Source organism: Quercus robur, chromosome 9 (genome assembly GCF_932294415.1).
Source record: "Quercus robur chromosome 9, dhQueRobu3.1, whole genome shotgun sequence".
NCBI lineage: Eukaryota > Viridiplantae > Streptophyta > Magnoliopsida > Fagales > Fagaceae > Quercus > Quercus robur.
Window position 1 is genome coordinate 45,763,922 of NC_065542.1, and position 72,089 is coordinate 45,836,010.

The 72,089-nt window shown below is 34.7% G+C and overlaps 5 protein-coding genes, 1 long non-coding RNA gene and 3 pseudogenes across 6 annotated transcripts; 2 read left to right on the top strand and 7 right to left on the bottom strand.

Annotated features, from left to right (window-relative positions):
* Positions 1 to 8,721: 8,721 nt before the first annotated feature.
* Positions 8,722 to 9,631, bottom strand: LOC126701097 (receptor-like serine/threonine-protein kinase ALE2). Its single transcript, XM_050399235.1, has 3 exons — positions 9,466 to 9,631; positions 9,048 to 9,288; positions 8,722 to 8,800 (listed from the first exon to the last, which is right to left on the bottom strand). The coding sequence occupies exons 1-3, from the start codon at positions 9,629 to 9,631 to the stop codon at positions 8,722 to 8,724; spliced, it is 486 nt and encodes a 161-aa protein (XP_050255192.1).
* Positions 9,632 to 12,792: 3,161 nt separating this feature from the next.
* LOC126701098 (uncharacterized) lies at positions 12,793 to 15,904 on the top strand. The gene is made up of 3 exons (XM_050399236.1): positions 12,793 to 14,390; positions 14,479 to 15,106; positions 15,851 to 15,904. The coding sequence occupies exons 1-3, from the start codon at positions 12,793 to 12,795 to the stop codon at positions 15,902 to 15,904; spliced, it is 2,280 nt and encodes a 759-aa protein (XP_050255193.1).
* Positions 15,905 to 17,326: 1,422 nt separating this feature from the next.
* LOC126701099 (pentatricopeptide repeat-containing protein At4g16470-like) lies at positions 17,327 to 18,621 on the bottom strand (annotated as a pseudogene).
* A 1,905-nt stretch (positions 18,622 to 20,526) lies between these two features.
* LOC126698669 (dehydration-responsive element-binding protein 2A-like) lies at positions 20,527 to 21,925 on the bottom strand. The gene has a single exon (XM_050396050.1). It carries the CDS (start codon positions 21,684 to 21,686, stop codon positions 20,865 to 20,867), a length of 822 nt encoding a protein of 273 aa, XP_050252007.1. The 5' UTR covers positions 21,687 to 21,925; the 3' UTR covers positions 20,527 to 20,864.
* Positions 21,926 to 24,569: 2,644 nt separating this feature from the next.
* On the bottom strand, positions 24,570 to 29,146 carry LOC126701100 (receptor-like serine/threonine-protein kinase ALE2; annotated as a pseudogene).
* On the bottom strand, positions 24,570 to 32,695 carry LOC126698667 (pentatricopeptide repeat-containing protein At4g16470-like; annotated as a pseudogene).
* A 14,620-nt stretch (positions 32,696 to 47,315) lies between these two features.
* LOC126698679 (uncharacterized) lies at positions 47,316 to 50,972 on the top strand. Its single transcript, XR_007646549.1, has 2 exons — positions 47,316 to 47,686; positions 50,777 to 50,972. It is a non-coding gene; the product is annotated as an uncharacterized LOC126698679 (long non-coding RNA).
* LOC126698677 (probable glutathione S-transferase) lies at positions 47,765 to 49,252 on the bottom strand. The gene is made up of 2 exons (XM_050396056.1): positions 48,891 to 49,252; positions 47,765 to 48,458 (listed from the first exon to the last, which is right to left on the bottom strand). Exons 1-2 carry the CDS (start codon positions 49,197 to 49,199, stop codon positions 48,099 to 48,101), a joined length of 669 nt encoding a protein of 222 aa, XP_050252013.1. The 5' UTR covers positions 49,200 to 49,252; the 3' UTR covers positions 47,765 to 48,098.
* A 9,015-nt stretch (positions 50,973 to 59,987) lies between the features above and the next one.
* LOC126701101 (probable glutathione S-transferase) lies at positions 59,988 to 60,314 on the bottom strand. The gene has a single exon (XM_050399237.1). It carries the CDS (start codon positions 60,312 to 60,314, stop codon positions 59,988 to 59,990), a length of 327 nt encoding a protein of 108 aa, XP_050255194.1.
* Positions 60,315 to 72,089: the final 11,775 nt, after the last annotated feature.

Consider the following 72,089-nt stretch of genomic DNA (forward strand, 5'->3'; position numbering starts at 1 on the left):
GGAAGGAGACCCCATGCTCACTCCTACTTCCAGTAAATCTATACAAGGCCGACTTTCTTTGGACTGTTCTCAGGGGACCTGATCTGTTCCCATGCCTAATCGGTAAAGACATCTCATCCCCAAACAAACTTGAAGTTGAAAACAGTCTATTTTCCATCTCTTCAATTCGACCAGAATTGTACTCCATTGTGATGAACTGTGATGAACGAAGAGGCATGCCCATAAGTTAACCAAGGGGTGAACCCACCTGCATTCCACCGACTGCTATCAAAAGGGGTAAAGTCACCTTTAAAGTCAGATTCTAGAACAGAAGACTTATTTCAACTATAGCAATCTCCACAAGTCTCATCTGTGTCATTGTATATTAGTTTCAGAACTTGCACAACTTCACCCATAAAAGGTCTATGAGTCACCTCTGGGTGAACACACATGGAAGCAATGGCTACCACCTTAGTCATGTCATCGAAGTCATAACTTCCAGCAAAAGAAGGATCAACCAACTGCTCCAAACCTTCTCTACTGGTCAGTAGTGGCCATGCCTAAGTTACTAGATTCTCCTGTCCAGTAGGTTGGGACATATCCACAGGTTTTCTTCTAGCGAGAAGCTCAGGGAGTAACCCCATAACTACAGACATCATTCTTGACAAGTAGATGCCCTATCATTGCATATTTTGGGGCGATATACCTGCAAACCCATTATATTCAAAGTTCATCAATATTTGGAATTGCTGACTAGAAATATGGTAGTATATATACAAATGAATACTTCTTAATCCAAAGTATGTCACAGAATATGTGGAGAGAGAGAGAGAGAGAGAGAGAGAGAGAGCATGTCCAATCAAGAACCTATGTGAACTGATAGAATTGTAAGACCATGACTTTAAAATAGTATGATTACCCAAAAGTTCCCATGACCCGAGTAGAAATCTGACGACTTCCTTCAGTTGCTTCCTTAGCCAACCCAAAATCTGAAACCTTGGGGGTGAAGTCATCTTCTAGTAAAACATTACTAGCCTTGAAATCACGGTGTATTACACAAGGATTAGAATCTTCATGAAGATAGGCCAATCCTCTTGTTGCTCCAAGGGCAATCTTCATCCGTGCATCCCAGACTAGAGGGCCCTTGTTCTTGTCAACACCTTAAACACCCATACAGGGGCAATGTGGAAGTTTTCCAACTTAGATTCCACTAAATAATTACAAACAAAATAAAATAAAAGGTAATCAAAGCATAGTATGTGTGCTTTTCATGGGATCCATCAGTGGTGAAAGTCTCATGTAGGAATTTAAGCCCAAAGAAAAAAAAAAGGCCCATTAGTCTTTATTTTAATAGATCATGTGACTTTCAATGAAGTTGGATCAATAGGGTTTATTAATTATATGTAAGATTTCTAGAGTCACCAAATGCTTTTTTTTTTTTTCCTGATAAATCGATAACTGGAGGGATGGAGGGATTTGAACGCTAAACATCTCCATTGGAAACACCAAATGGTGCTAGTTGAGCTACAAGGTTCTTGGTGAGTCACTAATTATAAATAGCATTTTTTTTGAATTGTTGCGGGTAATCCTTTCTTATCCATTTTATGAAATTTCATATTTGAATATTTCTTGAGCTTCGAACCTAGAAATTGATATCTAATTGTTCCAACTTCAATCTTATTCTCTCTATTTTTCTTCTCTTTTTTTAATCTTATTGCTGGAATTTCTTTTTCTACGCTAGACATATGTCCTCACCACATCAAGTTGTATTAGAGCAAAAGATCCTAGATCTAAGCCAAAAAATTCATATCTGAGTCAAAGGTAGTAACTTTAAGCTATGGCTGGCCATGGTAGAGGAAATCAAGGCTAGTAGAAAAAAAATAATGAGATGAGGCGTATTATTGAAGATTTATTGCTAGTTGTTCTTTTCAGCAATGGGAACCAGTGGGAGACTTACATGAAGATTTTGGAAGGAAACTACAACCCCTTGGACATATTGGAAAGTGGTCATGAGGATGAGAATGATGATATAGAAGATGAAAACTCCTTTCATGGTACCAGGTAGAGCATGCAGCATGAGGTAGGTTGGAAGATCAGTTGGTGTGTGTAGTTGAATTGAAGGATGAAAATTTTGAAAGAGTTTGTGCCACAAACTGAGATTCTCTTTATGATGGTTTAGGGGTGAGTACTTAGTACAAATTAAAGAAATTACTTTATTAAAGTAATGCACATCAAGAGTTTGATGCAAGTCCTAAGAGTGTTCTTTTGGACACGGAAGATTTGCATACACACGATTTGAAAAACCTAGTACTGTTCGATGGAATTCAAAATTGAAAAATTTTAGTGAAGATTGATACTTTTACTTGGAATGATGTGATGTTTAAATAATTTTTTTATTGGCATAATGCTGAATCATGATAATCTTCCTTTTTATGAAGATAAAGATACAAGATTTGATTGTGTTTAAAAGGAATTTATGGAGCAAGAGCTGCGAGACACAATTCAACAAGCTCCAAGAGATACATGGACGGGGTTAAGCCAATTTTAGAACAAAGTTGTATGGTGTCAAGTGATGGTACTTTGTTCTATGTGACATGTTCATGTTACAAATTGAAGAAAATAGTTCTGTATTGTTATACAAGAAAATAGTTCTGTATTTTTATACAATAAAGGATAACTGTTCGTAATACATGTATCACAAATTGTGTCATTGAAATACCTGATCATATGCATCAAGACCAAACTTTTGTCTGAATGATGACAAATCAGGTAAGGCCAAGCATGGCAATTTCGCCCCATCATGTATCACGATCGAATCCAATCCATATCTTGTATCCGTATTTGATTTTATTATTGCCAAACTTCTGCATAACAGAGATGTAAAAAAGATACAAAGCATCATAAGAATAATTCCAAAAACATTTAAACATTGTTCAATAAATCAAGTATTTGAATATTTGCGGCCCTGTATTTGCATAAAGCATGGAAATTTTTTTCCAACAGAAGTTTTGGTGTTTTTGTAGTTAACCTAGCCCCTGAATCTAGATTTTGGTTTGTAGAAAGTGCGTTATCCTTTCATTTTTTAGATTGTAATCTAGGAAATAAAGCCTTGTAATTTTCCTTTTTTAGATTGTAATCTAGGAAACAAAGCTTTGTAATTTTTTACTCAATTGTAATCTAGGAAACAAAGCCATGTATATTTCATTTATTAAATTGTGTTTGATTCAAGTTAATGAGAGATTATGTTATTCGAATATGTACAATGTGTATTTCTTTTTCTTTTTTCTTATTTTTTGTAACAAAAAATAAGTGGCGACTCCATACATAATCCCGAAAAGGGAAGGTGATGATGCCTCACCCCTTTTCTGAGAGCACCATTAGGAGATTGTTTTCCCGGTCTCTCAAACATGGCATTGGACACGTTATAAATATAAAATACAAGAAAATGTATGGTTTTGATTTTTGAATTACAATGGATATAATTTTGGAGTCTGTTATGTTATCCAGAGTCTTACAAAAAGATATCAACTTTTTAATTTATACCTTCCAATCATGGTGGGAAAAAATATTGAAAGCATTTTAATAAAGAAACCGTAGTGAGTTTAGAAATTTAAAAAAAAAATTATGATAACATCAAATTCCAAATCATAACTTTCTATTATTCTGAATTTTGGCATAAAAAATTGAAACAAGCATTTTCTTTTAAACAAAATTGAAAATCGAAATCAATATCACACAACATAATGGAAAACATGGCTCTCTATATACTTGATTGCTTAACTTGAATCACTTCTCTTCTTAACCAAATTCCCCCATTATTTTCTTCTTCTTTCCTCTGTTCACTGGAATGTTCAACATCATGATCTTTTTTTTTGAGGGGATTCAACATCTTGATCTTGGGCTAACCATTAGGAAAAACTTTTGTACACCATTTAACCATACTTTCCTCATTGATTGGCAATTTATTTTTGCTTTTTTGTCAAAATCATAAATTTCTAATTTAAAGACGAGTTACTTCCATTTAACTTCTTGTAAACATTATATCTAATTTCAATAGTTTATAAATAACTAACCTTTAAACATGCAAGTACATACAATTATGCGCATACTCAAAGACTCTTCTTTTTTCTTTCTTTTTTTCTAAAGATTAATAATTTTCAACCTGTAAAGTTATCACATATATACAAAATGAATACACAAATAAGTAAATTGCAACAATGTGCTAAAAAAGACTAAAATTCACACAGTAAAATAATCATAAAATTTGAGGCAACCACCCAAAAAAATTATTTGATCCCATTGCTTTTATTTTTTTTCTTTGTTTGACATATCTACCACTTTCTTCTCATAGAGTACCTTCCTTCTCTTCGTCAAAAGTTTGTGGTGGTTAACATTAAAAATTCTCACAATTTTTGTTGTTGTAATTTTTGTAACAAATGATTGGGGGAAGTTTTGAGAATAACACATAAATAATAATTGATAAGCTACAATTTTCCTCAAATTACAAATAGTTATTTTTATGGCTCATATATATATATATATATAGACACACAATAGCCTCCTCACATGCACTTTGCACATGCGATGAGGTTTTTATATTTTTATTTTTATTTTTGGTCTTGTGCCATACTTTTCCATTTATTTCAATTTTTACACTATGACACAACCAAAACAAAACAAAACAAAAAAAAAAAAAAAAAAAAAAAAAAAAAACCTAGCTGTCATTTAGAGAGATTAAATTGTTTAGATAAAATAAAATTTAAAAAAAAAAACTATTTTTCAAGTTTTTTTTTTTTCAAATTATGAGAATTTCTTTTTCAATTTTTTTTTTTCAAATCATGAGAATATATATATATATATATATATATATATATATATTTTAAATATTTTGGATGAATTTGTTTTAAAGACATAGATTAGTAGGAGAGTATTCTATTTTGTAAGTATTCTAAGTAGAGTTGGACATATATTTTTACCGGATTGTCCATAAGTTTTGTCCCTGTTAAACAGTCTAGGAGTATTTTTGAATAATCACATAAAAGTCCAGTCTAAGAAAGGGAATTCATTTATATATATTTATATATATATAGGATTAGGTTCAAGTTATACTTTGTGTAATTCTTGTAAAGTTACACTTTTTTTACACTGTAGATTTCAAAAAGATCTATCGGTTAAAAAAAAAAAATCATTAAATGTTATTGCTTTCAATTTTTGTCTCTCTCCTTATTTATTGTTTTTCACTTGATTAAAGGGCACTTGCCATTTTCAACAACCTACTTTTCAAATGATTCTTCCTAAAAAAGAAATTAAATAATTTGAAAAGATTTTTTATTATATGGTGGACAAACCAACAACCCTTTATAAGATCTCTCTCTCTCTCAAAAAAAAAAAAAAAAAAAAAACCCTTTATAAGAAAAGATTTGTGTGGTTGTAATTCTTAGATTTGGGCTATTTATGCAACCTTTTTAACAATATAAAAAAGAAAAAAGAAAAATCCCCATGCAACTTGGGGTTCTTAGATTTGGGCTAATCTGTTTGTAACTTGAAACTTGAAGGTCTAAACAATCTGGGCTAATCTGTTTAGAATTTCATAGTTTAATACAGTATCCAGATTTTATAGCATATAGCATATATTACTAGAACCACAAACATAGAGTTTCGATCTTTGATTGTGTCTAATCTTCAATCAAATATGAGTTTTTATCTTTAATGCTTTGTTTTTTACATATTTATTCAAGAATCACAACCACGAACACAGACCTATTGTTGGACCTTTCGAATTTTCCACAAATCAATTCTTCTTTCTTGTTGAAATGAAAAGCAGTAGATTACTTTTAAATTCAATTGTACATATTGTATAAATTTTAGGCTAAAATGCAAAACTCACCTTCTAAGTTTCACAACTTTTCATTTCAGTCCTCTAAGTTTGTATTTTGTCATTTTAGTCCTCTAAGTTTCAATCCTTCTCAATTCAGCCCTCCATTAACATTCCATCCATTCTTGCCGTTAGTTTTGACCCTAATTTAAAATTTATTTTATTATTTATTTCTTAATTTTAAAAAATTTAAGTAAAAAATCCAGGAATAAAAAATAGCAAACCATGAAAAAACCAGGAGACTAAAATTAACATAGCAAACTAAGAGGAAGAAAGAGAGACTGAAAGGGAGAAAGAGAGATCGGGAGATCGAGAGGGAGAGGAAGATGAGGTATTTCGGCGGCTCAACTCCGGCCAATACTCGGCAACTCCAGGCCGGTATGACAGTGTAGGTAGTGGGTCACTATAATCAAGGCTTACTTAGGTTGTTGGCGGCGGTATGATGTTGGCAGTGGTGAGGTTGGGTCAAGTTTGAGATGCTTCTGTCTTTCTTGTAAACTTATGTTTGGTTTGGTTGTATTTGGTATGGTTGGATTTGTGGTTTTGGTTTGGGTGTGATATGAGTTAGTTTGCTGGGTAGTTTGTTGTGATTTTGGTGTGGTTTTTGGTTGATTATATAATGTCCTATTTTACAGTAAATGAACTGAAGAAGAAGAAGAAGCGGTGGCATCGACATATTGGTGTACAAAAGGAAATGAGTTGCCCCGTCATACCGGCCTAGAGCTGCTGACTATTGGTCGAAGCCGTCCCTCGATCTGTCTCTCATATCCCTCTCAATCTCTCGCTCTTCCTCTCGGTCTCTTGATCTCTCTTTCTCCCTCTTAGTCAGTTATCGATGGGTTAGGCTGGGTTTGTATTCATGTTCCTTTTTTTTTTTTTTTTTTTTTTGAAGCCGTTTTGGTTTGCTATTTTAATTTATGGATTTTTTAACATTTTTTTAAATTAAGAAATAAATATTAAATTAGGGTCAAAACTAACGGCAAGAATGGATGAAATGTTAATGGAGGATTGAATTGAGGAGAATTGAAACTTAGAGGACTGAAATGACAAAATACAAACTTAGAGGACTGAAATGAAAAGTTGTGAAACTTATAGGGTGAGTTTTGCATTTTAGTCTAAATTTTATTTCTTATAATATAATTTTATCATCAAATATCTATTTAATTTCTCTTTTAGGATGAATCATCCGAGAAGTAGGTTGTTGAAAATGACAAGTGCCCTTTAATTAAGGGAAAAACAATAAATAAGGAGAGAAAAAAAAAAGTGGAAAGCTATAACATTTAATGATGTCTTTTTTAACTGTTAGATCTCTTAAAAATATGTGGTGTAAAAAATGTGTAACTTTACAAGAGTTACACCAAATGTAACTTAAAACCATCTCATATATATATATATATATATATATATATAAAGGAGGATTCCCCTTCTTGAATTAGACTTTTTTTTATAGTAAAAAAAGGCCTCATCTAATTTCTAACAACTTCTCTTAAAAATGTTTTAAAATAGAGTCAATAACGTCACACTATTACCAAAAAAATCTCTTTATTGAACTAGACTTTTATGTGATTCAAAAAATACCCTTATTAATAAATAGTGACTACTCCTTAGAGATAAGATCAACAATGTCAAATAACAAATCGTTTTGAATTCAAAAAAATGAACTCCTAAAATTTAGGTTTCTTTTCCCTCAAGTTCATCTTAGATTTTTCTTTCTCAAAAAAAAAAAAAAAAAAAAAAAAAAAATAGTTCATCTTAGTTTTCCTAAAATTTAGTTTTCTTTATTCCTTTTTTTATCCAAATAAAACACCTCCAAGTTGATTCTTGGCGAAAATAAACTTGTTCCCTATATTTTGGAGTTATTTCTATTTTGATTCCTGCATTTATATTTTACCGCTTTTAGTCCTTAAAATGAAAAACACATTCCATTTTGGTCCTTACCATCACTCACTTAACGGAAATATCTTATGTGGCAAACGGAGTGCATTATTGATGCTAATGTGGCAAATAAAATAATATTAAAAATGCCACATCAGCATCTAATTTTTTTTAAAAAAAATTAATTTATCAATTTTTGACCCAAAAAAAAAAACCACAGCAGAATTAAAATTCAAAAAATACATAAAAATTTAGATCTAGATTCATCTTCAACAAGAACACAATAAACAGAAACACAGATTTTAAATATAACAACACACACCCAAAATTTCTAGCATTTTCTTGCCATTTCTTGTCAACCAAACACATAAACATAAACACAAAACACACACACAAACCTCGGCAATCAATGGACTCAAGGTAGTGAAGAACTCCATCCTTGAACTCTGATTGGTTTTGAGGAAAATTAAGATACTCTTATCCATTTTCTTGGCAACCAAAAAAAATTTTCAGTTTCACAAAAAAAAAAATCCAAAGTTGTAAACCAACCAAAATTTTGATGTCAATCCTAAGATCTAAACACTTTTCACAAACCCAACTAATCCCCTTATACACAAACCCAACAAATTCTCGATCACAAACCCAAAAATTTTCTTTCACAAACCCATATTATCCATTTTCAAATTTATCAAAAATCCAAAACAAATGCAGCAAATTCAACCTAGATAAAGAGAGAGAGAGAGAGATGAGAAAGTGAGGAGGGAGAGGGGTTTCGGATCTAACTGGAAACCCATATGATGGCGCTAGCGGCGGCAACCTGCCACCTCACCACGCCTCCTAACCTCACCCTCACACTCACTCCCACTCTCACCAATAGCACTAGCAAATGATTCTCAGTAATTACAGTGGCCAGTAGTGGCCATGCCCAAGTTACCAGATTCTCCTATCCAGTAGGTTAGGACATATCCACAAGTTTTCTTCTAGCGAGAAGCTCAGGGAGCAACCCCATAACTGTAGACATCATTCTTGACAAATAGATGCCCTGTCATTGCATATTCTGGGGCAACATACCTGCAAACCCATTATATTCAAAGTTCATCAATATTTGGAATTGCTGACTAGAAATATGGTAGTATATATACAAATGAATACTTCTTAATCCAAAGTATGTCACAGAATATGTGGAGAGAGAGAGAGAGAGAGAGAGAGAGAGAGAGAGAGAGAGAGAGAGAGAGAGAGAGAGAGAGAGCATGTCCAATCAAGAACCTATGTGAACTGATAGAATTGTAAGACCATGACTTTAAAATAGTATGATTACCCAAAAGTTTCCATGACCCGAGCAGAAATCTGACGACTTCCTTCAGTTGCTTCCCTGGCCAACCCAAAATCTGAAACCTTGGGCGTGAGGTCATCTTCTAGTAAAACATTACTAGCCTTGAAATCACGGTGTATTACACAAGGATTAGAATCTTCATGAAGATAGGCCAATCCTCTTGTTGCTCCAAGGGCAATCTTCATTTGTGCATCCCAGACTAGAGGGCCCTTGTCCTTGTCAACACCTAAAACACCAATACAAGGGCAATGTGGAAGTTTTCCAACTTAGATTCCACTAAATAATTACAAACAAAATAAAATAAAAGGTAATAAAGAAAATATAACATGTAAATGGGACTCAACACTGCCATTGCGAGCAAGCGCATACACCAAGCACTGTGTCCACCCTTCAATGCATATACCAATCAGTTTCACAAGATTATGGTGATGCAATCGACTTAGCATCTCAACTTCTGCAATAAATTCACGGTCCCCATTTTGATTATCCCTTAATAGCAATTTAACTGCAACTTCAGTTTCATCTTCCATAATCCCACAGTAAACACGTCCAAATTCTCCTTCACCCATAATCCTCTTTGAACTGAACTTATCTGTTGCCTTCTCAAGCTTAGCAAGTGCAAATGTTTTAGCAGAGATTGGCTACTGATGGTGGACATGAGGGATACTAATGTTGAGCTTGCAATACTACTTGATAATACAGACCCTATGCCTGCGTTAAAAGCAAAGGACTAATTATTTTGACTAAGAATAAAGTGTGTTGATGCAGCTCATTAGGTAACACTCAAATTGATCAGCTTATCATTCAATTGTTCATGCATGAGGAATCTTCCATGATTGGCCAGTGTGTTGATACATCAAAAGTTAATAACCCAGCTTTAAAAGAATGGCCAGTGTGGACTAAGAAGATGTGGTACCAGTTTTAAATGATAGCTTTGCAAGACTTAATGACAAAGTTATTAAAGGTATTGTGATTGATATAAAATATTTATTTATTTCACTAAATTTTGTAACATGGTTCTCTTGCTAGCATTTGACACAGCACAACTTAGACCTTACAGGATATTCATCATCCATTAGCGGTGAATGTACAGAACCTTTTTTTTTTTTTTTTTTTTTTTTTTTTTTTTTTTAAAGGGTTAAAAACACTTACATAATATAGAAGCTGTGAACCCGTCAGCTTGAACCCACACCCCTTGGGGAGGTACCAATTCCCCCAACTGGGTGGTGGTGATACATTACTAGGGTTTGAAAGAGCATTTTTCTTATAATGCACAAATTATTTAAAAAGGTTAAATAAAATAAAACAAATGGGACTAGCTTCCCCCTTTCACAAAATTGCCTTTTTGATAGCACAATTTCCATTTTTTTGGGCCAGAAGAAAGAGATTATTTCTTCCCTTTTTGTCAATTATTGGGCAGTTTGCAAAGATATGAATATTTTCAATATCGTATGTGTGAAAAAAAAAAAAAAGATTAAAAAAAAAAGTTTTTCGAATTGAAGCATGGTATGTGTGCTTTTAATGGGATCCTTCAGTGGTGAAAGTCTCCTGTAGGAATTTAAGCCCAAAGAAAAAAAAAGGACCATTCAATGAAGTTGGATCAATAGGATTTATTAATTATATTTAAGATTTCTAGAGTCACCAAATACCTTTTTTTTTTTTCTTGACAAATCGATAATTGGGGGGATGGAGGGATTTGAACCCTAAACATTTCTGTTGAAAACACCAGATGGTGCTAGTTGAGCTACAAGGTTCTTGGTGAGTCACTAATTATAAATAGCATTTTTTTTGGAATTGTTGCAGGTAACCCTTTCTTATCCATTTTATGAAATTTCATATTTGAATATTTCTTGAGCTTCGAGCCTAGAAATTGATATCTAATTGTTCCAACTTCAATCTTATTCTCTCTATTTTTCTTCTCTTTTTTTAATCTTATTGCTGGAATTTCATTTTCTACACTAGACATAAGTCCTCACCACATCAAGTTGTATTAGAGCAAAAGATCCTAGATCTAAGCCAAAAAATTCATATCTGAGTCAAAGGTAGTAACTTTAAGCTATGGCTGGCCATGGCAGAGGAAATCTAGGCTAGTAGAAAAAAAATAATGAGATGAGGCGTATTATTGAAGATTTATTGCTAGCTGTTCTTTTCAGCAATGGGAACCAGTGGGAGACTCACATGAAGATTTTGGAAGGAAACTACAACCCCTTGGACATATTGGAAAGTGGTCATGAGGATGAGAATGATGATATAGAAGATGAAAACTCCATTCATGATACCAAGTAGAGCATGCAGCATGAGGTAGGTTGGAAGATCAGTTGGTGTGTGTAGTTGAATTGAAGGATGAAAATTTTGAAAGAGTTTGCACCACAAACTGAGATTCTCTTTATGATGGTTTAGGGGTGAGTACTTAATACGAATTAAAGAAATTACTTTATTAAAGTAATGCACATCAAGAGTTCGATGCAAGTCCTAAGAGTGTTCTTTTGGACACGGAAGATTTGCATACACACGATTTGAAAAACCTAGTACTGTACGATGGAATTCAAAATTGAAAAATTTTAGTGAAGATGGATACTTTTACTTGGAATGATGTGATCGATGTTTAAATAATTTTTTTATTGGCATAATGCTGAATCATGATAATCTTCCTTTTTTTGAAGATAAAGATACAAGATTTGATTGTGTTTAGGAAGAATTTATGGAGCAAGCTGCGAGACAGAATTCGACAAGCTCCAAAAGCTACATGGACGAGGTTAAGCCAATTTTAGAACAAAGTTGTATGGTGTCAGGTGATGGTTCTTTGTTCTATGTGACTTGTTCATGTTACAAATTGAAGAAAATAGTTCTGTATTTTTATACAAGAAAATAGTTCTGTATTTTTAATATGAAGCACGGATGCGGCACCTCCGGTGCCGCACCCGCGTCGGACGCGGCGACGCGCGAGGGACGCCGTTGCCTGCGCGTCCAGCCGCGTCCGACCGAGTCCTGCCACGTGGCAGACTCGAGATCTCAGCCGACTCGCGCCGATGCGGCTCCGACTCGGGCCGATTCGGGCCGAATCGGGCCGACTCGTGCCGTATCGGCGGATATCGGCAGATATCGGCCGAAACGGCCGAAACGGCCGAAATGGCCAAAATTAAAAAAAAATTAAAAAAAAAAATTAAAAAAAAAACCCGGAACGCACCGTTTAACCTAAATACTAAACCCTACTCACTCGTTTCTCACTCTCATTAGCTCTCTGCCTCTTTTTCATTAGTTCTCTCATCACTACCTCTCTCTCATTCCGTCTCACTCTCTCTTGCTCTGATCAAGTCGACTCTGCCTCTGTCTCTGGCTCTCTGCTTGGCTGGTTGCTGTGACTTTGTTCTTCAGCTCATTCTTTCTTCAACTCTCTCTCACGCATTCTTAACTCAGGTACCTTTTAATCTTAGTTTGATCTTTGATTTCAATGATTTGTGATTTGTGAATTTGTGAGACTGATTTGTGAATCTTAGACTCTTAGTTTTCAATCTTAGACTGATTTGTGAGACTGATTTTATCTTAGTTAAGTTAGTACTTATTACTCATTGTGAATTTGTTTTGTGAATATGTTTTGTGAATCTGTTTTGTGAATGGTGAATCTGTTTTGTGAATGAACTTGGGTTTGATTTATGTATAATTTATTTAATTAATACTTAATACTTAATAGTTATTATTTGTAGGTTAAATTGAATCTATTGAATTTTCAATGGATGAAGTTACTAGCTCAGAAACTTCATCTCAAGAGATGCCAAATGCTGAATATCCTCTTTGGCAGTATGTGACTAAAGTAGAAAAACCACCGGGTGCTACCGTTAAAAAAGGGGGAAACACATACTTTAAGTGCAATTATTGTGGTGTGGTTTATTTGGGATCCTATTCTAGGGTTAAGGCTCATTTGTTAAAAATTACTAATAAAGGTATTAAAGCATGTCCTAATGTGACACCGAGCCATAGGTTGGAAATGCAGCGAATGCATGATCAAGTTGAGAAGGATAAGTTAGAGAGTGAACAGAGAAGTCGAATTCCCTTACCCCCACCTATCCCAGGCCGTGGGCCTATACCTATTTCCCCATTTCGGAGACAGGAAGGGAGTGATAGTACAAATCCGATTGATGGTAAGAGGAGGAAGGTGGCTGGGATTTCTCCTATTGAGAAAGCATTCCAGAATACTACTAGATATGAATTGGATAGTAGAATTGCTAGGATGTTTTACACTGGTGGGCTTCCATTTAACTTTGCAAGGAACCCACATTATCGTAATTCCTATGCATATGCTGCTACTCATAACATCCCAGGTTATGTTCCTCCTGGATACAATGCCTTGAGAACAACACTTTTGCAAAAGGAAAGAGCTCATGTTGAAAGACTCTTGAAGCCAATTAAGGATTCTTGGCTTGAAAATGGTGTAAGCATAGTTTCTGATGGATGGTCAGATCCACAAAGAAGGCCTCTTATTAATATTATGGCTGTATCAGATGGGGGTCCGGTGTTTGTAAAGGCAATTGATGGGTCGGGTGAGTTCAAAGACAAGCATTATATTGCTGGGGTGTTGAGGGATGCTATAAAAGAGATTAGACATGAAAAAGTTGTCCAAGTCATCACTGATAATGCTAATGTGATGAAATCTGCTGGAGCTCTTATTGAAGGTGAGTATCCTAAAATATTTTGGACACCCTGTGTTGTCCACACTCTCAATCTAGCTTTGAAGAATATTTGTGCAGCAAAAAACACTGAAAAGAATGAAGTTACATATGAGGAATGTAGTTGGATTACACGTATTGCTGATGATGCATCTTTCATACGTGTTTTTATTATGAACCATTCAATGAGGTTGGCAATGTTTAATGAATTTAGTTCATTAAAATTGCTCCAAGTTGCTGATACTAGATTTGCTTCAATTGTTATAATGCTGAAAATGTTGAAGTTGATAAAAAGATGCCTTCAAGCCATGGCTATTAGTGAGCAATGGGCTTCTTATAGGGAGGATGATGTTAGAAAAGCTGTAAAGGTGAAAGATATGATTCTAAGTGATCTTTGGTGGGATAAAGTTGACTATATCCTTGAATTCACAGCACCTATTTATGATATGCTACGAGTAGCCGACACAGATAAGCCTTGTCTTCATCTTGTGTATGAGATGTGGGATTCAATGATAGAGAAGGTGAAGACAGCAATATATCGGCACGAAGGCTTGGAAGATGATGAGTATAGTTCATTTTGGAGTGTGGTGTATGATATACTCATTGATCGATGGACTAAAAATTGTACACCACTACATTGCTTGGCTCATTCCTTAAATCCTAAGTAAGTACATTTATTTTCTATTTTCCTTAGTTTCCTCTTCTAGTAAAACATACGTTTCATCTATATTTGTTTTTTACTCTTTAACTAGGTATTACTCCATTGAATGGCTTTCGGAGAATCCAAAACGCATCTCGCCACATCGGGATCATGAAATTTCTCTGGAAAGGAGCAAGTGTTTGGATCGATACTTTGAAGATGAGAGTGAATTAAAGGCAGTGAAGTGTGAGTTTGCTTCATTCTCAGGAGGGAGGTTTCCTTCACCAGATGCCTTGACAGATAGGTGGGACTTACTACCTTTGATTTGGTGGCAATACCATGGCTCCGCATTTCCAATTCTTCAATCCCTTGCCTTTAAACTTCTTGGACAACCTTGTTCATCCTCATGTGCTGAGAGGAATTGGAGCACATACAAATTCACTCATTCCTTAAAAAGAAACAAAATGGCTCCTGCACACGCTGAAGATTTGGTCTATGTGCATTCTAATCTTCGACTCTTGTCAAGGCGCAATGAGGAGTACGTAAATACATCAACAAAGATGTGGGATATTGCAGGAGACTCTTGGAATGAGAGTGACATACATGGAGGAGCTGGCATTCTTGAGAATGCAGCCCTTACACTTGATGAGCCAGAGTTGGAGGCTATGGTTATTGGAAATGCTAACACTAGTGTTACTACTAGTGAAAGTGAAGTTCGAAGTGAAGCTATTGATGTTGATGTTGATGATGATGCTAGTATTTGATTGTCTTGTTGATGATCTTTTATTTTGTTTTAGTTTCAAATTTGCAAGTTGTATTCTAATTTCCGAACATCATGAATGTTTTAGTTTCAATCTTGTGGGTTGTGTTTAATTTATGAACATCATGTTTTAGTTATTATCTACTATTGTCTATTGCTCTTAAATTTGGTATATATTTGTATAATGTAAAAAAGTATGCTTAGCAATATATTAAAAATATAAATAAAAATATTTTTAATAATTTTTTAATTGCCGAGTCCCGCCGCACCCGCACCCACCTTTTTCAAAAATTGCCGAGTCCCGCACCCGCACCCGCACCCGCACCCGAATCCCGAAACGCACCCGTGCTACATAATTTTTTATACAATAAAGGATAACTGTTCGTAATACATGTATCACAAATTGTGTCATTGAAATACCTGATCATATGCATGAAGACCAAACTTTTGTCTGAATGATGACAAATCAGGTAAGGCCAAGCATGGCAATTTCGCCCCATCATGTATCACGATCGAATCCAATCCATATCTTGTATCCGTATTTGATTTTATTATTGCCACACTTCTGCATAACAGAGATGTAAAAAAGATACAAAGCATCATAAGAATAATTCCAAAAACATTTAAACATTGTTCAATAAATCAAGTATTTGAATATTTGCGGCCCTGTATTTGCATAAAGCATGGAAATTTTTTTCCAACAGAAGTTTTGGTGTTTTTGTAGTTCAAATACCGGTGCAGCAAGATTCTTCACATAGTTGAAGTATCTCTTAAATGAACAATATCAGCTGTGGTGATAAGAAGTTACAAGTTCCCATAGTTAAATTGATTAAAATCAAAAGCTTTAGATAACATATGGAAGAAATCCAAATAGAACACTGATCTCTTTCTAATACTCAAAAAACTAGAATTCCAATATCTATATAGGGTCCTAGGGTCTTCAGAAAATAATGGGAGAGGAAAGGGATCTTAGGTATAGGGTTCGGGTCTTGACATAATATTTTCAGCTTAAATTTTGCAGCACATTAGAATAGACCAAGATTTAGAGGCAAATAAGAAACTTAGTCAGACATAATATGTTTTACAGACTTTACAAGGCTCAAGAGAAGGTTATTATGCCAATAAAATGAAATTTGATATCAATTACTTCTAATAAATGGAAAGAAATGAAATTGAGAATTACAAGTTATATGACCTCCAAAATAGCTTAAGAAAAATTATGGGTTTAGAGTGATAAGGATCTTGCAAAAAATGACTTTAGATGTGTATACGGACAAAGAGGATTAAGGGAGGGGGCCATGTAATTTCTAGAAGGATTAGAACTGAGGAGGAAAGGTTGAGAAAGCGGTGGGGAGAAGTGATTACATATCTTGCATAAATGACACATAATTTGACAAGCTTCTGTTTCAATTTTGAGGTTCTTTTTATATGATTTATATCTATTTTAGGAACTTAAGGAAAGCGGAGGAGCGAGAAATGCCAGGAATAAACAGCTGCATTTCTCATATATAACCCTAAACAACAAAAACCAAGCCTTAATCCCAAAATTTTTGGGGTTGGATTCTCATATGTCATATAGTATCATGCAAGATTTTACACATTTATCATCGATTATATATCGTATCATACAACAACACTAGCCAAGCCTTAATCCTGAAATTTTGGGTTGTCTTCTCATATATCATATCATACAAGTAAATTTTCATACACTTGTCATTGATCTAGATTGCCGGTGAATTCAACAAATTTTGACCTTTACACATCATCAAAAAACCTGAACAGACTGAACACATAGATACACATGCAAGCATCAATATGCATTATTTGAAATGCAATTTTTTGCATTAGCAGGAGTCAGGACACTGAACAGGTTGACCTATATGCTTGGACAGATGGAATGTCTCTATCGCTGCTGTAACCAGAATTAATAAACTGAAACTAAACAACTTTCTTTGGTACAGATAAAATTATGTTTAAATTCTTGAAGAATGAAATAACTAAAATGATCCAGATGCCTAATTAGATAATATTTGATATGTAACTGCTATCTATTGAGCCTTACCCATAAGTGGACCTTCCAGATTCTACAAAATTTAAGAAAGCACCAAGGTTTTAGGCATACAGCTCTTACTCTATCAAATAGCGCTGCTTCGCAACAGAGAGATATTCACAGGAAATGAGTCATTTTCCATGATGTGAGTTAGTTGTCACTTAGATCATGAACATAACCTGCATCCTTTAAAATACAAGTCATTTCTCTGATCAACTCATATAGCTCCTTAGATTGTTTATCACCCTTGAAGAAGAATTGGGACCCATTTTGAACCTCTATTCTGCTATAACTAGGCTCCTTTATGATCCCTGATTCCTGCATCACAGCCCTGACCACTGCAGCATTTTTCCAAAACCCAGAGGTGGCATAAGCATTAGACAAGACCACATATTTTCCAGCATTTTCGGGTTCCAATTCAAAAAATTTCTTTGCTGCCAGCTTTACCAAGTTCATGTCTCCATGAACCCTACAAGCCCCGAGCAAAGCACCCCATATCACTGAGTGCTCTTTACAAGGTGAGTTCAGAACAAACTCACACGCCTCTTGTAACTGGCCAGCAAGCCCAAAAAGATTAACTATAGCTGCATAATGCTTCCCTCTTGGCTGAATTCCATAATCTTTGGTCATAGATGAGAAATATGCCCAACCCTCATCAAGCAAACCTCCATGGCTGCAAGCATAAAGAACTGAAAGAAAAGTAACATAATTTGGTTTGAAACCTACAGTTTTCATCCTATGAAAAGATTCCAAAACCTTTACAACTTTTCCATGCTGACCATAGCCAGAGATTAAAGCAGTCCACATAACAACATTCCTATTTAAAGACTTGTCAATTACCCGATGCCCAACAGAGAAACTACTGCATTTAAAGTACATGTCCATAAGGGCACAATTGACTACCACATTTTCCCTAATTTGACACTTGATCATGACACCATGGGCCTGTTTCCCATGCTCGAGTGTTGCTAAAAATGCACAAGCTCTGAAGACTGATGCAAAGGTATGCTGGTCTGGTATAAAACCAGTCTGTCTCATCTTGTAATAAAGATTTAACCCCACTTCTTCAAGCCCCTTTTGCACATACCCTGCAATCATTGCATCCCATGAAAGCAAGCATTCTCCCACACATTATCAAATAGAATGTGAGCGGTTCCTAGATCCCCTGATTTCACATACAATATCAACAATTTAGTCTTCAAATACTCACTGGGATCGTATCCAACAACAACCATTAGTGCATGGATTCTTCTCCCCTTCTTATACTCTTTTCTAAATATGCATTCCTGAAATAGAAGAGCATAGGTTCTTGGTTCCACTTGCACTACAGTAGTGCACAACAGCCCCACAGCTTCCCTCAATCTTCCTGAAATACAAAGAACCTTTAATGTTTTATCCAATTGGAGGTAGCTCTTGTAAGGCTTAACCTGAAAGCTGGTGATCATCACATTCCATCAATTGAAGCAGTACATTGCCAAAATCTACTCTTTCCCAATTCTAAAAATAATATATGCAATTACGCATGTGAATTCCATCAAACCTTAAGCTTTACAAAAATCACATTACATACGTAAGTATGTATATAGTAATGGAAAATTCCATTCAAATTGCCAAATATTCAAATTACCCAATTCACTATTCAACCTAAGGATCTCACATTTGGCATAGAAAATAATACTGCCGACCAAATAAATGCAGCATTTTATCAACAACCTGCATGAATTCAAGCTCAAATTCAATTATAATACATACATAAATATATATAAAAATGTATGTAAGAATAGAAAAATTCCATTCAGACAGTCAAATATTCATACAACCAAATTCACCACTGAATCTAAAGATCTCATCTTTGGCACAAAAACAATACTGCCTGCCACCCACCCAAAAAAAATTATCAACAACCTGCAAAATTCAATCATAAAGCATACATAAATATGCATATGAAAGCAGCATAATTCCAATCAACACCACTGCACCTAAGACATCTCATATTTGGCATAATAACAACGCTGTGCACCATAAAAGCAACAATCTTAAAAACAACTCACGTAAATGCAAGCTCAAGATCAATTACAATACATAAATTTAAAAAGCGAACATTTCCATACAAATAGTTAAACTACCCAATTCTGCACTGAACCTAAAAGATCTCATGTTTGACAGTTGACACTAAAACCACACCAACCACATAAAACGGGCTAAAAAAAAAAAACACCATCCACGAAAACGAGCTAAAATTTTATCCACAACCCACATAAATTTTAAGCACATATATAACACACATAAAGAAAGTAAGTAAAACTAGTGAAGGTTCACAAACCTGCCATTGCTGCTCTCAGATTCAATTCTGCGAAGAAGGGTGGTGGTTTTTCCATCGAACATGGGGCCAACGATCACGTGAATCTCTCCAAAAGACGCAGGAGGAGTCAGCAGCTCCACGTGCACACCACGACTTTGGATTGAATGAATGGAACAAGTAGGAGAAAAGGTTGTGGCTTTAATGGGAAGGAAAATTGTGTGGTTGCATGGAAAGGATTTGGGGAAGGGGGGACATGGGGTTCGAACTATAGACATCAGACATTATTACGGATGCCATTACTACTAGGTTATCACTTAAACCCATATTCTACTACATAATGGTATGTTTTCAAGTTTCAACAATAATTTTGCTAATCAGCAAATGCAAAATCTAATTGTTAGCTTCCTTGAAAGTTTGCAAATTTTGAGCACTCAAATAATAAATTCCAACTAACCTAATACAACAACAACCAAGTCTTGTTACCAAATCATTTTGAGTCGACAATCATGGATCCATTAATAATAAAGTGACAAAATTTTACACGGCTACCTACCGCAACCCTCTTCCTTTTTCCGGGCTTGGGACCGGCTGTGAACAAAACATATGGCACCAAGCACCAACACAGGCGGAGTTAAATTTTTCTAACCTAATACGCATTGAAATTTTAAAATCCTTCAAAACTTATGCTACCAAATACCATTAAGATAGCATTAGCTATGATGTTGACATTGCAGTCTTTATGGGCATTGACATTTTAAATCATTAGGTTAAACCGATAGGGTTCTGCAGTACAATATCTTGCCTCAAATAAACTGTATATAGAATGAAATCGTTCACATTTCAAAAATATTAAGTTCTAACTTCCAACCACATGGTCCATTGTAAAATGAAAGAAATTCAGACACAGATAGAAGACGAGCCACTAGTAACAAGCTGTGCTAGGGTGATTATTTAAAGAATAATCCAAACTTGAATAATAACAACAAAATAACAGATATTGACAGCATCACCAAAACCAGAATTAAAAAAAATAATAATACAAATATGCTACCAAAATTTGTTGATAAGTAATTCTATTACCGACCAAAACTAGTCATTTACATGAAGGCTAAACCTCAAAACAGAATCCAGCATGCATATACAAATATCCTACCAAAACTTTTTGATAAGTGATAACTAACAGTACTAATAGTAATACTGACCAAAACTAGACATTTACATGAAGTATAAACCTTAACACAGAATCAGTAAGCGGATAAAAATACCCTACCGAAACTTTTTGACAAGTGTACTAATACCGACCAAAACTAGACATTTACAGGAAGTCTAAACCTTTAAAAGCTCACTCTAATAAGTGGTATAAGTGGCATACTGTTAAAGAGCCTGCTAAAATTTCCCCAATCCAAGTTGATCAGCATCATAACCAAAACCCAGCACTGAATCTGTGTTGCCAACAGGATCGTTTAATAGAGCCATAATTTCATACATTAAATTTTCATTTTCTGAACAGTCCAGCAAGTTCTCCTGTCCATTATCCCCAAAATAGTTTGTAGACTCATCCTTAGCTTCTGTGACAGGATAATACAGAGTACCCTCATCAGCACAAAACTCAGACACACCAGTAGACTCACCCTCGGCCTCTGTCCCCACCAAACTTGGCATGTCGGCTTCAGTGACAGGATAATACAGTGCATCCTCATCAGCACAAAACTCAGAAGGGTTTGCCGCAGTTGTGGATTCAGATCCCACAGGACTTCCCATTGAATAAGGGACAGACTCAGAGGAAGTCCAGCAGCAATCCTTCACAGATTCCATTGAGGATGTGCGACTTGTGATATCTGGAAAGTTAAGCCGAGCAGAGAAACCATACATTGTTGAAGCAGCTTCGTCATACGCGGACGCAGCATCAACGGCAGTCCCAAAAGTCCCTAGCCAGAGTTTTTTTCCACCATTTGGCTCACGAATCTCTGCCACCCACTTACCCCATGTCCTCTGCCTAACCCCTCGGTAATGGCACAGTGAGTTTTCAGGTCCTCCTTTTCCTTTCACACAACAGCCTTTCTTTGACCCTTTGGCTTGAACTTTAGGAGCCCCACAAGACGCAAACTGGGCAGTATTTTTTTCTTTCCACTTCGCCAGTGTCTCAGCCACAGAGTCTCTACTATTCTTCCTCTTCCTCTTCTTCTGATCAGGATCAGGATTGTCCATGACCGTGTGAAACCTTTCCAGACAATTCCAATAATGCACCCTCTTGCAACGTGGAATGAATTTCCCAAATCGCAAACCCTCTTGCAATAAATCCCACAACAATCAAAAACCCCCAAACAGAAAAGGAAACTGAATTTCCTAATCTGAAAAAACACAAACACTTTTATATCAAACCCCAGAAAATTCAAACCCTAAAAAAATAATCAAGAAAAACCCAAACAGAATATTGCCCCCACAATCAACGAAAAACCCAATATGAAACCCTAATATTCAAGTAACAATCTTGAATTTTTCAAAAGAATCAAAACAGAAAAAAAATCACAAAACCCAGTAAAAAAAAAAAAAAAAATCAAACAATAAAGAAAACCCAATATGAAACCCTAATATTCAAGTAACAATATTGAATTTTTCAAAAGAATCAAAACAGAAAAAAATCAAAAACCCCAGTAAAAAAAAAAAAAAAAAAATCAAACAATAAAGAAAACCCAAAACGAAAAAGAAAAAGTATAGTCTAGAAATTGGTACCACTCAGTCTGAGTCTGAGTCAGTGGACGATTTCTTCTTGATGGGAACGTGTTTGTGTTTGTGTTTGAGAGAGAGAGAGAGAGAGAGAGAGAGAGAGAGCTTTCTTTGGTCCCAAGTTCAGAGAGCTTTTGAAAGTGAAAAGGAGCCGTTATGAATCTAAGGGTATTTATAGGGTTCCCGCTTGTTTAGTTGCTCTGTTTTATTTTTATTTTTTTAAGGCTGAATATTTCTTTTATTTATTTAACATATTTCTTATGTGATTTGTACCTCATCAAAAGACTAATTTTTTAAAAAATTCTTGAAACTGATTTTACTTAAAGTAATATTTTAATTTTCTTGAACTTGAGTAGTAAATTTTTTTTAAAAAAAAGTAAATTACCTTAATAATTATTAAATTACTTGTCATTTGTTTCATAAAAAAAAAAAAATCTTAATTATGAATTATTCAACTGGAAAAAAATCATTTCATAAAAAAATTGTCAAAAATCGTACTATTCACCTTGTGACATGTTTGCTGATATAAAATAAATGGCAAAATCATTCCATCTTTGTTGGCCTTGAACAATCTTGATGTTATAGATTCAAACGTAAATATATCATTATGTATACATCATTTCTTATAATTTTCACATATATATACCTAACAATAAATATATATAGAAATGAGTATCAAATTATAAATTTAAAATGATTCCAACAAGAAATATATATAAAAAAATGAGTATCAAATTATAAATTTAAAATGACACATTTCTTTTGTACGTTGATTAGAAGCTACTAATCACCTAACAATGTACTCAATTCAACCTTTGTCTAGCCCTGCAACATTTGGTGGAGTAACACTTGTTACTCACCACCCGTTTCAAGTAGTGTATTAATAGATTTTTCTTTCAAAAGGGGGGGGGGGGGGGAGTGTAGTGGCCTAGTAGGCATGATATTATATAAACATTAATTATTGTTGCACGTGATGAGTTATACACTACACACTTAAACTGTAATTATGTTTTGAAAACACGATTTTAGTTATAATCGTGAAATGGTGTTCACAATTAAAACTAAAATCTTGTTTTCATTTCACAATTATAACTGTAAACACAAAACACGATTTCAACACAATGTGTAACACTATAATTATCTAATTACCACTACTCTTATGTAAAGGTATTCTAGTGGTAAGCCTAATGGAATCATGACTTTGCGTGTATGCATTTGAATATAAAATTATTTTTTAGAGATGATAGAGGGAAGATTTGGATAGAAGTATACTTTATAGAATCATAACTCATAAGTCTTTATTGTGTCATTTTTACCTTTTTATTGCACACTTTGGTGATATATGATGGTTCTAATGAAATGGATGCCAATTCGGTTAGGGTGGGAATCAACAACACGGACAGAGAGAGAAAATAATTTAACATACTAATTATGAACTCCTTCATGTCTCTTGGGAAGACATTCCTTTTCTATAGAAGATATACTTTATCTAAGAAACATACCTCTTCAATATATGACTAATATTAACATTAAATTTATTCTCTTTTGCATATTGGTGAAGCAACATCATCCACAAAGTAGAGAGTTATTGTATAAGTGAGGGTGCATTATATTATTGTGTGATCATCTGTTACTGTTATACACTAACAATATGTCCATCTATAGTTTGGTAGTACATCTTCCACTCAGAGGATATTTTTACCTCCCTTTTATTGGAAGGGATAGGAGTTGGACTAAACAAGGTATCTTTTTATTACAATCTTCGATCTTAGTTCTAATTTTGGTGATTCCTAGGCTAAGGCCAGAATTCTAAAAAGATTTTAGGGCAATTTGCTTTTGGAACAAAGGTAAGAAACTATGACCTACAACTTTGATTTCCATAAATCTAAAAAAAAAGACCATAATACCAAGTAGAACACAATCCTATTCCCAAACAACTTTTAACTTCTCAAAAGGAGACAACAGATCACAAGCAAATGGTTGATATTATTAGGGTATCTAAGATACAGCACCTGAGAAAACTACACTTTAAATTTTTAACTTTCATATTATATGTGAATACAACCATCTGACTGTAAACTGTTCTTTAAGAAGAAAAGAATAGAAAAATACTTGTTTCAAATTCACGTTCACTATAGTTTTATATTTTCCAGCAATGAATATTGTTGATAATTAAGGCATCTATCAAACATTGACCAAAGAAATAGATGTAACAATATCTACATTCTTGATAGGGACCTAAAGATTTAAAATTCCTAACTCAATTGCAATTTCACTATTGACAAGTTGTGTAGGCTACAAGGCAGAGCATACTAGGAAAATTCAGATTTCCAGTCTAACAAATGGGAGGTAAACGGCAAAAAATTCAATCGAAGATTGAACCACAAAAATATATTATAACATATATGATACAGGGAGTGTTCAACTTGTATCTCCAACTTGTATTTGTTAACGAATGAAATATTTCCAAAATTAGAAGTCAATCAATCTCTCTCTCTCCAAACACGGGCCGCAGAAATCCCAGATACCTAAACTACACCAATCATCCTCTCAATAAAAGCTCTGATTCTTTGGAACTGTACAATTCAAAACACTAGAATGAAATCTTATACCCAATACCCATCATTCCAAGCATGCCTCGGAAGGAGACCCCATGCTCACTCCTACTTCCAGTAAATCTATACAAGGCCGCCTTCCTTCGGATTGTTCTCAAGGGACCTGATCTGTTCCCATGCCTAATTGGTAAAGACATCTCATCCCCAAACAAACTTGAAGCTGAAAACAGTCTGTTTTCCATCTCTTCAATTGGACCAGAACTGTACTCCATTGTGATGAATTGCGATGAACGAAGAGGCATGCCCATAAGTTAACCGAGGGGTGAACCCACCTGCATTCCACCAACTGCTATCAAAAGGGGCAAAATCTCCTTTAAAGTCAGATTCCAGAGCAGAAGACTCCTTTCAACTACAGCTATCTCCACAAGTCTCATTTGTGTCATTGTATATTAGTTTCAGAACTTGCACAACTTCACCCATAAAAGGTTTGTGAGTCACCTCTAGGTGAACACACATGGAAGCAATGGCTACCACCTTAGCCATGTCATCGAAGTCATAACTTCCAACAAAAGCGGGATCAACCAACTGATTATCAAAAAAAAAAAAAAAAAAGGATCAACCAACTACTCCAAACCTTCTCTACTGGTCAGTAGTGGCCATGCCCAAGTTACCAGATTCTCCTGTCCAATAGTTTGGGACATATCCATAGGTTTTCTTCTAGTGAGAAGCTCAGGGAGCACAACCCCATAACTGTAGACATCATTCTTGACAAGTAGATGCCCTGTCATTGCATATTCTGGGGCAACATACCTGCAAACCCATTATATTCAAAGTTCATCAATATTTGGAATTGCTGACTATAAATATGGTAGCATATATACAAATGAATACTTCTTAATCCAAAGTATGTCACAGAATATGTGGAGAGAGAGAGAGAGAGCATGTCCAATCAAGAACCTATGTGAGCTGATAGAATTGTAAGACTATTACTTTAAAATAGTATGGTCATCCAAAAGTTCCCATGACCCGAGTAGAAATCTGACGACTTCCTTCAATTGCTTCCCTGGCCAACCCAAAATCTGAAACCTTGGGGGTGAAGTCATCTTATAGTAAAACATTACTAGCCTTGAAATCACGGTGTATTACACAAGGATTAGAATCTTCATGAAGATAGGCCAATCCTCTTGCTGCACCAAGGGCAATCTTCATCCGTGCATCCCAGTCTAGAGGGCCCTTGTTCTTGTCAACACCTTAAACACCAATACAGGGGCAATGTGGAAGTTTTCCAACTTAGATTCCACTAAATAATTACAAACAAAATAAAATAAAAGGTAATAAAGAAAATATAACATGTAAATGGGACTCAACACTGCCATTGCGAACAAGCTCATACACCAAGCACCGTGTCCGCCCTTCAATGCATATACCAATTAGTTTCACAAGATTATGGTGATGCAATCGACTTAGCATCTCAACTTCTGCAATAAATTCATGGTCCCCATTTTGATTATCCCTTAATAGCAATTTAACTGCAACTTCAGTTTCATCTTCCATAATCCCACAGTAAACACATCCAAATCCTCCTTCACCCATAATCCTCTTTGAACTGAACTTATCTGTTGCCTTCTCAAGCTCAGCAAGTGCAAATGTTTTAGCAGAGAATGGCTACTGATGGTGGACATGAGGGATACTGATGTTGAGCTTGCAATACTACTTGATAATACAGACCTTATGCCTGCGTTAAAAGCAGAGGACTAATTATTTTGAATAAGAATAAAGTGTGTTGATGTAGCTCATTAGGTAAGACTAAAATTGATCAGCTTATCATTCAATTGTTCATGCAAGAGGAATCTTCCATGATTGGCCATGTGTGTTGATACATCAAAAGTTAATAACCCAGCTTTAAAAGAATGGCCAGCGTGGACTAAGAAGATGTGGTACCAATTTTAAATGATAGCTCTGCAAGACTTAATGACAAAGTTATTAAAGGTATTGTGATTGATATAAAATATTTATTTATTTCACTAAATTTTGTAACATGGTTCTCTTGCTAGCATTTGACACAGCACAACTTAGACCTTACATGATATTCATCATCCATCAACGGTGAATGTCCAGAACCTTTTTTTTTAAAAAAAAAAAAAAAAAAAGGGTTAGAAACACTTGCATAATATAGATGTTGTGACCCCGTCAGCTTGAACCCACGCCCCTTGGGGAGGTACGAACTCCCCCAACTGGGTGGTGGTGATACATTACTAGGGTTTGAAAGAGCATTTTCTTATAATGCACAAATTATTTAAAAAGGTAAAATAAAATAAAACAAATGGGACTAGCTTCCCCCTTTCACAGAATTTCCTTTTTGATAGCACAATTTCCATTTTTTTGGGCCAGAAGAAAGAGATTATTTCTTCCCTTTTTGTCAATTATTGGGCAGTTTGCAAAGATATGAATATTTTCAACATTGTATATGTGAAAAAAAAAAAAAAAAAAAAGATTAAATTTTTTTTTTTTGAATCAAAGCATGGTATGTGTGCTTTTCATGGGATCGATTAGTGGCGAAAGTCTCATGTAGGAATTTAAGCCCAAAGAAAAAAAAAAGGCCCGTTAGTCTTTATTTTAATAGATCATGTGACTTTCAATGAAGTTGGATCAATAGGATTTATTAATTATATGTAAGATTTCTAGAGTAACCAAATGTTTTTTTTCTTTCCTGATAAATTGATAACTGGGGGGATGGAGGGATTTGAACCCTAAACATCTCCGTTGGAAACACCAGATGGTGCTAGTTGAGCTACAAGGTTCTTGGTGAGTCACTAATTATAAATAGCATTTTTTTTTTTGAATTGTTGCGTGTAGCCCTTTCTTATCCATTTTATGAAATTTCAAATTTGAATATTTCTTTAGCTTCGAGCCTAGAAATTGATATCTAATTGTTTCAACTTCAATCTTATTCTCTCTATTTTTCTTCTCTTTTTTTAATCTTATTGCTGGAATTTCTTTTTCTACGCTAGACATAAGTCCTCACCACATCAAGTTGTATTAGAGCAAAAGATCCTAGATCTAAGCCAAAAAATTCATATCTGAGTCAAAGGTAGTAACTTTAAGCTATGGCTGGCCATGGTAGAGGAAATCAAGGCTAGTAGAAAAAAAATAATGAGATGAGGCGTATTATTGAAGATTTATTGCTAGCTGTTCTTTTCAGCAATGGGAACCAGTGGGAGACTCACATGAAGATTTTGGAAGGAAACTACAACCCCTTGGACATATTGGAAAGTGGTCATGAGGATGAGAATGATGATATAGAAGATGAAAACTCATTTCATGATACCAGGTAGAGCATGGAGCATGAGGTAGGTTGGAAGATCAGTTGGTGTGTGTAGTTGAATTGAAGGATGAAAATTTTGAAAGAGTTTGTGCCATAAATTGAGATTTTCTTTATGATGGTTTAGGGGTGAGTACCTAATACAAATTAAAGAAATTACTTTATTAAAGTAATGCACATCAAGAGTTCGATGCAAGTCCTAAGAGTGTTCTTTTGGACATGGAAGATTTGCATACACATGATTTGAAAAACCTAATACTTTTCGATGGAATTCAAAATTGAAAAATTTTAGTGAAGATGGATACTTTTACTTGGAATGATGTGATGTTTAAATAATTTTTTTTATTGGCATAATGCTGAATCATGATAATCTTCCTTTTTATGAAGATAAAGATACAAGATTTGATTGTGTTTAGGAAGAATTTATGGAGCAAGAGCTGCGAGACAATTCGACAAGCTCCAAGAGCTACATGGACGGGGTTAAGCCAATTTTAGAACAAAGTTGTATGGTGTCAGGTGATGGTACTTTGTTCTATGTGACTTGTTCATGTTACAAATTGAAGAAAATAATTCTGTATTTTTATACAAGAAAATAGTTCTGTATTTTTATACAAGAAAGGATAATTGTTCGTAATACATGTATCACAAATTGTGTCATTGAAATACCTGATCATATGCATCAAGACCAAACTTTTGTCTGAATGGTGACAAATCAGGTAAGGCCAAGCATGGCAATTTTTCCGCATCATGTATCACGATCGAATCCAATCCATATCTTGTATCTGTATTTGATTTTATTATTGCCACACTTCTGCATAACAGAGATGTAAAAAAGATACAAAGCATCATAAGAATAATTCCAAAAACATTTAAACATTGTTCAATAAATCAAGTATTTGAATATTTGCGGCCCTGTATTTGCATAAAGCATGGAAATTTTTTTCCAACAGAAGTTTTGGTGTTTTTGTAGTTCAAATACCAGTGCAGCAAGATGCTTCAAATAGTTGAAGTATCTCTTGAATGAACAATATCAACCGTGGTGATAAGAAGTTACAAGCTCCCATAGTTAAATTGATTAAAATCAAAAGCTTTAGATAAGAAATGGAAGAAATCCAAATAGAACACTGATCTCTTTCTAATACTCAAAAAACTAGAATTCCAATATCTATATAGGGTCCTAGGGTCTTCAGGAAAATAATGGGAGAGGAAAGGGATCTTAGGTTTAGGGTTCGGGTCCTGACATAATATTTTCAGCTTAAATGTTGCAGCACATTAGAATAGACCAAGATTTAGAGGCAAATAAGAAACTTAGTCAGACATAATATGTTTTACAGACTTTACAAGGCTCAAGAGAAGGTTATTATGCCAATAAAATGAAATTTGATATCAATTACTTCTAATAAATGGAAAGAAATGAAATTGAGAATTACAAGTTATATGATATCCAAAATTGCTTAAGAAAAATAATGGGTTTAGAGTGATAAGGATCTTGCAAAAAATGACTTTAGATGTGTATACGGACAAAGAGGATTAAGGGAGGGGGCCATGTAAGTTCTAGAAGGATTAGAACTGAGGAGGAAAGGTTGAGAAAGCGGTGGGGAGAAGTGATTACATATCTTGCATAAATGACACATAATTTGATAAGCTTCTGTTCAATTTTGAGGTTCTTTTTATATGATTTATATCTATTTTGGGAACTTAAGGAAAGCGGAGGAGTGAGAAATGCCAGGAATAAACAGCTGCATTTCTCATATATAACCCTAAACAACAAAAACCAAGCCTTAATCCCAAAATTTTTGGGGTTGGATTCTCATATGTCATATAGTATCATGCAAGATTTTACACATTTATCATCGATTATATATGGTATCATACAACAACACCAGCCAAGCCTTAATCCTGAAATTTTGAGTTGTCTTCTCATATATCATATCATACAAGTAAATTTTCATACACTTGTCATTGATCTAGATTGCCGGTGAATTCAACAAATTTTGACCTTTACACATCATCAAAAAACCTGAACAGACTGAACACATAGATACACATGCAAGCATCAATATGCATTATTTGGAATGCAATTTTTGGCATTAGCAGGAGTCAGGACACTGAACAGGTTGACCTATGTGCTTGGACAGATGGAATGTCTCTATCGCTGCTGTAACCAGAATTAATAAACTGAAACTAAACAACTTTCTTTGGTACAGATAAAAATATGTTTAAATTCTTGAAGAATGAAATAACTAAAATGATCTAGATGCCTAATTAGATAATATTTGATATGTAACTGATATCTATTAAGCCTTACCCATAAGTGGACCTTCCAGATTCTACAAAATTTAAGAAAGCACCAAGGTTTTAGGCATACAGCTCTTACTCTATCAAATAGTGCTGCTTCGCAACAGAGAGATATTCACAGGAAATGAGTCATTTTCCATGATGTGAGTTAGTTGTCACTTAGATCAGGAACATAACCTACATCCTTTGAAATACAAGTCATTTCTCTGATCAAGTCATATAGTTCCTTAGATTTTTTATCACCCCTGAAGAAGAATTGGGACCCATTTTGAACCTCTATTCTACTATAACCAGGCTCCTTTATGATCACTGATTCCCGCATCACAGCCCTAACCTCTGCAGCATTTTCCCAAAACCCAGAGGTGGCATAAGCATTAGACAAGACCACATATTTTCCAGGATTTTCGGGTTCCAATTCAAAAAATTTCTTTGCTGCAAGCTTTGCCAAGTTCATGTCTCCATGAACCCTACAAACCCCAAGCAAAGCACCCCATCAGAACAAACTCATACGCCTCTTGTAACCAGCCAGCACGCCTTAAAAGATCAACTATAGCTGCATAATGCTGCCCTCTTGGCTGAATTCCATAATCTTTGGTCATTGATGAGAAATATGCCCAACCCTATGAAAAGATTCCAAAAGCTCTACAACTTTTCCATGCTGACCAAAGCCAGAGATTAAAGCAGTCCACATAACAACATTCCTATTTAAAGACTTGTCAAATACCTGATGCCCATCAGATAAACTACTGCATTTAAAGTACATGTCCATAAGGGCACTATCGACTACCACATTTTCCCTAATTTGACACTTGATCATGACACCATGGTCCTGTTTCCCATGCTCGAGTGTTGCTAAAGTGGCACAAGCTCTGAAGACTGATGCAAAGGTATACTGGTCTGGAAGAAAACCAGTCTGTCTCGTCTTGTAATAAAGATTTAACCCCACTTCTTCAAGCCCCTTTTGCACATACCCTGCAATCATTGCATTCCATGAAACCAAGCTTTTCTCCCACAAATTATCAAATAGAACGTGAGCAGTTCCTAGATCCCCTGATTTCACATACAATATCAACAATTTAGTCTTCAAATACTCATTGGGATCATATCCAACAACAACCATTAGTGCATGGATTCTTCTCCCCTTCTTATACTCTTTTCTAAATATGCATTCCTGCAATAGAAGAGCATAGGTTCTTGGTTCCACTTGCACTCCAGTAGTGCACAACAGTCCCACAGCTTCCCTCAATCTTCCTGAAATACAAAGACCCTTTAATGTTTTATCCAATTGGAGGTAGCTCTTGTAAGGCTCAACCTGAAAGCTGGTGATAATCACATTCCATCAATTGAACCAGTACATTGCCAAAATCTAATCTTTCCCAATTCTAAAATAATATATGCAATTACGCATGTCAATTCCATCAAACCTTGAGCAGCTTTACAAAAATCACATTACATACATAAGTATGTGTATAGTAATGGAAAATTCCATTCAAATTGCCAAATATTCAAAGTACCCAATTCACTACTCAACCTAGGATCTCACATTTGGCACAGAAAATAATACTACCCGCCAAATAAATGAAGCATTTTATCAACAAACTGCATGAATTCAAGCTCAAATTCAATTGTAATACATACATAAAAATGTATGTAAGAATTACAACATTCCATTCAGACAGTCAAATATTCATACTAACTAATTCACCACTGAATCTAAACATCTCATCTTTGGCACAAAAAAAAAATACTACCCACCAAAAAAAATTATCAACAACCCGCAAAATTCAATCTATTCAAATAGTTAAACTACCCAATTCAGTACTGAACCTGAAATATCTCATCTTTAACACTAAACAACACCACCCGCCAAAACGAGCTAAAATTTTATCCACAACCCACATAAATTTCAAGCATGGATATAACACACACAAAGAAAGTAACTAAAACTAGTGAAGGTTCACAAACCTGCCATTGCTGCTCTCAGATTGAATTCTGCGAAGAAGGGTGGTGGTTTTTCCGGCGAACATGGGGCCAACGATCACGTGAATCTCTCCGGGAGACGCCGGCAGAGTCAGTTGCTCCGTGTGCACGCCACGACTTTGGATTGAATGAATGGAACATGAGGGAGAAAAGGTTGTGGGTTGTAGGGGAAGGAAAATTGTGGGGTTGCGTGGAAAGGACTTTGAGGCCAAGGAAAGGATGCCAAGATGAGCGCCTTTGGGGAGGTGAGAAGTGATGGCTGACAACGTTGGGGTTAGGAAGGACTTTATATGAGAGAGAGAGAGAGAGAGAGAGAGAAGAGAGCTTTCTTTGGATTAAGGTAGAGAAGTTTCATACTTCAGAGACCTTTAACCTTTAAGAGAGTGAGAAATAGCAATTATGTATTTTTTTTTTCCTTTCTTAAATGGAAAGCAATTTATATATATATATATATATATATACATTTTTTTTTTGTTTACTTTCTCAAAAAAAAAAAAAAAAAAACTTTTGTTTAAATTGAAAAACAATAATCTATTTTAACCATGGTTTTAAAGACTGGACCAGTGAAAACAGCGACAAAGCAAGAATATTGCTTTGGGGGCCAAATATTATACTCAATGCAAAAAATTTAATTTTTTAAGAGAATCATTCTCAATAAGAGTGTGCAGAAAACCCACTGACCCGCCAAACCTGACCGACCTAACTCGATCCGTCTGGTTGGGTCGGTTTTTAAGGATTGGTGGGTTGTGTTGGGTTACAAAAATTTTTTTTATAGCGGGTCGGGTTGGGTTTGGGTCATAAAATTACAAATCCGTCAAACCCGATCCGACCCACCCATATTTAACATATATTTAAAATATATTATATATTTAATAATTTTTTTAAAAAAAAATCAGCTGTAGGGCACTTATATATATATATAAATATATATTATATATTTAATAATTTTTTTAAAAAACCAGCTGTAGAGCAGCATTTCCTTGATTCCTCCTACTAATACTAATTTAATATATATATATATATATATATATAATATTATATAATTAATAATTTTTTTTAAATAACCAGTTCTTCCTATCCTATATAAAAGTCAATTAGTTCACACAAATCCTAATAAATTACTATTGTTGTTTAGTTATTAGTGTTGTTTGCTTTTAAGGAGTTACATTGATACTAGTCTTTAGGTTTTTTTAATATATTAATATTAATATTTTTTTCTACTCAATTTAATAATAATAATAATAATAATAATAATAATAATAATTTGTCAAACTCATGGGTTTAACCCGACCTAACCCTACCCATGTGGGTTGGGTTGGACTTATGTGATGGGTTGGGTTGGGTTGAATTTTTTTTTGACTCACTATGGTGGGTTGGGTCAAAAAATCCCCTCAACCCAATCCAATCCAACCCATGCACACCCCTAATTCTCAAGTTAAAACCGGTCATTTATTGCTTTTGATGAAAAATACTTGTTATTGCATTAAGATCCGACTTTTAAAATAAAAGGTGTGAAAAAAAATTACCAGGCAAAAATAGGAAATATAGTAAATTTTAAAATTAAATTAATATATAAAAATTAGAATCAAACAACTAGCACATAGTCAATGTTAAACAAATGTAAACAATTTTTTTTTTAAATTATTATTTCTTAATACATTTCTACTCAATCATTTGTGAAATATCAAAATGTAATTCAACATTCTTTTAAATCACAACAATCATTATAATTGATTATGGAGTAAATGTTTCAACAATTTATCTATTAATGTATAAAGTCAAATAATCCGTTAAAAAATCATAATTTATTTTGTCACAAAACCTAGCTTTGATAATAACAAGTACTTAGGTGGAAATGTAGAACAACATCACTTAATCTCTAAAAGTCTCAAACTTATAATTACCAGGCAAAAATAAGAAATATAGTAAATTTTAAAACTAAATTAATATATAAAAATTAGAACTGGACAACTAGCACATAGACATAGTCAATATTAAACAAAGGTGAACAATTTTTTTCAGAAAGAAGCTTTCTCCTTGTGGGTGTTTTCAGAATCAATGGGGGTTTGTTTGTGTTTTTGAGAGAGAGAGAGAGAGAGAGAGCTTTCTTTGGTCTCAAGAAGTTCATAAAACTTTTTGAAAGAGAAAAAGAGCCATTATCTTAGGTATTTATAGGGTTTAGTTCAGAATTCAGTGACTCACTCTAAATCTTATAATGAGATCGCTGGGTCTTATGACGTGGCGTTTTTCTGTTGGATATTTGAATCCACATGCTTTGCCTTTGTGGCACTTTTATCACTTTCTTAAGCTTTCCGAACTTCGCTTTATGGATTTCCCGCTTGTTTTGTTGCTCTCTTTTATATTTTTTATTTTTTTAAGGCTGAATATTTCTTTTATATACAGTATTTAACATACCTGATCATATTATTTACTTCTCAAAATAATTATATATTTTAAAATTCTTGAAACTGATTTTAGTTAAAGTAACATTTTAAAATTCTTGAACTTGATTAATATTGTTTTTAAAAAAATTACCTTAATAATTATTAAATTACTTGTCATTTGTTTCATAAAAAATAAAATAAAACTTGATAATGAATTATTCATGTGGCAAAAATCATACTATACAACTTGTGACACATTTGTTGATATAAAATAATTGGAAAAATCATTCCATCTTTGTCGGCCTTGCATAATCCAAATATTACAAATTCAAATGTAAATATATCATTATGTTTACATCCATTGTTAGAATTTTCAGCGATCATTTCCAATGTAGATAGATTAATGTCTATTTGAGAAAAGTTTTTCTAGTTTTATTTATTTATTTTTTTTGCTGAAAGTGTGTTAAAATATATTTATACCTTCAAAAAGGTGAGAAAAAAGAGAGAGAAAAAGTGAAGTTTTGAAAAGCTGTACATAAAGTTAAAAGTTAAAAGCTAATGTCAAACTCACCCTAAGTGTGAGTTTGAGAATTGTTGAAAAAAAATTCTTTTTTATTTTTGTGCATATAATCTAAGTTTTAGTTTTTTTTTTAATAAATAAACTAGTTTTTAGTTTTTTCTAACACATTTAACTTAAAATTTACCAAAAACTGTATCTTTTGAAAATTGCTATGCAAATAAGTTACCAAAAAGTAAACAATTCTCAAACAAACACTCCCTTTCATTCAAAACATCATAAAATGTCTCTGATGCCATCTCATTAACCAATTCATAAGCTGAAGTCAAACAACCTTCTTGCATAGTGCACGATCAGTATGTTAAACCTAAAAGACGTCAGAGACACATTGCTATTATATAGCAAAGCAATCATACATTACAGCCTTGGCTTCATCAAACCATGCACTAGTCACATACCAATTAATTAAGGTATTGACAAGCACAACATTTGGAGCTGGCACTTTGTTGAACAATGCCCTTGCTTCATCAACTTGCCTCATTCTACACACTAATGCATTAGAAGTCTATAACTTATATAATTAGGGGAGGAACCCCAAACAAGCATCCGATCAACCAACTCAGTTTGCCTCATGCATCCAATCGATTAAGCTTGCAAAGGCCATAGATCGATAAGAAAAATTTTAGACCAAAAGTTTCAATGCTTTCTTTCACTCTATGATTCTTAGAAAGTGCACGTATCATACTCTGGTATATTACCGAATATTGGATATATTTCAATAATTTACTTTTGTGATTAAGAAAAAAAAAACATACAGATCTAATTATAAGCAATAACACAAAAATATGTAATAGATACTATATATATAAGAAAAAATCTGTATGATAATTAAAAACTCATAGAAATGCATGAAGGATGAATGATACATATTAAGTCTTGTGTTTAACACAATCTCTTTAAAGTAGATTTTGCCCCTCACACAATCTTTGATATTTTGAGACTCACGAACGTTAACCTCCTAAGATAAAATGATCTACAACATGGAGAATAAGCATACAAGGTCCATGTTCTGCGAACTAATCTTTGTCTATTTTGCTCTCTTTGACTCAAACGCTAATGCACAAAATATTTTCCCTCTGAGAGAGTTTCTAAAAAAAATTGCTTTCATAAATGAGGGACTATGAATATATATGTTACTAAACAAACACAATATTTTAGGAATAACTGCTATATAAAATTTTATTGACTCAGAAAATAAAATTATAAAATATTATTATTTGGACAAGAGGGCCCAGTCCACATATATCCAAAGCCCAACCCATTGTCTAACTCATGAACTTATAAACTCATATTCTCTATCATTTCTTACGTGGGATTCAAGGATTCTCACCACTTCAGTATCATATTCAAGTAAATACATTAGAAGTTAATTTCTTATTCACTCCATAATATTTTTCTATCAACGAATTCTCGCACATGCCAACTTCTTGTAATGTCCCTAATTAGAGAGAATGCAGAATACTCCACATTGACCGGATAAAGTGCTTTTATCACGTCACCACGTCAATGTAAACAGTAGGAGAAAGAAACACCCTTACTCAACGTGTCATAGAAAACATTGGTGCAACATTGGAACAATTTTCAGAGGGAGAACTGGCTATCCCATAATACATCAAAGTAAATACATCAAAAACTTGGTTCACAAGTATAAACACCCCTCATATCCAAAAGCAACCTAGTTGCTTGCCTGGGAGAACTGGCTATCCCATAATACATAATCGAAAGGAAAAGGGCCTCTCTAAAGACAATCCCCTTCTTTCATCTGCTTCAACAACCTATCTAATTCACATCAGAAAAGGCCAAGCATGGCAATTTCTCCCCATCATGTGTCACGATTGAATCTAATTCATATCTTGTATCTTTATCTGATTTTATTATTGACACACTTCTGCATAACAGAGATGTAACAAAGAAACAAAGCATCATAAGAAGTAAAAAGAAACAAAGCATCATAAGAATAATTCCAAAAACATTTAAACATTGTTCAATAAAATCAAGTATTTGAATATTTTCTGCCCTGTATTTGCATAAAGCAAGGAGATTTTTTTCCAACAGAAGTTTTGGTGTTTTTGTAGTTCAAATACCCGTGCAGCAAGATGATTCACATAGCTGAAGTATCTCTTGAATGAACAATATAAACTGTAGTGATAAGAAGTTACAAGCTCCCATAGTTGCAAATTAATTAAAATCAAAAGCGTTAGAGAACAAATGGAAGAAATCCAAATAGAAAACCGATCTCTTTCTAATTCTCAAAAAACTATCCAATATCTATATAGGGTCCTAGGGTCTTCAAGAAAAATAATGGGAGAGGAAAGGGATCTTAGGTTTAGGGTTCGGGTCCTGACATAATATTTTCTGCTTAAATGTTGCAGCAAATTAGAATAGACCTAAATTTAGAGGCAAAAAAGAAACTTAGTCAGACATTATATGTTTTACAGACTTTACTAGGCACAAGAGAAGGTTATTATGCCAATAAAATGAAGTTTGATATCAATTACTTCTAATAAATTGAAAGAAATGAAATTGAGAATTACAAGTTGTATGACATCCAAAATAGCTGGAGAAAAATAATGGGTTTAGAGTCATAAGGATCTTGCAAAAAATGACTTTGTGTATACGGACAAAGAGGATTAAGGGAGGGGGGCCATGTAATTTCTAGAAGGATGAGAACTGAGGAGGAAAGGAGTGATTACATATCTTGCATAAATGAGACTGTTAACATGTATTAGGGTATGTGGGCTTTAGGCCCACCTTGTTTACTTGTATAGCACACTTGTACTACACACTCTGTTTCCTATATAAAGACACTTATGTATATTCTATTACTTGAGAAATACAATACAATCATTCAGTATTTCTAACATGGTATCAGAGCCACTGCTCTAATCCTTTGGTGTTCTACTCTTAAGCAGTCTTGTCTTCTTGGGTGTCCTCTGTAGCCGTTTTTGTGAGCAGCACCGCGACTCCAGCACATCAAAGACCACTGCCTTGCCACCACCACCGCTTCCACTTCTCCGATCAGACCACAGATAGCATCATTGAAAAATAGTCTCTCCAATCTGCCTTTCTGTGAAATTTCATCTTCATCGGACCTTCCACGCGCCCCCACGCGCCACTAGAATTCTTGGCGTCATAGGCACGCGCTACCACGCGCCGCCAAAACTCGTCACGCGCCGCCACGTGCCTCCTGTATCAGTCACGCGCCGTCACGCGCTACCATGCACCGGAACTTGTTGGCCGACGTTATCATCCTGCCTGCTTACGTCAGCCCTAGCTGATGTCAGCGCCACATTATCTGCTAACGTAATCACCTGTCAGCCTGCTGATGTCATCCGTTGACTTTGACCAGGTTGATCGTTGACTTTTAACCAGAGTTGACTTGTTGCAGTCCAGGTTCTCCTTACCTAGTTTTTCGCGTAGATTTCCTTTTTGCAGTCCATTTTTGCATATTTTGCTTCTAAATGAGAAATAAGGACAGGTCTTCTTCTTATTGCAATAATCGTCGCTAACAATCCAACAAACGTCTTTGCAGTTTTTGCAAACGTTTTGGCCACAATATTGAAACTTGCTATCATCGCAACAAATCAGCTGTGTCTATTTCCGCTGCTACTGTTGCTAACACTGAGAGTGTCCAACCAATGGCTCCCGTCTCTGCACAGTCTAAGTCTTCAGGATGCACTTTCACCATATCCACAGATGACCTTAAAAACATCATCGCCAATGTCATTCGTATGGTTGGTAATGCATCTTATTCCTCTTCTTTCTCAGCTTTATCTGGTATGTCTCCTTCCTCTTGGCTTATGGATTCTGCTTGTTGCAATCACATGACTCCTCACTCGTCTTTATTTTCTGAACTTAAACCTGCACCACACCCTCTTAATATTCACAGAGCAAATGGTTCCACTATGTCTGGTCATAATATAGGTTCCGTTTCAACCTCCAATCTCTCGGTTCCTAGTGTCTTTAATGTTCCTGACCTTTCTTACAATTTATTTTTTGTGGGCCAATTAGCTGAGTTAGGTTATCGCATTATCTTTGATTATTCTGGGTGTATTGTGCAGGATCCAAGGACGGGACAAGAGCTTGGGACCGGTCCCAGAGTTGGGCGTATGTTTCCCGTGGACAACCTTTATCTTCCACTTGTTGCTCCTGTTTCTGTTGTTGCAGCTACTGCAGTTTCTTCTACTCCTTCCCTTGCACTTTGGCATGCTCGACTTGGTCACGCATCTTCCTCTCGTGTACAACAATTGGCTTCTAGAGGTCTATTAGGTTCAATATCTACAGAAAATTTTGATTGTGTTTCATGTCAGTTAGGAAAACAACCAGCTTTGCCTTTTAATACTAGTGAATCAATATCCACTGATATCTTTGACCTTATTCATTCTGATGTTTGGGGGCCTTCCTCTGTCTCTATTATTGGTGGGTCTCGATATTTTGTTGTCTTTGTTGATGATTACTCTCGCTATAGCTGGATTTTTAATATGAAACATCGTTCTGAGTTATTGCAAGTATATTCTAATTTTGCAAAAATGGTTGAAACTCAATTTTCAAAACGTATCAAAAATTTTCGATCTGATAATGCTCTTGAGTACACTCAATATGCTTTCCAAGCTGTTTTGCATTCCTATGGCACTGTTCATCAACTAACTTGTCCAGGTACCTCTCAGCAAAATGGTAGAGCCGAACGAAAACTTCGTCATATTCTTGACACTGTTCGTGCTCTTCTTCTCTTTGCCAAAGTTCCTGCTCCTTTTTGGGGTGAAGCTGCCCTTCATGCTGTTCATGCTATTAATCGCATTCCAAGTCCTGTTATTCAAAATCAAACTCCATATGAGCACCTTTTTGGGTCACCTCCAGACTATCATCACCTTTGCTCCTTCGGTTCTGCTTGTTTCGTTCTTCTTCAGCCACATGAGCATAACAAACTTGAGCCTCGGTCAAGGCTTTGTTGTTTTCTTGGCTATGGCGAAACTCAAAAGGGGTATCGATGTTATGATCCTGTTTCTCATCGTCTTCATATCTCCCGCAATGTTGTCTTTTGGGAACATCGCTCCTTTGTCGAGCTCTCTCACTTCCGTGCCTCCCTATCTTCCTCCTCTGTTTTAAATCTTTTTCCAGATGAGGCACATATTCCTTCTGTAACTGCTCCTGATCCTTCTATAGTTGCTCCTGATCCTCCTATAGACTTCTCTGTCCAACCACCAGATACCTTTGATCCCTTTCCTAGTTCACCCTTTAATGAACAGGTGGAAGATGCACAGGTTGAAGACGAGCTACCCAACCCTGAGCTTGGGTCCCCTGCTCCTGCTCCGCCTGAAGATCTTGCACAAGACATTCCACCTCGTCACTCAACTCGGGTAAGATCCATTCCTACACATTTACTTGATTATCATTGTTACACTGCCCTTGCTACACTGCATGAGCCTCACACCTATCGTGAGGCTTCCACTGACCCTTTATGGCAGATTGCAATGAAAGAGGAACTTGATGCATTATCTAAAAACCATACTTGGGATTTGGTGACTCTCCCCCCTGGGAAATCTGTGGTTGGTTGTAAGTGGATCTACAAGATTAAGACTCGCTCTGATGGGTTCATTGAGCGCTACAAAGCTCGTCTTGTTGCAAAAGGTTTTACACAGGAGTATGGGATTGATTATGAAGAGACCTTTGCTCCGGTTGCTCGTATCTCATTTGTTCAAGCTCTCTTAGTTGTTGCTGCTGCCTATGTCAAAAATGCATTCCTTAATGGGGATTTAAGTGAAGAAGTTTATATGCAACCTCCTCCCGGTTTCTTTGTTGAATCAAATAAGGTTTGTTACCTTCGACGTGCTCTTTATGGCCTTAAACAAGCTCCACGAGCTTGGTTTGCCAAATTCAGCTCTACCATCTCTCGCTTAGGTTACATGGTCAGTCATTATGATTCTGCCTTATTTCTTCGTCGCACTGACAAAGGCACTATTTTACTTCTCCTGTATGTGGATGATATGATCATAACTGGTGATGACCTCAGTGGCATTCAAGAACTCAAGGATTTTCTCAGTCAGCAGTTTGAGATAAAAGATCTTGGCTATCTCAGCTACTTCTTGGGTCTTGAAATCATTCATTCTACAGATGGACTTTATATTACTCAAGCCAAGTATGCCTCTGAACTCTTGTCTCGAGTTGGACTCACTGATAGCAAGACTGTTGACACTCCAGTTGAGCTTAATGCGCATCTGACTCCGTCAGGGGGAGAAACCGTTGTCTAATCCCTCTCTTTACAGACGCTTGGTTGGCAGCCTAGTTTATCTCACTGTCACTCGTCCAAACATTTCCTATGCTGTTCACCAGGTGAGTCAGTATTTGTCTGCTCCACGATCGACTCACTATGCTGCTGTTCTGCGCATTCTTCGATACCTAAAGGGCACTCTCTTCCATGGTCTTTTCTACTCTGCTCAGTCTCCTCTTGTTCTCCGTGCATTTTCTGATGCTGATTGGGCAGGAGATCCCACTGATCGCAGGTCCACCACTGGTTATTGCTTTCTTCTTGGTTCTTCTCTGATTTCTTGGCGAAGCAAGAAACAAACTCATGTGGCTCGCTCCAGTACTGAAGCAGAATATCGTGCCCTTGCTGATACCACATTTGAGCTCCTTTGGCTACGGTGGCTTCTCAAAGACTTAGGTGTATCCACATCCTTTGCTACTCCTCTTTATTGTGACAACCAGAGTGCCATTCATATTGCTCACAATGATGTCTTCCATGAACGGACTAAACACATCGAGATCGATTGTCATTTTATCCGTTATCATCTTGTCCATGGTGCTCTCAAGCTGATCTCAGTTTCTTCTAAAGATCAACTTGCAGATATCTTCACCAAGTCACATCCTAAGGGACGTCTTCACACTTTGATTGACAACCTCAAGTTGGTCTCACACCACCTTGAGTTTGAGGGGGGCTGTTAACATGTATTAGGGTATGTGGGCTTTAGGCCCATCTTGTTTACTTGTATAGCACACTTACTTGTACTACACACTTTGCCTCCTATATAAAGGCACTTATGTATATTCTATTACTTGAGAAATACAATACAATCATTCAGTATTTCTAACAGAGACATAATTTGATAAGCTTCTGTTTCAATTTTGAGGTTCTTTTTCTATGATTTAAATCTAGTATGGGAACTTAAGGAAAGCGGAGGAGCAAGAATGCCAGGAATAAACAGCTGCATTTCTCATATATCACACACTAAACAACAACAACCAAGCCTTAATCTCAAAATTTTTGGGGTTGGATTCTCATATATCATATAGTATCATGCAAAATTTACATATTTATCATCGATTATATATCATATCATATAACTACGACATCCAAGCCTTAACCCTGAAATTTTGGGTTGTCTTCTCATCTATATATATATATATATAACCGAAGCTTTTGAAGCTTCCACAATTTTCCATGTCAGCACATTTTTTAAATATAATATAAAAACAAATTAAAAAAAAATATATATAAAACTGATGTCACGGGAAATTCAGCCACATAGTAGTAATATATAAATCTCTTAAAACCTAAACCTAAACCTAAACCTAAACGTAAGGACTAAATATTTATGCGCCTTCTCTTGCATAAACCAAATACATCAGGAAAGCAAGACCTACTGGTTTATGGAGAAGTTGTATATAGGTTTTCGTTTATGGAACAGTTGTAAATATTTATACCTTTGAACTTCTCTTGCTTTCCTCATGCTTCACAAATTTGAATAGTATACCAATTGAATAGCTTTATTTTACTAATACTTCTGTCATTCTTTGCAGTCTCATGCTTCACAGATTCTTGGTTTTAAATTTCAATATGAACTGATTCCAATTTTTCCCAAGGTAAGGATGTGTCGTAGGTTGACTGGTCTTCAAGTTATAGTATACTAATTGAATAGCTTTATTTTACTAATACTTTTGTCATTCTTTGTGTAAGGTTGAATTTATTCAACCATCTAATTGGCTTTATTCCGTGCCAAATTTGTTTGTAATTCAGCATTTAGTAACCCTGTATTTAGGTGGGATTGTTGTAAGGGTAGTGAGTGAGATAGTGTGAAGATTGCTCAAGAGTGTGCAAGAAAACAGAGTGTCGCGGCTGGGACTCGCGGGTGGACTCGCGGCTTCAACCCGCCAGAAAATGCACACGTGCCAAGCATGCTGGAAGATGAACAGTCATGCTAGCTGGAGCACTACAGGACAAAACAGGACAACTGGCCATACGGTTAACTCGCGACTGGAACTCGCGACTTAGTTAAGCCGCGAGGTCAAGCCGCGAGCCACCCCTGTTTTGGAAAAACCTGACGTTTCGCATTCCACTCCACTTCAGTATAAATACCCTTTTAACCCACGATTGAAAGAGAGCTTCCAGAGAGAATTTTGAGAGAGAAACCCTAAAGAAAAACCAGATTGTTTCACCCACAATCTCTACCTTAGAGTCTCATCAAATTCCCCCACTCTCTTCCTCTCCATTGTCAAATCCTTGAGAGGCCTTTATACCAAACCTGGTTCTCGCCATTATCATTTCTGTGAGACAGACGTTTGGAGTTCTGGGAAGCAGTTAGGAAGGAGCCAATATTCATTGGTTGATGCTACGGTGTAGTAGCGGAATCCGGAAAGCTAGAAAAGAAAAAGGTTCGGCGCAACCTCGTTGGAGCAAGAAGCTTGGAGGGCTTAGGTGCATTGGGTAGATTAGGCTTGGAGGGTCTATTGCTGTCCTTGTATCCCAACTGTATTTTCTAGTGGATTGATTACCGCTTGGAGGGCGGCGGAGAGGTTTTTCGCCGAGGTCTTCGGTTTCCTCTTCGATAACATATCTGGTGTTATCGCTGTGTTTGCATCTTCCTTCCTCTCTATCTCTGCCTTTACATTATCTGCTGTGATTTATTTTGTTGTGGCTTAGATAGTTGTTTAAACAATTCCTTATTATAGCATATGTTAAGTTTCCGCACACTAGTTGTTTAACATATTGCTGTGTTGATTAAATTGATTTTTGGGGGTCTAAACGTTCAAAAGTGTTTTTATACACGTTTTTGAACTTTCACTTTGCAGTCTCATGCTTCACAGATTCTTGGTTTTAAATTTCAATATTATCAGCGTATGGAAGTAAATAGTCCAATACCGCAAGATTCTTGGTTTTACATCAGTTCTTTATCTCAAAGATAAGGCTTTTATTTCTACCGCAAGAACTATTTAGGTATGTATCCCTTGCAAGCACACATGAACTTAAATTGTCTTTTAATATATGTATGCTTTATTATTTTCCAATAGTTTTCCCGTGCATCGCACGGGTTAGCGACTAGTATATCATATAATACAAGTAAATTTTCATACACTTGTCATTGATTTAGATTGCTTGTGAATTCAACAAATTTTGACCTTTACACATCATCAAAAAACCTGAATAGACTGAACACATAGATACATATGCAAGCATCAATATGCATTATTCGAAATGAAAATTTTGGCATTAGCAGGAGTCAGGACACGAAACAGGTTGACCTAAATGCTTCGACAGTTGGAATGGCTCTATCGCTGCTATACCCGGAATTTATAAACTGAAACTAAACAATTTTCTTTGGTGCAGATTAAAAATTGTTTAAATTCTTGAAGAATGAAATACTTAAATGATCCGGATGCCTAATTAGACAATATTTGATATGGAACTGATATCTATTGAGCCTCACCCATTAGTGGACCTTCCAGATTCTACAAAATTTAAGAAAGCACCAAGGTTTTAGGCATACAGCTCTTACTCTCTCAAATAGCCCCACTTCGCAACAGAGATGTTAACAAGAAATGAATCATTTTCATGACATGAGTTAGTTGTCACTTAGATCAATAACATGACCTGCATCCTTTAAAATACAAGTCATTTCTCTGATCAGCTCATATAGCTCCTTAGATTGTTTATGAGATATATCACCCTTGAAGAAAAATTGGGACCCATTTTGAACCTTTATTCTGCTCAGGCTCCTTTATGATCCCCGATTCCCGCATCACAGCCCTGACCTATGCAGCATTTTCCCAAAACCCAGAAGTGGCATAAGATAAGCATTAGACAAGACCACATATTTTCCAGGATTTTCAGGTTCCAATTCAAAAAATTTCTTTGCTGCAAGCTTTACCAAGTTCATATATTCAGATGGCTTGTAATGATGTCTTCTACCAACGGACCAAGCATATCAAAATCGATTTCAATCTTGTTCGGCATCACCTCCTTCATTGTTCCTTTTGGCTGATCTTTGTTGCCTCTTAAGATCAACTTGTAGATATCTTTATCAAATCGCATCCTCTGGATGCTTTCGTTATACAGTTTCTAAATTTAAGTTGGTCTCTCATCTTTCATCTTGAAGTTGAGTAGGGCTATTAGTGTACTGTCACTGTACTTATGTACAATATTGTGTCATTGGCGTATCTCTATATAAAGGACTCATCTTGGACAATATTCTATGCATCAATATATTGAGAATTCATTCTCAATTCTAGCATATCTATAATGCTGAGGGTAACTGTAGGTGTGCTGGAAACTATATTATATTTGAATGTAAGCTTTGTTATAAAACCCCTCCTCTTTTTGGATTGCTTTATAATTTTTTTTTAGAGAGTTTCAACCTATGGTATCCGCTCCTAATGATAGTTTTTTATTATCAGACTAAGACACCAATCGATTTTTAGTGTAGGTAGAGATTGAAGCCCAAATCGATTGCTGATGATAGCTCTTATTCAACCATTAAAGACTTTATAATCCATTTTCTTATTTGGTTTTTAAGTTACACTCAATATTTTGGAAAAGTACTAAGAAATTTAATTAGGAAATAAGTATTCAGAGAGTCCAAATGTGAGAAATAAATTGGGTCATAAAAATGTTGAGCTTCTTATGAATTCCCTAATACTTTTTTTGTGTGGATACATTGATAATTGGAGGTGGAGGAATTTGAATTTTGAATGTCTCATTTAGAAACACTAAGAGATGCCAATTGAGCAAACATGACAAATGGTCGGATCAGGTTAATCGAGTTGTAGGCAAAAACGGGGCGGGTCCAAAAACAGGTCGAGATAATCATGTTGAGAGTGGGTCAGGTTGGGTCGAGTTGGGCTGACCCGCATTTTCACATGAAAAAAAAAAAAAAAAACATATGCCAAATTTTTAGAGAGAATCAATCAAATCAATCAAGGAAATGAATTGCACATAATACTCTTTGTTTTTTATTTTTTTTCTTTTGTTAAGTGGATACCTACTATTATTAGACTATTGGTGTTATTATTATACATTTGAAGGGGAAAAACAAACAAATTAAAAAATATAAAACTTTCCATATCCTTCCAATTCTGATAGTTTTGTGTATGACTAAAATTCTTTATATTCATCATAACAAAATCTTCTATATTAATAATTCACAGCCAGAATGCTTATAATTACAAATTTACAACTTGAGCTAGAGAGATAGATTCTAAAGAGCACAAAAAGTATATATTTTAAGTATACACACTTTAGATTCAAAGTTCACTAATAGTATGTACTTTTGGACTTTTCTTTTACTTTAGTTTTGTTTTTGTTCTAGTTAGATTTAGTGTTAGTAACTTATACATGGTATTTAATTCTGCTACTTAGTATTTAACTTAGTATTAGATGTTTAGTAGTGTAGACGTATAGTTGTAGATGCTTTTACTTTTTGTATTTTTTTTCCTTTTAATTAACTTTTTTTTAATAAATGGAGGCGTGGTCACTACCATTGGTGGCTACTAAATGGCTAGGTAGTGTCAATGCAATGCTTTGTACTTTTATGTTTATGCACCTAGCACCTTGGCATGTAGTCTACATATTTTTCAAGAAAAAAAAAGTTTAAAAAAATGGGTGGGGTCATGGGTTAGCTGGGTCGGGTTGGGTTGGCCCCAAAAAAAGGGGCAGACTGCGGGTTGGCCGGTTATTTATTTGGGCCAAAAAATTCGGGTTTGGGCTAGGTCAAAATAGTGGGTTCAAATTGGGTCAGCAAATTTTTGCCCATTTTGCCATGTCTTTGTGCTACAAGGCTCTTGGCAAATTCCCTTATATCTATATCTTTACTAAAGATGTATGAATAATTAATAATTAGTTGTGTTAAGGGGTATCAATAGTGGTCTGAAACCTTGCAAAAATTGAGTTAATAATAAAAATTCATGTGATTTACTGTCCAGGAACAGATTTCTCTGCACTTTTTTATTTGGGGGGAGAAAGATTTCAGTGCATTGGGTTATTCACTATTGTAAGTTTCTTTTTGGAGGTAAATTTTCAAGCAATGGCATCCTGAGATAACTTCTGCTACGTAGATGTACTAGCAAACTTGGAACCAGTACTGGAAGTGACCAAGGTGAGATATGCTTTTAGTTTTTATTTTTATGAAGGAAAAAGGGAGGAAATTTATGACTTGCAAATTGGAAAACATCAATTAGCCAAAACACCCCACAATTTCATTCTTCCAAAACACACACACACACAAAAACAGTAAACATCAATTTATTTGTGACTTCTATTTATCTGGAAAATGGTCTCAAAACTTGACCATTTTAAAATATAGGGGAAACAACACTCAATATTTGCAAACCTGTACTTGTAGCATTATACATCTAATAAATTACCAGTCACACAGCCATGTTTTTTAGCACTCAGACACACAAACTTATTTTTAGAATAACATATCTTGAGAACTGGATTCAGAGAATGAGAGAGCACACAAGCTGTTGAATTGCAAACCAAGCCGATGCTAGTAGTGTTTAATATGTTTATGATGCTGCTGAGGAGACAAAGTGTTCTCTTCGCCTCTTGAAATGTGTCAACAACTCATTGCGATCGTGAAGGCTCTCTTTAATGGCTGGAATTTCATTGAAGTTTTTGATCCATTCCTGTAAGCGAGGGAAGCTATCAGCCTCCAACACTTTGACCCCAGCTGCTTCCTCCATGGTTTCCAGCAAGCAAGCTATCCATCCAAAGGCCAAGTCAGCCAATCCTATGTTATTGCCACCAAAAAACTTCTTCTCCCCAAGACCATGCTCTTCTAGGATTCCCAGAATTTCTTTCACTTCTTTTGTTGCTTTCACTTGTTGTTCTCCAGTAGTTACAAAGAAGCCAACCAAGTTGTTGTTCTAAATCACACAAAGTATCCAGTTTGAGTGGGTAAAATCTCCATCTTATATATTATCCGAGTCTAGAAAAAAAGCTTAGAGCTTGTTTGTGTGTGCAGTTCATTATAGTTAGATTAATCAAATCTACTTAGGTTTCGGTTAACTCAACTAGAAAGTTTTTTGTCATTCAATGAGGAATTTGAGTTTGTAATTCACATATCCCAAAAATTAATTGATATCTAATAATTATTATGAAATTGATGAATTAACTTTAGTTAAATGACATTTACAAAGGAAATACTTTTAAAACTTTCACATGCATGTATAAAAGAAAAGTAATAACAACAAAGGAAACTCATAAAAAAAACAACAATAAAGGAGAACAAAGTTGTAGGTGTGATTTTATGCAATGTAAGAAAAAACATAATAATCAATTAGTTGACGCATAATTACCTTATCCTCTCCAAACTTTACCCAGAACCGAGCCACAGCTCTCTCATGAGGATCATCTGGAAGCAAAGGGTTGTGTGGCCAAGTCTCTTCAATGTACTCGAGAATGACAGCGGATTCTGCTATGGGTTTCCCACCATGAACAAGCACAGGAACCTTCTTATGGACAGGGTTGTACTTCAAAAGCATATCACTCTTGTTGTATATATCCTCTTCTACATATTCATATTTGATACCCTTGAGTTTCAGTGCCCATATGACTCGATGAGCATATGGACTTGACAAGGCTCCTAGTAGCTTTACTTCTTCCATACTTGACAAGGCTTCTACTCCTTGTAGCCCCTGCTTCAGCTACAAGCATATACAATTTGGACAAGTCTATATAGGCCATTATTGACTAATGGAGGTTGATAATGTGGGCCATGAAGGTTGACAATTATGAGGTTGATAATGTGGGCCATGAAGGTTGACAATTATTATTATTATCATCATCATCATCATCATCATCTTTCTAACGCCCAAAATGGGACTAGGAGGTGGAGTCGTGGAGAGAGAATATAAGTGAATTAACTTTAATCGGTGATCAAAGAGGCTTACGGTGTAACATGATCTTCTTTATTAGGAAAATTGGGTTCAAATCTCCTTAACTTTACTACAATATCAAAGTTTTATTTTATGCACTAAAATTGGTGAAGAAGAAGGACATGGATCTTACACCAACGGCATAAGAATTCAGAGAATCCCAAGTGTATTATACCCAATTTTTTTGGCCTCTCCCTCCCTTAAAAATTATCTTGGCTTTTGAGTGGAGTTTGTACACGCCTTTGTATTGGAATCATTTTTCCTCTCTCTTATGTTTGTGTGTGTTTGTTTCTAAAAAAAAAGGGCAATTGCCTATATTACTTAAGAGAGTATGTTGTGTGTAGTATAACTTGTCTCATCTTCCCTTAAAAATTACCATGACTTTTAAGTAAAGTTTATGGTGTGCTTTTGTGTTAGAACTTATTTTTCCCTTTTTTGTGTGTGTGTGTGTTTTTTTTTTTTTTTTTTTTTTTTTTTTTTTTTTTTTATATAAAAAAAATGAACTTTTTTTTAATAATAATATGCTTAATATGAACTTAATGATATACTTGTATTGGATTTGAGTTTAAGAGCATGATATTGAACCCGAGTTTGAGCTTGATATTAAGCTCAAACTTGTCAAGATGTGCTTGAACATTTTACTTTTGTTGTTGAGATGAGTTTAAACATTCAATACTCTGACAAATTTCAGCTTGTTTATTGCCACTACTCAAATACTAAGGACTTTTGAAATTGAAATAGCCTATTCGGCCTTCAATGGCTGACTAGAAAAAATAATGCATAGAAATTCACCTTACACAACACATTCATATCATCTTATTTCAAATCATTTTAGATTATTATAAGAGCTCCAGGTAACCGCGGCTAATTATTGGTGCCGGACTAAATTATGAATTCATAACTTAAAATTGTGGGTACTATTGTGGAAAATATGTCCAAATCTAAAAGGTGCATGTGATGAAAATACTATTTCATCCAAATGCATAATACTTATCACACCTCTAAGTATTTTTATGATTGAAAAATGTAAAAATCCCAAATTATAATGGATGCAAATTATTAACCTTTTACCAAAAAAATATAAGAACTTCTGAACACGGGCATGAGTGCATACTCAGAGGCTAGTTCATTAATAAAAAACATTACATCAGAGAGCTTATTCCAAGAAACAAGGATTCTTTTACATCCAAATTATTAAAAAAAAAAAAAAATCAACAATGACAAGAGCATGTTTAGCAAAGAGATGAGCAGGTTTATTCCCTTTACGTTGCACATGAGAAAACCTTACATTGCGAATCTCATGACAGGAGTCAAGAATCCCATACACAACAAGAGCCACCATAGCTGATGGAGGAGATAATCCAGCAAGAGCACAATAAACAAGAAGGGAGTCACCCTCTAAAATAAATTCCTGTAATCCCAAATCCTTTGCAAACTATGGATTGGAAAATAGTTTGTATTTCTATTATTTAGTATATAAAGAACTGAGCTCTTGTAATGTAATCTTATTTAATTAGCTTAATACATAATTAATTTTTCCACATTTTCTCTTAAATTTTGTTACTATATAAATTAACCTGTTTCATAATAAGATAATTATTTCAGCATGAGATAAAAGATCAAAGGACCTGGATAGTGGGTTGATTTTACATATTGTGATTTTGGGTCCATAACAGATTGCGTCAAAGTAGGATAATGTTTCCCTTTAATTGTAATAGCAAAAGTTTGTTTTGAAAGTTTTGTTTTGCCACATAACCAGGCATGTGGAGAGAAAACCATGAGTGTGAGGCTTGGGGACTTGATAAATACTGCGCCCACTAATGAATAAGTTCTAACTTCCAAATAAAAAACATTGAAATTAAATTTTCTTATATCATTACTGATTTTTAGGAAAAAAATTGGCTTTTGCCCCTTTCAAAAAAACAATTTAGCATTTTGCCTTTTTTCCCAAATTAATTAGGGAAATGCCCCTATTTTGAAACTCGATTCTCTCAAAATCGAGTTAAGCCTTATAGTGACGTTTTTAAGGATCCTATAATGACGTTTTAAGGACCTATAGTGGCGTTTTGTAATCCGATTTCCATGAAGTCGAGTTATAGGTAAGAAAAAGAAAAAAAATTGCATGTAACTTGACTTCATGGAGATCGGATTACAAAACGCCACTATAGGTCCTTAAAATGTCATTATAGGCTCCTTAAAACGTCACTATAGAGCTTCAGAATTTTTTTTTTTTTATAACTCGATTTTGAGAAAATTGAGTTTCAAAAGAGGGGCATTTCCCTAGTTAGTTTGGGAAATAGGGCAAAATGCTAGATTTTTTTTTTGAAAGGGGCATTTGCCCATTTTCTCCCTGATTTTTAAGTTCAATCATTTTCACTGTACTATAATTCAAAATAACGGATTCCATAGTTTAAACTTTAAAAAAAAAAAAAAAAAAAAAAAAGAAGTTGCAACACTAAATTTTTTTTTTTTTTTTTTTTTTTTTTTTCAATCACTTGACTTTTTATAGATTCAAACTCTGGTCTTTTGCTATAAACTCAAATATTAAATAATAACATGACTAGAGAAAGAAATTGGAATTCTACATATTTTTAAAAAGCAATCAAGGAAGGAAGGCAATATACCTTTTTATTAATATATATTACTATACTTTTAACACTTTTACTTTAATTTATTTTGAGCAATCAAATTATACGGTTGCCGAGTACATTATTATATTATTTTTTATTTATCTTTGTTATTGTCAATTAATTTTTATTTTTATTTTTTTATCATCCTAAATTGAAATCCAAACTCCGACATTGTATGCATATATGCAATGTGCGACACTTTTAGGCTCTAGGAGAGGAAACGAAGGGTGCAAATATCTGCAAAATGAGAGAGAGAGAGAGAGAGAGAGAGAGAGAGAGAGAGAGAGAGAGAGAGGCAGAGGCAGGTTTTAAAACAAAAAGTACATGTATATAGAGAGAGAGAGAGAGAGGCAGAGGCAGGTTTTAAAACAAAAAGTACATGCATTGCATATATACATGATACATGACACTGACAAGGACTTCCACTTACAAGTTTTCAACTTCCTCATAGAGCCGACCGCAAAAATCACATGACAAAGAGATTGTCGGCAGTCGTAGGTGGTTCTGATTGATTGTTGGTATAACAAATAAAAATCTAGCTATATATAGCTACCTCATTTTCTGCTCAATTATGAGATTTTAATCTCCTAATTGTAATAATTACTTTCCTTTAAACTTTAACCACAAGGTGATAACACTAACTTTTGGGCACGTTCATCACATTGCCATGTTTCACACCTTAATAATTTCATTAATGTGCAAGGTGCATGTACACCTTTTAATTTTACTGAAACCGCTAAGAAATGCATTCCTTTTCGGCTGCATGGGGGCCATGGCCATGAAAGATTATTGGAGATCTATTTCTACTTTAAAAAGAGACCTGATTCAAAAGAAAAACGTTTAAATTGATACGCTTTCACTAAAGGAAAAAAAAAAAAAAAAAAAAAAATCAATCTTGAGTACTTTTTGAAATGCTTAAAACAAGAAGAAAGAGATGAGCATGACACTGGTCAATAATCAATTTTTGTGCTGCTTTTCTTGTCCAAAATCCATTGCTTCGTATAATCAGTTAATCACAAGGTATGTTTGGATCGTCACTTTTGTTAAGAGGACAAGATAATCTTTCCACTGTATACTTTTGCAAATGAAAGACAAAATAGGGCAGATCACCGAAAGGCGAGATCACCGAAAGTAGACCTGATTGATTTGAATTGTTCTAATTAAATTCTAATAGTTATAGTTTGGCAAGCATTGGTCTCAAATCAATCTAATTACTTTTTAAAGAAATTTGATTCCCTAAGAGGTTCATGGGTTTGAATTAGAATAATATTAGTCCCTAACCCGTGCTATACATGAGAACCTACCTATTTGTGAGGTAAATTAAAATAATTTTATAAAAAATTTAAGAAACTACATCATTATATGATTTGCTCTTGTATGACTTTAATTTGTGTTACAAATATTTGATGAAGAAGTCATTGCTTAAACTTACAATGGCTTACAAAAAATTTGTTAGACAGTTGCAGATACAGCAAAAAAAAAAAAAACTCAAAAATTCAGATATTAAAACTTTTGAAAGACCAAAATATATTAAAGAATCAGATGATTTACTGATTAGAAATTATTGAAACAAAACAAAATATATATGACTAAAAAATAGAGAAATATAAGAGAAAGATGAGTTACATTCAAAAGAATAATTTCAATTATTGCAAGCTTTTTTATCCTGTAAAAAAAGTTAGAGGGAGTTTGGTGATTCATGTACGAAAATTACTTTTAAAAAAAATACATGAAAAACCATAAAATAATAATAATAATTTTTTTTAAAACAAAATAGAGGAGAGGAAAATAATATAAGAAGAGCTCATACCTTTACTCGGCTTAAAAAAAAAATAATGGTGTTTGCTTTGCTTTTATAGTGTTTATGATTAATCTTGCAAATTTGGAGATAAATTATCAATGTTTGAGTTTGAGTTAAAGTTTGACTTGTTAGAGAGATAGAGTTTCACTATTTGTTAAGTTTGAATTAAACAAAAATAATTTTGTATAAAAAAATGATAATGATGAGTTTGAGTTTTAGTTGAACTTGTTACAGAGATAAAGTTTCACTTCTTGTTAAGATTGGATTAAACAAAAATTATTTTATTTAAATAAAATGATAATGATGAGTTTTAGTTTTAATTGGACTTGTTATAGAGATAGAGTTTCACTTCTTGTTAAGTTTGGACTAAAAAAAAATAATTTTATTTAAATATTATACTAACGTAGAAAATTGTGAGAGTTTTAGAGGCTTCGGTTATATATATATATATAGATGATAATGATGAGTTTAAGTTTAGGTTGGACTTGTTAGAGAGATGAGTTTCAATCCTTGTTAAGTTTGGACTAAACAAAAATAATTTTATTAAAATATTAATGATAATGATGAGTTTGAGTTTAATTTGGAATTGTTAGAAAGATAGAGTTTCACTCCTTGTTAAATTAAGACTAAAAAAGAAATAATTTTATTTAAATAAAATGATAATCTTATTTAAATATTAATGATAATGATAAGTTTGGACTAAATAAAAATAATTTTATTTAAATAAAATGATAATTTTATTTAAATATTGTGTTGACCTGGAAAATTATAAAGAAAATTATAAAAATTTCAGAAGTTTCGGTTATATATATATATATATATATGTATGTATATATATAAAAGGGGTAATAGTGAGAAATGAGAACTCATGATTGATTTGTACATGTATGATTGTAATTGTGGTGTTTGTGAAATTGTGAATAGTTTATGAAGGCTTATAAAACAAGTAAAAATTTAAATGTATGGACCATCCAAACATGTTTAAGGCAAACAGACAATGGGCAAGCTAAATACAATTTGAATTTTAAGGCGAAATCTTTGAATAAGCCTTTTTTTTTAATATTTTTACATTTCTTAATAATATTTATTTTAATAACCATCAATTTAGTTGATGTATTATATATATATATATATATTTATATATATATATATATATATTTTATTTAACATCTATTATTTTTACTTTTTAATATAACTAATTTATTTGAGCAATGTTAGTAAGACAATAAATTTTACTATATACAAATTAACATGTTGTCAATTTGATTCTTTAGCTTTCGATGGAGGATGGGATATGCTGATTTGTGGGTTGCTCTTTGAGGAGATTGAAGCTTGTTAGATTTTTGGTATGGTGATTGAAACTTTTTTTTTCATTTTGGTGGGTTGTCGTACCTTTATATAGTGGTAAAGGAAAGTTGATTCCCGCCCATGGCATACAATTGCTAATAGTTGATTCAAATTTCCTGAAATAGTGGATTTTTTTATGGGTCTTTATTACTGTAAGTTTTATTATTGGAATTGGTAATTAGAAAAAGAAAGTGTTTCATGGTTTCAGACTAAAAAGTATACGTACAAATATATGGTACCGATACAAAATACAATAAAACAATTCTTGAAAAACTAGGTTACAAAATAGCCGGATACATATATTAATTTATTATCAACATTTTGTATCCAATATTTGGGTTAGAACTTTTGTGTTCATCCTTAAATTATATACAACCAATTCCTTTCATATTTCGAATAAGAAGTTTTATTTCCATTTTATGCAAGTGCGTTCTCCTAAAAAATAGTTATATATTGTTTTAAATATTATTTTTGAAACTCGTTACTAACATACACGATGATAAAAAAATTTAATGATATACATTTTAAAGTATTTTTTTTAATGTTTCATTTTCTCATAATTTGTGTCTTATTATCAAAGAAATTTTACTGTTTTGCCTTTTTATTTCCTTCACATTAAGAATAATATAAATATTGTAATACTAAAATTTTATATATCATAATATTTTTTAAAATAATATATACTATAGTTATAAGAGTTTTTAATAAAGCAAAAGTATAGTCTTATATTTTATATAAAAATCTTTTGAGTGTTACATAAATAATGTTAATACATTGAAATATTTTCACGGACCTTTTATGTACTACTATTCACTCAAATAATATAAATAAAATTTTATTCATTGTTTCACTAATAATGTCTATTGATTAGCAACAATATATTGGAAGCAAAAATAACAATTGTTTTTCCTTGACTATGATTATGTTTTTGTTAAACTGTTACTTTTATCTAATATTTAAAATATCAATACTTATGAGTTATGAGTTTTCATGCATAATAATAATAATAATAATAACATCCAACAAATAACATTTAAAAAAAAAAATTAAGTGTGCAATGCACAAGCCTATCATATACATATTTAAAGCTAAAGTTGAGAGAAAATTCAATTAAGATGACAATAGAAAATTCGAGCTTAAATCCAAAAAATTGGTTCTATTTATTTATTCTATTCTATTTTCTTGGAAATTAGTATTTTGATTTTCTGAACAAGGCATACATGAATTCAAGGTGCATGTATACTAGATCCGGACTTATGGCCTGTTTGGATGTTAAAAAAAGGAGGGCTAGTAGAGTAGAGGGAGGGAGAGTAATTCAATTATCTTGTTTGGAAGTTTTTTAAGGAATGAGGGAGAGGGGTTTCAACTATCTCTAGCCCCTCATTTTTAATTCCCCCAAATTGGAGAGATTTGGAGGGAGAGTAGAGTAGATAAATTATTGACAAAATGAATTCTCTAATTTACCATTTCTAAATTAACAAAATTACAAATTAATTATATAAATAATCTTGTTTGTATTAAAAAAAAATGATAATAATCTTGTTTGTTTGTTTCCTTAGAAAATTTAAGCATTGACTTTTTGGTTGCTGATTTGAATTCAAAAAAAAAAAAAAAAAAAAAAAAAAAAAAACGCAGATACCGTCCAAGTCTTCTTCTTCATCAATCGGAAAATCCAACCATGTCTCTGGATGCATCCCGATATTCCTCGCGAAAGCCAGAACCTCATCGGTGATCCCGGCGCCACCAAAACCATGCTCCTCCTAATCCGATTCCAATTCCATCTCCAATCCGAACGAGTCGGCATTCATCTTTGTTGAAATTAGTGATTTCTCAACAACGATGAGGACGACGTCGTTTGTGTGAACATTGAGATGGAGCAGAGAGTGGGCAAGCATGGAGACCTGGAGTTTGAGCTAGCAGAAGGTTAGGATTTCATCGGAATTGGCGTTGATGAGAGCGAGGCTGTGTGGGGAAGAAGAGGAGTTTTGGAAGAGGAAAGAGGTGAGAGAGAGGCTGGGATTGGTGGGGAGGTGAATCGGTGGTCTTGGGATGTGTAGGCTCGGGTTTTGGGGTTGAAGGTGGCTACTATGCTGCCATGGGTGTTTGGGGAGTGAGAAACTTTGGGAATTGTTTGTTTCTCGGGAAAGTTGAGGAAATGGGAGGTTTTTGATTTTTTATTATAATTTTTTTTGAGGTAATAAAAATTATTTTATTTTATATTTTTTTATGGGAATAATAGTTAATAGTAGTTTTATATTTTTATTAGTGGTATTTGATAAAATGAGAATGTTGATTAAATAATTATTTAATTTAACAAATTAAGCATAGACTAATGTTGCAAGTCCATTTTCAAATAGGTGTAAATTTGTCTATTTTAATCATTTACTCTCCTCCCCATCCTAATTTTTAAAACATCCAAACAAGGGGAATGGCTAATTACTCCATTCCTCCTTACTAATTTCAAAAACATCCAAACAAGGTGGAGGGGAACCATTCCCCTCTACTCTCCTCTCCTCTTCTCTCCTCTCTCTCTAAACTTCCAAACAGGCCATTAATCCAAGGAAGAACTTGCTTGGCCCATGAAATATATAATTGTATGCTAGAAATGGGCTAAAACCAATCTGCTTGTCCCAAAAAATGAAGCCCAAGAACTTAAATGGGCAGAACATTCCCAAGCCCCAACCACAAGCTTTCGAACTCAAATTGGTACATTTCGCTGATATTTGGTTGATAATGTGGCAAATGGCCCTCAAGAACTTCCATTCTATTCAGTCTTGGAACAACATTCAGATTCAAGTTGTTTGTTTGATTGCATCTGGGCCCATCTCCACTTCTTAATCTCTCTTAAATAAATTTTATTCTTGGTTTTTGGTTTAGTTGTTGCAGTTCTTTTTTAATTTAATTTAATTTTTTGAATTTAGCATTTAAGAAAAAGTTAAGTTTACTACTATTACAAGGTCCAAGAAGGATAAGATTTATGTCCAGTGCACTATAGATTTGAACTCGATACAAGACTAACATGTTTTAAAAATTGGATGTGTGTCATGTCTGTGTTGTATTGACATTCAATGCATTAAAGATGAACCAAACTTATTTACTAATATTGTAATTTATGATTCATGAATGAGGAAAAAAGAATTATTATATTTTATTTTTAGAATTTTAATTTATTATATTTTATTAAAAAATACTAATAAAGTAGTTGTGGTGGGCCTTTCTGCACTTCTGGGCCGGATTGCTTCCTGCCGCGTTGTGGCCCAATAGTTCTAAGATAGGAGAGTCAGGACTAACTTGATTGAAACTCATCTCAAGCCAACTTGTGCAAGCTAGGGCTCCTTTGCTAAGATCTTGGTCATGTGCCCACGGCGGGAGATGCTATCACAAAAATGTTATAGTAGGAGGACATAATATAATGAAATAAATAGAATATATTTACTTTCAACTAAAGACAATGATTAGACCACTTTCTTAGTAAGGAAAAACATAGTGATATGAGTACGGCAGAAATATATCAGTGACAATAATAAAAGAAAAATGAGTAATGTTAATGCTGGATCAATCAGTAAAAAAAAAAAGGGAGTGGTTAGTCTGCCGTGCTTGATTCCTTCAGAGATTTAAGTCCAAGAAGGGAACCACTCTTCAATGTGGACAATCTCACAGGGAACTCCTGCCATGAAAATTGTCCACTTTGAAAGAATGGGGCTAAATGGCTTATCCTCGAATCTTTTAATCCTATTAGAGAGTAGGCTGTTGGGAGGGAGAGAAGGGAGTAGCCTATTAGTGCATGCCCCTATCACACTCTTGCTTCCTCACTTCACTTTTTATCCTCTCTGTTTTTCTGTACTCTCCCTTTTCTTTCTTATTTCTCTATTCCCTCTTTTCTTTCTTATTTTCCGTTGTTTTCTTTCTTGCTATTTTTTCTCACTTGTTTTTCCTTGTTCTCTGCTTGCCTATTGTTGTTCTTTTTGCTCTTCTTGCTTCCGTTCACTGTGCACAGCTAAGACCTTTTTATACTATCTGTCGTGATGAGTTTTACTGTTTTACCCCTCAACTACTTTTGGCATAGTGCGGGTGTCCTTCCCAGACCACTCATTGGTCTGTTGGCTACCTAGCCATCACCACTACCCTATGCTGGCCATGCCACGTTCCATTCCCAGAAAAAAGAGTTTTGTTTTGTTGTTTTGCTCTCTGTGGCATTCCCATTCAAATAAGGGTTGGGTATTCTCTCTTACTAACTCCTATGGCATGTACCTAGTGATTCTAGCTCAATTTTCCCTCTTTTAGGTGGTATGTCATCCCAGCAAGACATTTTCCCTAAAATAGCTTGAGCGGGAATCCTGGAATAAACTTCCCCTTTCTCCTTTTCTGCTAGACCGTACCCTTTCTTACCTTTGACCCATGGCCCACCGCCCTCATATTGGCTGGGTACAAGTAGGTGGTGTCTGAGCCTTGTGCGTGCTCCACTTTCATGTGAGTCCATGGTCTGCCTGCTGTTCATGCATTTGCCATTGCCTGGGGGTTTATCTGGTCTTTGCTACACGTTCTGTTGCTCATTCTTAACCTTTTATGGCATGGATGAGTCACTGGGTCTTCATTATTTTCACCTCGTTTTTACTTTGGGCTAGGTCTTGCTTAGGTATGGGCCCTTCTTCCTTTAGTTTGGCCCCTATCTCTCTTTACTTCTGGTTTGTGGGTTGACTAGTGTTCCTGCCACGCCATTTCGTTGCTTCTACCATGTTATCACTTGACTTGTGCTTGTTGGGCCTCTTTTGGGCTTGCCATGCACCGTGCCACATCTCTCTCATGAGGATCATTTGGAAGCAAGGGGTTGTGTGGCCAAGTCTCTTCAATGTACTCGAGAATGACAATGGATTCTGCGATGGGTTTCCCACCATGAACAAGCACAGGAACCTTCTTATGGACAAGGTTGTACTTCAAAAGCATATCACTCTTGTTGAATATATCCTCTTCTACATATTCATATTTGATACCCTTGAGTTTTAGTGCCCATATAACTCTGTAAACATATGAACTAGGCCAAAATCCTATTAGCTTTACTTCTTCCATTCTTACTTTGATTTTCTTTCTTCTTGCCCGAGTGAGTTCATATATAACTAGTCAATAGATTCCCTTGCTTTATCTACAAGCATATGCAATTGGACAATTAGAAGACTTTTTTCGGTTGGCTTTATAGGCTATTATTGACTAAGGTAAGTTGATAATGTAGGCTATTATTGACTGTGGTAATCTTAATCAACTTCTCTATTCTTGTGGTTGGAAGAATTCATATGGGTTGTCAAATTTTTAATGAAAAATATTGTTCAATCAGTATCTGTTTGGTACTATTTATTTTTATAATTTTTTGAAGACACTTTTGAAATCAAAAAATTATATTTTAAAAAAGTGAGGTTTAATAAAACTATACACCAAATGGCCAAAAAATATTGGTTTTTTAGTCATTAATAGTAAGGTCTGGTAGAAGCATTTGAAAATTTATTGAGAAACTTGAAATAAAGGGGAAGAATATTGCATAAATTTGAGAATTTCATACTTCTATTACAAATAGGTAAGCATAGAGATAAACATATTAAAATGTGGCAAAAATGGCCAAAAATACCATGTGTACATTGCACCAGCCAAGGCATGTGTAAATGTTGATGTGACTGGATCTGGACCCTACATGTGGGCTAGCTATGAGGAAGGAAAGGGGGACGTTGGCTGAAAAAGAGGATCTTTGGCTTGTGCCAATGGCTTGACCATCTTAAGGAAGAGTGAGATTTGCACCTAATGTGAACACTCAACACTAGAGTAAAAGGGAGATAGCGACCCCCTATGGCTAAATGCTATAGAGCACCCTTTATTGGTTGAGCTTTTGTTGGACCACTGCTGAGGACACGTCCATCACTCCTAGTATCCCTAATGTCCCTTTCCTTGTCTATGACTTGCTCCCTATGTTGTAGTAGAGCCACCTTTCATCCCATTACCCTAACATCAGCATGTTTTCTTTCTCATCCAGCCTTAACATGGTACAATAGCTATATTTGGATTCAAATGGAGGGATCATGGTTTGACACCTGTCCTTATGTACCTAACAACATTCCTTATACTATAAGAGGAACATGTTGCTAAACAATTAGGGCAAGAATCTAGAAAGATAGAGAGAAAGAGGTAGAAGCTTAGGTAGGAAAGTAAGATAGAAACAAAGAATTGGGAAGAATATCACCATTGTATGAAAACCTTGACTTTCACATTATAGAGACCTCTAAGAGTGAGGGACATTCTTCCCTCTACTCACTCGTGGTTTTTTTTATCCCTTTCAAAGGGTTTTTCATGTATATTCCTGTGCCTTCCTTACTTTCTTTGTTTCACATTTGCATTTCTCTAGACGTTAAAGTGTTAAAGTTTCCATTTCTTGTTGTTCTTAAGCTTTTTCACTTAAATGTACCATTAGATTCATCACTCGTTCTCTTACATTGTCTTGATATTCTAACTTGCACGTACACCATGTTTGGCCGAAATAATTAGTGTTTAACCACTGTTTGGGAAATAATTAGTGATTAACCACTTTTTAAAAATTCGACTTCCATAAAATCTGCCATGATGTTACCCATTGACCTGGAATTTTTTAATAAAAAAAGTCTAAGTGGAACTCGAGTTTCATAAACTCTAGTTCCTTGTAAATAAAATTTGAGCTTTATAAGCTCTACCTATTTAAAAATTTGAACATAGAACTCAAGTTTTGTGTAAATTTCTTAAGAAACAACATATAAGCATGTGAAAATCTACCCATTCAACATGTTTAAGTAAACAATAATGACCAACATCCAAAGAATATAATCAGGGAGAAACCAAAGAAGAAAAAGAATTGGAGGGGAGATTGGACAAAGATTATGTTCGCAACCCCCATTAAATAGCAGTCCAGCCAAAAAAGGACCAAAAATTCAGTATATAAAGATTGTAGTAAGTGTAAAGCGTTAGAGACTACCTTCAATATAGTTGATGAATGAAGCTTGAAAGCTTGTAGTTCAGTACTTTAGTTTGGATTGTGGGTAATGCTCAGGGAGAATGGCAATCACAAGAGAGAGAGGGTAGATTTTAAAAAAAAAAAATTGCAAATAATTAATAGAGAATGACTTAATAAATTGTCGCAGGTAGGCTAGTCGCTAGACACCCACAACCAACCTGCCAGGACAGTTGACTCAAAAATCGTTTAAACTATAGGCATAGGGGTTAATGTAGAACTTGAGTTTAAAGAGCTTGAGTTCTATGTTCAAAAGTTTTATATAACTCAAGCTTATAGAGCTTGAGTTATATTTACAAAGAATTTGAGTTTATGAAACTCATGTTTTACGTGGCCTTTTAATTAAGAAATTCTAGGTCAACGGGTGCCATTGTGGCATACTTTTATGGAACTCAAGTTTCTAGAAATCAAGTTATATGTCAAACTCAAGTTTCATGAACTCAAGTTTTAGAAAAGTGGTAGATTGCTAAATATTTCCCAAATAGTGGTAGAACACTAATTATTTCGAGTGAACATGGTATTTTGGCCATTTTTGCCATTAAAATGTAAGCTATTTATTCCTAGGAAAAAAGAAATGCATTACCTTATCCTTTTCAAACTTCGTCCAAAACCAAGCCAATGCCTTCTCAAAAGGGTCATTTGGTAGCAAGGGATTTTGTGGCCAGACCTCCTTAATGTATTCAAGAATAACACTTGTCTCAGCAATTGGTTTTCCACAATGAATGAGCACCAAAACTTTCTTGTGAACTAGGTTGTACTATAAATAGGGATGAAGTCAGAACTTTGAGTTAGGGGGATAGCTTTACTGTTGGCTATGTGCGTTAGTTTTAACCTCTGACTTTGCTACTACTTAACTGCTGAGATTTTTATTTTATTTTATTTTGTGTGGGTAAGAACAAAATTATTTTTATTTAGAATTTTTTAAAGAGCAAGGTTGTTTATTTTGGACAAAATTGGTAAATTGAGCTTATTTTTTTTTTTTTTTTAAATTTTACTATTGGTAATTTTTGTTGTTGAGATATTTTTTTTGGACTTGTATATTTTGTTCTAAATTTTAGATCTATAAATTTTTTACAGCCACTAAAATGAGAAAAATGCTAGAGTTACAAACTTTTTTTATAATTTACTGATATGATAAATGATTATTGGTAAGTAAAAATATGATATGAGTGGTGGACTCATATGTGAACCAATAAAAATTTGCTACCAGAACAATTTGTAAAAATGTTTGTGAGTATAATTTTACTTTTAAAAGAATCAATGATATTGTTTAAGGGAAACAAAGTGTAATTTTATAGAATAAAATTGTTAAAATTAGTACACATATATAATAGTATTTAAAAAAAAAAAAAAATTGGGGGGAGGGCCATTGGCCCCCCTAGTCCAATGATGGCCCTAATTGTAAAAGAAGATCACTCTTGTTGGATGGATCGTCCTCTACATATTCATATTTCACAACCTTGAGTTTTAATACCCATGTGACCCTATAGCAGTAAACATTGTAGGTGCTTTTTATGTTGATGGGCCAAGGCTTGTTTTGCTAGGTTGAGGCTTGTTCTACTGTGGGTCAAAGAGTTGGGCCTGACCCATTATTCTAGCAGGGCCTAGCTAAAGGGCCTTTTTGCACAAGCTCAACATCTAAAATAAAGACAACAAGCATTAACAAATATATGCATATTAGTCCAGGAATGTCAGTATGCGTTTGTAATTTTCAGAGCAAATATTTAGCGAGAAGATTAGTTACAATAGGAAGCAATCAGTGTAACCAATATAGCAGAATATAAGATGATATAGTAGAATGCATAATGACACTATAGAATGCGAAATAATACAGTAGAATGTAAAATAATAAGTTCTTTCGCTAGAAGTGAACCAAACCCTAGCTTGGATAATTTTGCTATTGGGCTAAGCCATAAAAGTTATGCATTTTGGGGAACGGGGCTGGATGGCTACTCGTTGCTTCGTTGGGATTTCAAAGAGTGGGAATGCTGTAAGAGGGAGGAAAAAGATGGTTTATTGGTGCATGCCTTTTTTGCCGTGTTCACTCTCTTTTCTTTTATTTCATTCTTTCTTTTTTCTCTGTTATTTCTCTTTCAATTCTCTTTGTTTCTTGCCTTAGTCACTATCCCCCATTCCATTTATGGCTACTGTTCCTATTTATATTGGTTTCAGCCCATGGAATTTCTCTATTTTACCCTTATTGCTCACCAATCGTTTTTGTTTGCTGTGAGCACCCTTTTGGAGTTGCCCTCTAGTGTAATAGTTGTTTGGCCTCCACTACACCTTGACATGCTTAGTGCTTTTTCTCTCTTCTACTACTTATTTCATGACAAATCCTTATTTGTTTTGTTTTGCCGCAGGTCTATCTCTCTCATCTGGTGGGCAAAACTTTGAGCTTCTCTCTACCTATTTCTATGGTATGCATCAAGTGGTCCTAGCCATTTTCTACCTATTTTAAGCAAAGATGCCTTCTTAGCAGAGTACCTCCCAAAAAAGGCATTGGCTAGATACTAGGAATAGACCCTTACCCCCCCCCCCCCCCCCCCCCCTTCCACCAAACAACACCCTTTGCAAATCCCTTGACCATGGGCCACCTCCCTTGCATTAGCTGAGTACAAGTTGGTGGTGCTCTGGCCAAAATGTGGTTGTCCCATTACTTCCTATTTTGTCTTCTTCTTTTCCCACTTCATTTCTGCCGCTGATGTATGGTCTTGTCTCGTTTTGTGCCTTGCATTCTTCCTGCCCATGTTTTTCTTTTATGGGGGATGGAATGGGCTTATTGGACTTGCCCTACTTTTGCCTCTTCTTGGGCCCGTGGGTCTGCCTGCTGCTACTTTTTGCTGGCCCGGCTGTTGGGCCTTATCTCTTTCTCTTTTCTTTTCTTTTTTCTTTGGGCCTTTTCAGCTTTTTGTTTCTACTGTTACTACCAATTTCTTATTATATTCCTTTCTCACTTTCTATTGGGCTTCCCTACTTTTCGGCCTTTTTAAAAAAAAAAAAAAAAAAAAAAAAAATCGACATCAACAAACATTAAACAATAGGCCAAGCTCCCAATAGCTTCACTTCTTCCATTTCGTTAAACTATACGCTCTTCTTTCTAACCAGCTAATGAGTTCATATACTGACTAAATGGATTGGTTTTCTTGGTTTTTTTTAAATCTTAATTTTTTTTTTTTTTGAGAAAAACAAATTTTAAACTTCAAATTCAAAAGATTAGGAGAAAATTTGTTTTTATTAAAGTAGTTGTCACGTTTGACTCCACTTAGGCAGGTCCAAATATGGTGTAAACAGATATATTTGATCACGTATGTTGAATCAAATATAAAAAATATCCTCTGCCGTTTATCTTCAAAATAAAAAATAAAAAATATCTTCCCTTCATTGACATCGTACATTTGAGTGGCTGCTTAGTGTCAGTTTGTTACACAGCTTTTTGCCTTTTTTTTTTTTTTCAAAGATCTAACTTTAGTTTTTAAAAAATAAGCCAATTTTTTGTAATTTTCGATTCCACATTTTATAAATAAATTGTACCTAAACGCATTAATTTCATGGTGCAAAAGAAGCAACGTACCATAGAAGATATATATCCTATCAATTAACAAAAGTTTATTATTATTATTATTTATAACTCAAGATTTTTGGAAGAGGGATCCAACAGCCAAGTGAGATGACAATAGAAAATTCAAGCTGAAATCCAAAAAAATTGGTTTCATTTATTTATTCTTTTCTATTTTCTTGGAAATTAGTATTTTGATTTTCTGAACAAGGTACTTGAATTCAGTTTCTCAAAAAAAAAAAACATGAATTCAGAAAGCATGTATACCAGATGACTCAATCCAAGATAGAATTTTGCTTGGCCCAAGAAATATATAAGTGTGCGCCAGAAATGGGCTAAAACTAATCTTCTTGGCCCAAGAAAAAGCCCAATAACTTAAATGGGCACAACATTCCCAACCACAAGCCTTGTCAAATATATGAGAACATTTGCTGCTATTTGGTTGATAATGTGGTGAAAGTTATTCTTGAATGCCTTTACTCTTGACTTCGCTTTTTTAGGTATTTTTAAGCGTGCAAACATGGGATGAATTTACTCCCCCAAGGCTAAATTTCTACTAAAGTACTTCTCCTCGAAGAAATAAAAAGGAATTTGATAACAATTACACTTTACACATTCTGCATGTAGTAAAAGAAAAGAAAGATTAATTTATTGGTGGCCAGCTATGAAGTTCTGTTTATATTGTTTTGACAAATTATAAAGTTCTATTCATATTGCTTTTTGACAAACTATAAATTTCTAATTCATATTTGTAATGTGTCACGCATAAATGCTCAATAGAATCTGCAAACTTTATGAGTAATACATCCACTACCTAAGTAATGCTACAAAAAATTTGACAATTTTTTTTTTTTTTTAATATCAATTAAGTTGGCAAGATTTTACTGGATTTTATTTAGATTCATCATTTATATTACCTTCTTATTTACTATTAACAATCCATCACATTAATTTATGTCAAATTTTTTGTGTTCCTGATTTTCTCTTAGAAAATACCAGTTTGAACTTCGAAGTATTAAAGGCTACCAGTTCTTTTCACTAGTGTTCTTAATAACCACAAACACCTTGTAGATCAATTCTAAGTTTCTAACATAGCCCTCAGACCAAAGCAGGTGGACCGGGTTTGAAAGTCACTGGGTCAACAACGAATAGGCCCACCAAAGTGATTGGACTTTCTCAAGCGAAGCAAAGCCCACACAACTTTAGCCCGCTGTTAAGATCTCAGGCAAAACCCAAAAATGAAAACCACAGTAAAAGCCTGAATAAAATGATGAGAGGATTTTAGCATGATGCCTGAGGGTAAGTAAAACGATATAAAATGTTGAAGACTGTTAAGAGATACTACCCTCTAAGCATGTGCTCACACACATGCTCAAAGACTTTTCTATTTTTTGAATAAAGGTTAATTTAAAGGATTTATTATATTTTGGGATTATTACATTTTCCAATCACAAAAAAAAAAAAAAAAAAAACCTAAGGTTGTGCTTTATTTTTCTGCCAACCATCAAATCTGATTAAAACTCCTTTTACTTCACTTTTCTTTCCCCACACTTTTTTCCGGTAATGCGGTAGCCATCCTCTCCTTTTACTTTGTGATCTCACGTTTGTTTGATTTTTTTTATTTTTTTATTTTTATAATAAAACTTGCTTGATTTTGTTAGGAGAGTTTGCTTCTTTTCTTTAAAGTAACCAACTAACCATACATGATTCCCTTTAAAAAAAAAAAATAACCGAAGATAAAGAGAAGGAGAGGTATATGTTAATAATTTGCTAAATTTAAGGAGATGGATGGGAAGTTATAGTAATATAGTTTTTTAATAGGAGTTTTTTTTTTTTTTTTTTTTTTTTCTTTAAATTAAAAATAAATAAGAAGATATTTGAAAAAAAAAAAAAAAAAAACCAAACAAACAAACAAACGTACGTGAAATCATGGAGTAAGGAAAACAAATTCTATTAAAAAAATTGAAAACGTTTAACCAAGAGAGTGGTAATATTTAACACAAAAAAAAAAAAAAAAAAAAGTGGTAACCAAAGATAAAGAGAAGGAGAGGTATGTTTGCTAAATTTAAAGGGATGGATGGGAAGTTATAGTAATAGTTTTTTAATAGGTGTTTTTTTTTTTTTTTTTTTCCAAAATATATAAGAAGATATTTGAAAAAAAAAAAAAGTGAGATCATGGAGTAAGGAAAACAAATTCTATTAAAAAAAATTGAAAACATTTAACCAAGAGAGTGATCTTATTTATCACAAAAAAAAAAAAAAAAAGTGATCCTATTTTGTTGGCAATGTTTTAGTGAGAGTTAAAAGACATAGTTTTACCAAATTATCTTTTAATTTTGTCTCTACTTAAACCTAGGAAAATAGGGGTATTTTGGAAAAAAAAAAAATCCAGTCCAAATAGGTACAACCCCTTAAATAATAGTATAGATATTAGCTAATAATATAAGTTCAAGCCCAAGCCCAAGCCCAAGCCCAAGCCCAAACCTAATTTGTGTACAAGTCAAGTCTTCTACTTGTACTACAAGTGTATTAATTATAATTAATATATGGTTAGTTTAGGATTAAGTCTATTATATATACCCATATTTGGTTGTCATAGTTGGGATTGGAAACTAATGCTGACTTGGCTCCATTTATCCACGGGTTGAAAATATGGCAAAACCAATTGAACGAATTGTGTAGTTTTTTTGCTATTTGATTTTTGTTCTTGAAGAAGATAAAATCATAAAAATATTATCTATGAATAGGAGGTGGGAAATGGGAGGTCCCCCCCACCCTCTCAGTTTAGCCCCTCTCAATGTCCTTTGTTGTTCCATGTGCATCATCGCATAGGACAACACATTAGTACAAAGGATTAATAAGGATCAGAATAGTAGATCACCCTGCCTGAGACAAATAAGGTGTTGTCACTATGATACCGTAGAAAATAGTTCATACACATTATATGAACGCGTATCCTATGTCCTATTGATCCTGTTCTAATTCATGTACCACTAGTGAACTTAGGACATGAATCTTTTTATTATTATTTTTTTATTCTTAACACTACTAGCTAATGTCTCTCTTTTTGACTAAATGAACATCTTAACGTTAACGTTATTCTTTCTCAAAAAAAAAAAAAAAAAAAAAAAAAAAAAAAAAACCAGACGATGCGCCAACATTGCCCTTGTTGTCATGGACAATCGCACCAACCCCCGAGACCCCAAGGCCATCTAAAGGCGATGCGCCATCCACATTAACCTTAAAATAACCAGACGGAGGGGCCACCCAGCCACCATTCAATGCTTGCTTCGCAAGACAAAGCACTGTGTTGGCTTCATGAAAGTCATCCATAACAATTCTCGCCAAATCCCAAACTTGCAGAGGAGAGAGGCCTTTTCATTATGAACTAATAGATTCCGATTATGCCAAATTGCCCAAGAGATTGCAAAAAAAATTCCAAGTGCACTGCATTGGGACTTGAACAGAATTTGTGCATAACATCAATGAGGTCCGTGGCATTCAATAGCAGATTCAAGGGATAGTCCTGCCAAAGCGACCAGACAGAAAGAGCAAAATCACATGAAATTAATGCATGAATGAGACTTTCAGGTTCATCCCCACAAACTGGACAGTCCCAACCCAATTGAATACCTCTTTCCACCATTCTTGCATACACTTGGAGGCCATTCACACAAGCTCTCCAAGAAAAAATCTTAATCTTTGTAGGGAGTTTCAACTTCCACAGATTTTTCCAAATAAGGGCATTTGAGTCTTCAGAAGAGCTTTCCCCCATATCCTTATCAACCTGAAGCTTAGCAGCAATGAAATAGGCACTTTTGACAATGAACACACCCCTTTTATTCCCAATCCAAATAAGAGTATCTTCCGGCAAATTCTGACTTAGAGGGATTTTTAAGATAGTGTTCACTTCAAAAGGCAAGAAGAGTGCCCTTACCATATTGGGTTTCCACCACTTAGTCTCTTGATCAATGAGAGAGAAGACCATGAGAAAGTCTTCAAATTCCCTAGGAGGGGTGATAACTTTGTATGTAGAAGGAGTAGGGAGCCATTTGTCCTCCCAAATGTGAATTAAACGCCCATTTCCAACTCTCCAACGGGTTCCACTCTTAATGACTTCAAGACTTTGAAAAATACTTCGCCAAGTGTAAGAGGGACTGTTGCCAAGGCTTGCACTTAGAACGTCACCATAAGGGAAATACTTCGCCTTTAGAATACGGGCTGTTAAGGAGCACGGGTTTGTAAGAATCCGCCAAGCCTGTTTTGTGAGCAAGGCTAAATTAAAAGCTTGTAAGTTCCGGAAACCCATTCCACCAAGGGATTTAGGCTTGCACATTTTCTTCCATCCGACCCAAGCAATCTTTGTCTCCTGTTGTTTCTGACCCCACCAAAAGCTTCTCATTTCTCTTTCAATGTCTTCACACAGGCTCTTTGGAAGAAGGAAACAACTCATTGTGTAGGAAGGAATGGCTTGAGCCACTGCTTTAATAAGAATTTCCTTACCTCCCAATGAGAGCAACTTACTTTTCCAACCAGCCAACTTCTTGCAAACTTTCTTTTTTATCTCTGCAAAGATTAGCTTTTTTGACCGTCCAATAATGGAGGGGAGGCCAAGATACTTTGTATGGCTAGAGTCATTCATAGGCCCCAGAATGCCAAGGATTTCATCTTTACGTTCTTGAGAAGCGTTTGGACTGAAGAAAATTGAGGACTTATCAGTGTTGATCTTTTGCCCCGAGGTAGATTCATAGGTTCTAAGAATTTCCTTCAGCTTATTACATTTAGCATCATTTGCATTACAGAAGAGGAGGCTGTCATCGGCAAAGAAAAGGTGGTTGATTTTTGGAGACCCCCTACAAATGGATATACCATTCAGATGCTGGCATCTTGTTTCTTCATTAATAAGAGCTGAGAAGCTTTCAGCACATAGCAGGAACAAATAAGGAGACAGAGGGTCACCTTGTCTGAGTCTCCTAGTAGGCACAATGCATCCATGGACCGAGCCATTAATAATGACCGAATAGGTTACCGAAGTTATACATTTCATCACCAAACCAATCCAAGACTCAATAAAGCCCATCTTCCTCATTACCATTTCAATAAAGGACCACTCAACCCTATCAAATGCTTTGCTCATATCCAACTTAGCCGCCATAAAGCTATCATTCCCACCCCTTTTGTGCTTTATATAGTGCATAATCTCATAAGCCACCAAGACATTGTCAGTGATGAGTCTATTAGCCACAAAAGCGCTTTGATTCTCTGAAATGATATATGGAAGAATAGCTTTAAGACGATTAGCCAAAGTTTTAGAAATAAGCTTATATACTACATTACATAGGCTGATTGGTATAAAATCAGTCATTCTTTGAGGATTTTTGTTCTTTGGCACAAGGGCTATATTAGTTATATTGATTTCAGAAATAGACATGCCAGAATTGAGTACATTCAGAACTAAATTAGATACATTAGTGCCTATAATGCTCTAGTATTTTTGGAAGAAAAGGGCAGACATACCATCAGGGCCGGGAGATTTAGTAGGGTGAAGCCGCTTAAGTGCTGCAACAACTTCTTCTTTGGTGAAGCCTCTGGTCAGCTCCATGTTCATTTCTTCCGTCACCATCACTAGGATGAGATCAGTTACCTTCTTAATCTGGTTCGACAAAGAAGAAGAATAAATTTCCTCAAAATAGGATATAGCAGCCCTAGCAATACTATCTTGGTCACCACACCAATTATCGAATTTATCCCATATACCAAAGCTAGTATTTTGTTTCCTTCTTTTCGAAGCCCTAGCATGAAAAAACTTCGTATTCCTATCTCCCTCCCAGAGCCAGTGAGCTTTCGACCGTTGGCACCAGTAAATTTCTTCACTATCAATTAGATCATTGATTTCTTTCCTCACCTGATTTATTTCATCACCTAACAGGCCATCCCTATCCGATTTGACTAGATTGCTAAGCCGTTTCCTTTTCTCCTGGATTTTCTTTGGAATTTGGCTGAAAGTAGCAGAGCTCCAAGCCTTAAGATCCATGGCACAGGCATTCAAAGCAGCAGCCATACCTCCAACCGTATTCACATTGTCAGCAATACTCCAAGCAGCCTCAACGATGTCTTTGCATTCTTCACTTTTAGTCCACATAGCCTTAAAGTGGAAACGACGAGTACGGGGCTGTTTAGGGGCTTTAGGATCTGCTACATATAAAACACAATGATCTAAAATTGATTCCACCAGGTGATTAACTCTTACTTCACCGAACTTGTT

Excerpts from the sequence above, each read along its gene's own strand:
- LOC126701101 (XM_050399237.1), bottom strand. The coding sequence starts at position 60,314 with ATGGAAGAAGTAAAGCTAATAGGATTTTGGCCTAGTTCATATGTTTAC.
- LOC126701097 (XM_050399235.1), bottom strand. The coding sequence starts at position 9,631 with ATGGGTGAAGGAGAATTTGGACGTGTTTACTGTGGGATTATGGAAGAT. Across the intron at positions 9,289-9,465 it reads TAATCTTGTGAAACTGATTG|GTGTTGACAAGGACAAGGGC; the intron begins GTATATGCATTG and ends TTGGTGTTTTAG. Across the intron at positions 8,801-9,047 it reads CGGGTCATGGAAACTTTTGG|GTATGTTGCCCCAGAATATG; the intron begins GTAATCATACTA and ends ATGGGTTTGCAG.
- LOC126698669 (XM_050396050.1), bottom strand. The coding sequence starts at position 21,686 with ATGGACAATCCTGATCCTGATCAGAAGAAGAGGAAGAGGAAGAATAGT.
- LOC126698677 (XM_050396056.1), bottom strand. The coding sequence starts at position 49,199 with ATGGAAGAAGTAAAGCTACTAGGAGCCTTGTCAAGTCCATATGCTCAT. Across the intron at positions 48,459-48,890 it reads TAAAGTTTGGAGAGGATAAG|AACAACAACTTGGTTGGCTT; the intron begins GTAATTATGCGT and ends TGTGTGATTTAG.
- LOC126701098 (XM_050399236.1), top strand. The coding sequence starts at position 12,793 with ATGGATGAAGTTACTAGCTCAGAAACTTCATCTCAAGAGATGCCAAAT. Across the intron at positions 14,391-14,478 it reads GCTCATTCCTTAAATCCTAA|GTATTACTCCATTGAATGGC; the intron begins GTAAGTACATTT and ends CTCTTTAACTAG. Across the intron at positions 15,107-15,850 it reads GTGAAGCTATTGATGTTGAT|TTCAAATACCGGTGCAGCAA; the intron begins GTTGATGATGAT and ends GTGTTTTTGTAG.